This window comes from Callorhinchus milii, unplaced genomic scaffold (assembly GCF_018977255.1).
Source record: "Callorhinchus milii isolate IMCB2004 unplaced genomic scaffold, IMCB_Cmil_1.0 Scaffold2, whole genome shotgun sequence".
NCBI lineage: Eukaryota > Metazoa > Chordata > Chondrichthyes > Chimaeriformes > Callorhinchidae > Callorhinchus > Callorhinchus milii.
In genome coordinates, this window is record NW_024704743.1 from 74,564,691 (window position 1) to 74,618,094 (window position 53,404).

The following is a 53,404-nucleotide window of genomic DNA, read 5'->3' on the forward strand; positions in this document are numbered from 1 at the left end:
ACCCCCAGACCAGAGCAATCACCCGCACACCCCCAGACCAGAGCAATCACCCGCACACCCACAGACCAGAGCAATCACCCACAGACCCCCAGACCAGAGCAATCACCCGCACACCCCCCCCCCAGACCAGAGCAATCACCCACAGACCCCCAGACCAGAGCAATCACCCGCACACCCCCAGACCAGAGCAATCACCCGCACACCCCCAGACCAGAGCAATCACCCGCACACCCCCAGACCAGAGCAATCACCCGCACACCCCCAGACCAGAGCAATCACCCGCACACCCCCAGACCAGAGCAATCACCCACAGACCCCCAGACCAGAGCAATCACCCACAGACCCCCAGACCAGAGCAATCACCCGCACACCCCCAGACCAGAGCAATCACCCGCACACCCCAGACCAGAGCAATCACCCACAGACCCCCAGACCAGAGCAATCACCCGCACACCCCCAGACCAGAGCAATCACCCACAGACCCCCAGACCAGAGCAATCACCCACACCCCCAGACCAGAGCAATCACCCACAGACCCCCAGACCAGAGCAATCACCCACAGACCCCCAGACCAGAGCAATCACCCACAGACCCCCAGACCAGAGCAATCACCCGCACACCCCCAGACCAGAGCAATCACCCGCACACCCCCAGACCAGAGCAATCACCCGCACACCCCCAGACCAGAGCAATCACCCGCACACCCCCAGACCAGAGCAATCACCCGCACACCCCCAGACCAGAGCAATCACCCACAGACCCCCAGACCAGAGCAATCACCCGCACACCCCCAGACCAGAGCAATCACCCGCACACCCCCAGACCAGAGCAATCACCCACAGACCCCCAGACCAGAGCAATCACCCACAGACCCCCAGACCAGAGCAATCAGTGTTCAGGTGTCAGTGAACTGTAACTGTTCGCTTTGGAGTTTCTTAACAATGTGACGTCTTTCTGCATTTGTCAGACACACAACAGACAAAAACAATCCATCCATCAATCAATCAACCAATCAATCAACCAATCAATCAACCAATCAACCAATCAACCAATCAATCAATCAACCAATCAATCAATCAACCCAGTCAGTCAGTCAGTCAGTCAGTCAGTGGGCGGTCCCGGTCCCCGCAGACTGTGCTGTGACTGTGCTGTGGGCGGTGTCAGGAACTCTGTCCTGAAACCCAGAGGTCGGGATAACGGGTTTTACCACAGAAACAGATTAATTGTCACCAGTGGAGAGCGCGAGAGCCGCAGTGAGAGCCCTCACACCGGCCCCACCGTCTCTCCCCCTCACACCGGCCCCACCGTCTCTCCCCCTCACACCGGCCCCACCGTCTCTCCCCCTCACACCGGCCCCACCGTCTCTCCCCCTCACACCGGCCCCACCGTCTCTCCCCTCACACCGGCCCCACCGTCTCTCCCCCTCACACCGGCCCCACCGTCTCTCCCCCTCACACCGGCCCCACCGTCTCTCCCCCTCACACCGGCCCCACCGTCTCTCCCCCTCACACCGGCCCCACCGTCTCTCCCCCTCACACCGGCCCCACCGTCTCTCCCCCTCACACCGGCCCCACCGTCTCTCCCCCTCACACCGGCCCCACCGTCTCTCCCCCTCACACCGGCCCCACCGTCTCTCCCCCTCACACCGGCCCCACCGTCTCTCCCCCTCACACCGGCCCCACCGTCTCTCCCCCTCACATCAGTGCCGGGGGTCCCAGGAACTTTAGAGGAATGAACTCGCCACAATTCCCGATTCTGGCAGTGCTGGAGAAGTTTGTTGGATTAAAAGCTCTATTTCCCTAATTAGTGTATTTCAGCCGCCAGTCGTAGAGTGGGGCGCGACCGCAGAACGGTGGAGGCCAACCTCTTTGGTTGGACAACAAAATAAATGTTTCTGATTGAATATTTCTTAATTAATGCTATAAATCGTTATGCTTTTTTGTTCATGGTTTCCATGATTATTTTGTTGACCTACCAAAAAGCGAATAGAACCTGTTAAGTAGGAAGTGGTGAACGGTGATGGGAGTGGTCGGCAGTGTTAGAGGTCAGGGAGGGGGCAGGAAGCCTAAATTGCAGTCAGATTGAATGGCATTGGTCACTTTGACGACTGTAGTCTGTCTCCATGCGGTGGGTGGACTGAAGACCTGACTGGAGGGTCTTGAACAGGGAAGAGTGAGAGAGATGAGCACACGGCGGAGGGCAATGAAATATTCCTGTACCTCGGCAAGAAAAGGAGTCTTTATATTTCATTCAAAACTTTGCAGTCCTTTTAAGTTTTAACACGTTGTAAACACGTTCTGAAATTTAAAAACACAATTTTCTACCATATTTAACCAAAGTGAAACTTGGAAATGATTATAAGTATGGCTGCCCATTTATTTTAAGAATTGAGAGTAAAACATTGAATACAAAGCAGACAAATTATAACCAACATAAGCCATATCACAGCACTTTATTGCTGAAACACAACAGCATATACATCACATAACAATGTCTAGAATTTACACTCCTTTTCATTACAAACCTTTTCCAATATTTTCATTTTATCCCTCACAGCAATGTACTTGGATTATGTTTAGGGCTGCAGTGAATAGGTGCGTTCAAATAAACTAGTTCGTCCCGACAAAAAAATAAATATAAAATCAGAAACAGTTTAAGGAACATTTGTAAACTTAGGAGAAAGTGCAATAAAAACAACAACATACCATGATATTTGGCCTTTGTGTAATAAGAAATGTATATTGGGTTTGGAAGGAAGTTCTATTTTTAAATTAATAAGATTTAAATTAAAATTAGTTATATTGGAAAATGCACCAGTTATTTCTAACTCCTGAGTAACAAACAGTATCCAGTTTTAATTTAAAAGGTGGCAAAGTAACAAAGGAACACCTTGCCTCACATGTCAAACCTGTGTGTGTGTAATCTACAGTGGCTAACATATTTTATAAGAAAGCAATGTTTGCAATCGTTATTCTTGAAACACAATTTCCATTTTTTTTAAAAAACATGGAACAGTTTACTCACAAACAAAAACCTGTGCCAAATCTGTCAGAATCAAAGAAAAGGCACAGATGGTTTTAACACATCATTTCAACCTTGAATCCCAGGGAGAGGCTTTGTACTTTCATGGAATAAATGGATAGTACTGGATAGAATACTATTTGCTGCAGCCAGTGTCAATCAAATGCACTGTTCTAGTCTCCAGCGAATATGGCTGATCAATAAGCTTCCCATTTTATTTCAAAGTACAACTGGAGAGATTCTTACCCACACTATAAACCACAAAGGAGAAGCAACTACATACCCAAGGGCGGAAGAACTTCACCTGAAGAAAAGGAGTATTTCACCACCAGGCAGAACCAACTTGTCAGACCCTGGTTTATAACTGAACTGTTAACATACAGGATGACCGTTATAATAATAATAATCTTTGCATTTGATACAGCGCTTTTCACGGCTTCTAGACGTCTCAATGTACAGAATATACAACAAAAACAAATTGCATTTATACTACAGTAGTTGCAGTGCGTAAAATTCAACCCACCTTATAATGGGGTGGACCTAAGAGCCAATGCTTCCTTATGACTGGTGGCATAATTGTGCAAATGTGCACAAAGCCGGGCGGCTGCTCTCATGTTGTCCTCTGGTCTATGAGGAATGAATTTGCGTTGCTTCGATTTGCATTGTCGCACTGCAAATACTGTTGTTGTGCTGACAACATTTGAAGCAAAACCATCGGATTTGAGGTGCATCATTGGGAGTTCAAGCACAATGACATGCTTTAAACTGGTGATGGGATTGGCAGGGCGGTGGCGATGGGATTGGCCGGGTGGTGGCGATGGGATTGGCCGGGTGGCGGCGATGGGATTGGCAGGGGGGTGGCGATGGGATTGGCAGGGGGGTGGCGATGGGATTGGCAGGGGGGTGGCGATGGGATTGGCAGGGGGGTGGCGATGGGATTGGCCGGGTGGCGGCGATGGGATTGGCCGGGTGGCGGCGATGGGATTGGCCGGGTGGTGGCGATGGGATTGGCAGGGGGGTGGCGATGGGATTGGCAGGGGGGTGGCGATGGGATTGGCAGGGGGGTGGCGATGGGATTGGCTGGGGGCGGCGATGGGATTGGCAGGGGGGTGGCGATGGGATTGGCAGGGGGGTGGCGATGGGATTGGCAGGGGGGTGGCGACAGGAGTTGAAATGTGACTTGTTTTGAAATGTAACGGTGGATCTGGAGTTTTAGTAAGATATCAGGGTCCACAACCCAATCATGTTTTAAGTAAGTAAACCCGGGTTTTAACAAAGCGTGTTAATAAGGGAGGAAGGATCTCCATATAACAATAGGTTAAACTACTTTTCAAGAATATTGCTGATCTTGGTTCAAATTAAAAACATGGTGTGACATTCCATCATTAGCAACATAAAATATTTTCTCATAGCTATTTGAATTCACTGTGGTGTGTTATGTGCTATGTGTAAATATGCTAACATTATGTATCATGTAAGAACCATGTGTAAAGCATGTGTACAGAAGGAATTTTTTAAACATTAAATCCTTTTTATTGGTTTATTACATATTTAAGGGCACCTATGTACACCCGCTGCATATGTGAGCTCACACATGATTTACATGAAGCATAATATACATGCATTGACATGTCATAAATTCTGTGTTTACACATGGTGCATAACAGTTCCATATTATCTCTCTTAGTTAAGGAAGGAAGTTTCTTGAAGGAATGAATGTGCGAACAAAGCCATACAGTGTTTATTTATGAGTCACTGAAAAACAACTTGTTAGGACGTTTTGTCATGCAACTAGTTGCTCGTTTGTGTTTAGTCCAGCCATGCCTACACCAGTCTGCTGATACAAGAATGGCATTACAATATGGCAATGCATTAATGTTACAAAGGAGGAGATGAATCTTTGTTGGGAGTATCTTAGTCACCAGTAGAAAGTAGACAAAGGTAAGAATAGCTAGTCGACTATCAATCACAAGTCCTCAGCTAATGGATAGTTGTGAAGCCCCTCACTACTTGTAGCATTTCCTGGTTTCACAGGTAAGGCAGAACATCACAGTTTTATGTCTAAGAAAATTTTATGTTCAAATATAGCGATGACTAACATGATACCAAACCCCAGCAGGATGCCAGCATTTTGCAAGAGGAAGTATCCTCCGTGACTGCAATCATGGTCGCCAGCATCATTATGAAGCATTTCAGGAACCTGCAGGAATGAATTAGGAGATTTGATTAGATCTTTCAGCTGTAGTAAAGACCAGTGTTTAATCCAGCTACATCTTCAACTTTGCAATGAAGAGTCAATTCAACACTTTGGAGTCCTGCAGCTTAGTGATTAGAGCACTCTGCTCGCAAGCGAGAGGACCTGGGTTCAATTCCTGGCAGGGAGAAACATTGGGCAAGTTTCCTTATTCCACATACCTCTATTTATCATCAGTAAGTAGGAACCCGGTTGTTAGTCGATTGGCGGAGCACTTTTTTGGAGGAAGGTAGAAGAAATATTTGCACAAAGAGGGTGGTGGAACGCTTTCACATGTTGCTATTGAATTTGAGACCAAGTTCCTTTGACTCACTCCCTCACTCTTTTTGTTCAAGGTCAGTCTCAAGCCCTACCTCTTTGAACACGCCTTCAGTCATCTTTCTCCTACCCATCCTCTGGGCTCCCATCCCCAGCACTGTTAAGCGCTTTTGGATGTCCTCACAGCATGAAAGACACTTATATAAATGTAACTTTGTACAGTAAAATAATAATAATGCTTGCATTTGATATAGCGCCATATCACGTCTTCGCGACGTCTCAAAGCGCTTCATAGAATATACTTTAAAGTGAATTGACTGTATATTTTGTAGGTGAAACGTGGCAGCCAATTGCGCACAGCGGTGTCCCACAAACAGGCGTAGATTGACCAATTTATTATATTATTAATTTGCACTGTATTGTAATTTGAGATGTTTTGACATTTTAGGCCCTACATCAAATACAATGAATAGTTATAGTGTCTTATAAACACTCTGAGACGCTATACCCTGCGTGGAGGGCGCTATATAAGTGCAAGTTGTTGTGTTATAAAGTTCATCCTTGGAAATTATACAGAACTGGTATTAATGTGAAGGATCTGTCAATTATGTTATAGTTAGTTTAGTGAACATGTTGGACTGATTTTTATATCATTAGAACAGGGAAACCATGCTAAAAGTACATAAAAAGTCTATACCTACCATGTCAACCAGGGCCACGTACAAGAACAAGCCAGCAGTAACAGCAAAGATCCACGTGGAGACATTTTCAGCATAATGACCAATGGCAGTACCTGTTATCATGCCAAGATACCCCAGGAGTGCAGAGAGAACATTGTACATCACAGCCTGTTTTACTGTCATACCAGCCTTCAGCAGAACAGCAAAATCACCTGTTCACACACAGAAATGCATTGTGACAACCAATCCCAATGACAACAGTTTTAACCATTTTATAAAAACAGCTCAATTTTCTTAACTGGAAACTTCTGGGTACAGATTACATCTCAGTGAGGTTATTTTGTGTAGCACTGGCACAGGCACCACTGATAGGAACAAGACAGTTTAGAATTGTAGTGTGTCACGGTCGCCCCTTTTGTTTTCTATGCCCGTTTAAATATATTGAGTAGTGCTTTAATTTTTTTTTAATGTATTTAACGTTTTTTGAGACTTATGGTGTCATCAAGTCTGACTCTAGCTTTGACTGCAACAATTTGGCGGATAATTTACCATTCCAATGTGCAAATGCAGGATTGGAAGTGAACTTGTCCCCTAATGGGCAACTGAGGGGAGAAAGTGATTGGACCATAAAAAAGGCACCAATTACATCAGGTAATTGGTGCAATACAATTCCCATTGGGTACCTTAATTTGGGGAGGGGCTAAAAGAACGAGAGCCATATACTCGTGGTCGCTATTTTTCTACCTGATGACAACAAAGGTATGTGCTCTGACTATTAATGAGTACTAGTCAGAGGTTGATTCTTCGTGCACTTTTACATAAACTTTATTACAAGTGGCTACTAGCGTGTGTAGTGTAAGTGTGATTAATGTTTGTTATTTCATAGTTGTGTTTGTTGATATTTATCTCGTCGTTTAAGATTGAAAGCCGAGGGTTGTGCATTTCATCGAAGTTACAATAAAATTCTGTTGAGCTAACTTAACAGTGCTTTCTCGAGCTTTCTGTAAAAATCAACGGAGGGAATATATAAACAGGTTCAGCCTAGGTCACAGAGGTGTAAAATAAACCTCAGATTGACTGAAGTTTCCCAATTTGCTTTAATTTAAATAGCAATTGGTAGTACCTATCATCGTGGAACTACACCTAGTTGTAGGGACTTGCATTCATTAGTGAGGATTGAACAGAGGTCACCCAGTACTCTGCAATGGAGAGCGAGCCATATTGTGGGTGTACATATAAGGGCGACAGAACCGTCTCAAGTGATACCCAAATGACTATCAAAATTCCAGTCAGTTTTATGTGTAGTATCTTTAGCAACGAGCACTAATGAATTGGGCATCGCCAAAAGCATAATGAGTAAAGCTGCCTGTAATATCAGCACATATACTGCTAAACTATTCAATCTGTCAAGTGGCTTTAACCAACACTGAGCAAAGCTTGTTACAGTCTGCACTATAAGCTACACAATACAAATGTGTATGTTTTTACATAAATACACTTACCCAGTTCATGAGGCAATTCATGGCAGAAGACAGCAACTGATGTACTCAATCCACTTGACAATCCTCCTGTAAAAGCAGCCCCTAAAATAACATTCAAATAAAACACAATAATGTTCAAAATGCAAAGCAAATTAAATGGAAGAGGTTATAGAATGTAAAAATTTGTATCACATTGTCAAACTCCCATGACAGTTAAAAAATAATTATTTGCACTCATCTGATAAATTACGTGTTTTAAATTCTATTTAATGTGATTTAAGTCCGTGCCTGGTTTGTGCGCTTCCAAGAGATAGCTTAAGGAACAGAATGTTCTTTTACGACTAGATGATAGCTTCACATCAAATTGCAAACAGCAGCAGCCTTAACATAGCAAGGGCTTTCACGCATGATAATCTCATTGGGGTTAGGGGAGTGTGGGGAGGAATTTGTACTCGGAAGTTTGGAACTTCTTTGAAAAATACAAGGAAGACAATTTTTCTAATATTTCTGAATATCAGATTCAGAAAATTTAATATTCTCTCTCGCTTACTGAACTTTTATATTGCAAATAGGAGTGTAACACAGTAATGAGAGCTGGATGAGAGGTAACTCCTGGATGAGAGCTAACTTTATCTTCATTTGAACATCAACAAGACCGAGGCCCTCCTGATTGGCTTCCGTCAGCAGCTCCACATCTCAGGTGCTGACAGCATCACCATCCATGGACGCACACTCCACCTTACTAAGTCAGTCCGGAACTTTGGCATCTTGTTTGACCTTCAACTATCCTTTCCATCCTACATATCTGTGCCATAATCCGCTCTGCCTTGCCCCACCTCCGCAACATCGCCCAGCTCTGTCACTGTCTCACTCCGCAGGCCACCAAAACCCTCATACGTGCCTTCATTACATCGAGGCTCGACTATACAAATTCCCTGCTTGTCGGCCACCCCAACTCCTTCCTCCGTAGGATGCAGATCATCCCGAACTCTGCAGCCCATGTCCTCTCCTGCACCAGGCTTTGTGACCCTATCACTCCCATTCTCGCCCAACTCCACTGGCTTCCCATCACACAAGACGATAGATACAGTTCAAGATCCTGGTTCTCACTTTCAAAGCTCTCCATGGCCTTGCTCCCCGCTACCTCTGTGACCTCCTAAATCCCTACCAACCTGCCCGCTCCCTCTGCTCAGCAGGCTCTGGCCTGCTTCGCCTCGCCCAGCCCACCATTGGCGGGCGGTCCTTCAACCCGCTATCTCGGGGATAGTCGACCAGGACCTAGGAGAAACTCGTTTCTAGATGGTATCTTTATCAACCCCATACAGATAAAGAAGTTGTTTGGGTTCTCAGCGCTTCTGTCACTTGGCGGGCGGGCCTTCTGCCACTCTGCCCCTACCCTCTGGAACTCCATAACATAACATGTAGGAGCAGGAGTAGGCCATTCGGCCCTTCGAGCCTGCCCCGCCATTCAATCATGGCTGATCTTCTAATCTAACTCCAGCTAATACCATAACCCTGCCTTGTCCCCATATCCCTTAATCCCTTTTGCAATAAGAAATCTATCTATCTCAGTCTTGAATATGTTCAAGGACTGAGCATCAACAGCCCTTTGGGGTAGTGAGTTCCATACATTCCCCACCCTTTGAGTGAAGAAGTTCTTCCTCAACTCAGTGCGAAAGGGTTGGCCTCTGATTTTAAGGTTGTGACCCCTGGTTTTAGTTTCCCCATCCAGGGGAAACAATCTCCCACTATCTACTCTATCATGCCCTTTGATGATCTTATAGGTTTCTATAAGATCCCCTCTAATTCTTCTATATTCTAGAGAATATAGGCCCAAATTGGTCAGCCTATCCTCGTAACTCATCCCCTTCATCCCTGGTACTAACCTAGTAAATCTACGCTGCATCCCCTCCAAGTACGTCCTTCCTTAAATAAGGAGACCAAAACTGCACACAGTATTCTAGGTGTAGTCTCACCAGAGCCCTATACAGTTGCAGCAAGACTTCCCTACTCTCCCATTCCGTAGTCCCTCCGCCTTGCCCCCTCCCGTGCCTCCTTCAAGACCCATCTCAAGACCCTCCTCTTCGACAGTACCTTCGATCACTCTCCTTCCCCCCCAATCCTCACCAATCCCGACCCCCAGCTCGGCGAAACACTGAATGTCCAGCTCTTTGGGATGTCCTCCCGACTTGAACGGAGCTGTACAAATGTAATTTTGTTGTTGTTGTAATACAGACCAACACTGCTGGGGTGCAAACTCTCTCAACACACTGGCTTGGAGCACTTAATGGTTACTGAATATCTTTAGTTTCTAATCCTGCTCTCTTAAAATCTCGGATCGACAATAAAACCTGATGAAAGCACGAGGTGAGGTATGTTTCAGCTGTCTTATAAAAGGTCCCCTGTTTGTTGACGTATAAAGGGGCTGCTGAACCCCAAAAAAATCTATCTAGAGCTCTTAAAATATTTATTTTTGTGACCAATAACAGATCAAAAGAGAACGTGAAAACAGTTCCAAGTACCTTGTGTACTCACAAAATTAGTCTTGCAAAAAGGAAACGATACCTCAACTGTGAACACTTGTGCCCCAGGGGCAAGTCTTCAAGTTCCTGATTTTACAAATAAAAGGAAACTAATCCCTCCCATGTATCAACAGCACTGTGGGTTGGTTGTTAACCCTTTAGTATTGGGATTGCATGGAATCTTGTTAGTGTGAAAGTGAGAATCAAAATCTCACCAATCGCTAAGCCATCGCTGAAGTTATGCAGCCCGTCTCCCATAATCACCATCCACGCCAGTGTAGCTATACCCGCATCCTTCAGGTCCTCTTGGAAGTAATGGTGCCCATGGCTATGGGGGTGATGGTTCTGGTGATGATGGTGGTGCAGAATGTGGTGATAGTCGTGGTGATGGTGGTGAGAATCATCCGCATTGCCTATGGTATCGTGGAAATGAGAGTGGCATTTGTTCTCGCACCCTCTTGGCACATATGCATTGTAATTGCCTTCGGCATGAGGGTGTACTATCATAACCTCCTGCTCTGGAGTTAATGAGTTTTGGCTGTGATCGAGAGAATGAAGATTTGGCTGATCATTAGCTTCAATCGTCGAGAAGTCATCCTGATCTGTTGATACAAAAATCAAATATCAGCCTTTCAAAAGGTATATCAGTACTGCTTGAACTACAGTCAGTATTTGACCCTGAAACTCTTTTGAGACATTTTGAATAAAATAAGACTAATAATAATAATAATAATCCTTGCATTTGATATAGCGCTTTTCACGTCGGGAGGACGTCCCAAAGCGCTTCACAGAACACACTGTAAAGTGAATTGACTGTATATTTGTGGGCGAACGCGGCAGCCAATTGCGCACAGCAATGTCCCACAAACAGTCGTAGATTGAAAATGACCAATTTATTATTGTTTTTTGTTTTGGAGGGATTATTATTAGGCTCTGTGTGGAGTAAGGAAACTTGCCCAAGGTTTCGCCCGGCCTGGAATTGAACTCAGGTCTCTCACTTGCAAAGCGAGTGCTCTAACCACTGAGCTACTTTTATCAAATCCAAGGATTATTGTTAGTAGCAATAGCAATTCAACAGAATTACGACAAACACTTACGACAGAATGGCTTTAGGTTTAGCTTTTCATCCTTAGATACCGGACATTCTTCAACTGACACCTTATCAACATCTACCTCTTGATCTTCCTGGACACCCTTTTTGTGCTGTGATGAAAAAAAACAAAATGTATTTTTACATTATAATATTTCCAAACAAGAAACTCTTTGTTGTGTGATAGCCTGTTTCTCCTTTTTTTATTTGAGTGGAACAAAAAACACAGACGTTTATGGGTGACTAGATAGCCAACTGCAGATCCATCTGTTTGGTCAGGACACAGGAGAGAACGAGAGGCTAACACTTTCAACAGTATTCAGTAGAGCCAAACCCATTATAGTCTATCTATCCTTCTGCAGACTTGAACAAAGATATACCAAGCGACAAGAGGCCACAGGTTCAGGATTGTGAAGGGCAATTGCACATCAGACACGTGAATAGAAGGTAATTAATGACTGGAACAGGTTACCAGGAACAATGGTTGAGATCAGGATACTGGATCCGATAAAAGAATCATTGTAATGCTGTAATGGAAGGACAGTAAGATGGGTATTCTGTCAGATACAGTATAAGAATGAGATCAAATAGGCCGGAGAGTTCTAATGGGTGCATCTGAATCTCTCTTGTGATTTATACATTGTGTAATAAGAATTGTCTTTATGGTTGTCCTCACTCTTTAGATGCTGTTACTGAAGGTCACAGTGGATTTGTTGTCTTCCCCGTCCCAATGCATTTGAGGCCTTTTTTTGCCAACACACCTCTGTCCAGTTGGACGAGGTATGAGCAGAGGCATCTATGAAAGAAGTAAACACAATCGATGGTGCTTTTCAAACACTCAAGGCCAGAGAATACAAAAGCCAAATGGAATTTGATAAGGTAAAGTTTGAGGGGAACCTCTTTTAGTTTAATAATAATAATAATAATCCTTGCATTTGATATAGCGCTTTTCACGTCGGGAGGACGTTCCAAAGCGCTTCACAGCTTCACTGTAAAGTGAATTGACTGTATATTTGTGGGCGAACGTGGCAGCCAATTGCGGACAGCAATGTCCCACAAACAGTCGTAGATTGAAAATGACCAATTTATTATTGTTTTTGGTTTTGGAGGGATTATTATTAGGCTCTGTGTGGAGTAAGGAAACTTGCCCAAGGTTTCGCCCTCTGCCTGGAATTGAACTCAGGTCTCTCGCTTGCAAAGCGAGTGCTCTAACCACTGAGCTACAGGACTCCACAACAGTTTAACCATTTAAATCATTTACCAGCAATCAGTCCAGGTGCACACCCATTCAGCTCGCTTTGTAAAATCTTGGCTACCTCTTCTAATTCCACTTAACCTCCCTCTCCCCAGGCTTTTCACCTGTAAATGTAACCACTTAACTACCCTGCATTGAGTCAGAATCCAAGTCATTAATATATAAAAAGGAACAGGAAAGATCCCAGCACAAACACGAGACAATAAATATCTTCTCACATTTCAACCTAGCTTTCCAAATTTCACAAACTGCACAGTCAATTCACTTTACAGTATATTTTATGAAGCGCTTTGAGATGTCTTGGAGATGCAATATCAAACGCAAGGATTATTATTAGCTCCACTAATGACCACCACTGCTTCCTTCCCTTCCACCAGTCATTAAACCTATGTCTCGATACACCCTGGCATTAGTTCATGAGGTCTTTTGGAAATATAGGTGCACTGTGTCATACATAACCTCAATTTGAAATGTCACCTCCTTAAAAGGACTGAGGTTTTGCAAACAGGATCTACCCTTTCTGAATCCATGCTGCCTGTCATTTATTTTAAGAAAAATTCTTATTGATTCAATTAGTTTTTGCGATTACTGAAGTCAGGCTACTGTAGTGCTCAGATATGACTCGGTGCCGTTTTGCTGTAAAATGGAAAGAACCGTGATTAGTTACAGGATCCTGCATTTTTACAGAACGAACACTAGAATAAAGGGTAAATATTGGTTGTGCTTACCTTCTTTTTATCTTTGTACAGTTTGATTAATGTTATAAGGTGCTCAATAAGAAACATAAAGTAAAGTCCTCCGAGAGCAGCAAGACCTTTCCACACCGCATTCAAGTGATCCTCTTCGATTTTAACATGACTGTCGTGGTGAGCGATACCCTGGGACTGTGAACATCAAGAGTACAATTGACTAATAAAAGCACCAACAGTCCCTTTTCAATGCTTAATTCCACGTGTACGTTTAAAGGTATTTCTTGAAAGAAATTTTTTGTGTGACACCCTAGTTGGTAGCACTCTCGCCTCTGAGTCAGAAGGCTCTGGGTTCAAGATCCACGTCTAGGCTGACACTCCATTGCAGTGCTGGGGGTGTGCTTCAATCTTGGCGTCCTTTGGATGAGATGTTAAACCGATGTTATTGGATAATCAATACCCTGCAACTTTCTGCATTAATATTTCAGTCACTCCATCCAGTGTGTTTTAATAGTACATAAACTCAAGGGTTCTCTCCTTCCTCTCCACCTCTATCAATGCTCACTTCACATCACTCTCCTTCCTTCATGCATCTTAATTATACAGTTCTCAGAATTACTATTTACCATGGGCTCCCTAAAATGTACAACAATATCTAATCTGGGCCACAATTATCACCAGTGGGAGAAATTCCCTTTTCTTTTCCAATAGTGCCACAGAATTTTTAATGTCTACCCGATGAACAGGCAGACTGGTTTAATGTTTCATCTGAAGGATGTCAGCTCTGACAATGTAGCATTCGTCCAGCATTATTCTGGAGGGTCAGTTGACAAATCAACATTTTGCTTTGTTGAGAGACACTAGAGGCAACAGTCATACCCTACAAAGCAGAGTGAGTGCTACATGCACATCTAATGGGGGAGAAATTTACGTATTGCACGTAAAGGTGTCGTAAATAAAAACCTTGTATTTGCCATATATTTATTGCAGCAAACGGGTTTTTTTTGGGGGGTCAGCTGGGTGTCTGACACATTCGAAACCCATCACCATCACCCAGAGCATGAAAACTCAGCTGAGAACTCCATGCATCCCACCTACACGTTTGAAAATGTCACCCGTAGTTTGAATTCAGTTTCAATGTCCAGTGTAGTAGTGACTGTTATAGGCAAACACGATAGCCCTGGTCCAAATCTGCGACAGTTTTTAGCATGTGTTGTATGTCTTGTATTCAGGCGTCAGCAGAGGCTTGTGAGACAGGCAGTACTTACATGTGGCAGGAGATGCAAAAACGCATCCCCGCTCAGGGTACCAACGGCTAAAGCCACCAAAAATGTCAACAGGAACTTGAAGAAGGATAGATTCATTAAGGGTATAAGGATTATTCCCATCAGAGACAGGAAGCTGATGATTGTGACAGAGACAAAGCCACCGATCCAAACTGTAGCAAAACAGAAAGAGAACATTGAATCAATCATCAACCACACTTTCTGAATATTTGTAACTTATTACTGAGCCAATTAAAATTAATTTCAACAACAGGATGCAAAACACAATGACGTATAACAAGATTTTTTATTAAGGGATCAGAGCCACCACCCACCCACCCCACCTCCTCCCCGGTAACTGGAAGTAGATTACACAAGACACACAGGAACTCTATTCCAAAAGTAGATTGAATTGGTTAATAGGATCACACATTTTTGCTGAACATCACTTTACTGTATATTCTGTGAAACATTTTGAGACCTCTCAACAACGTGATAAGGCGCTATATCAAATGAAAGGATTATTATTATTAACTGAAATGCTGGAGTTAAAGCAGGGATCTCACAAGCCTGTAGTTGGAACCCGTGATGCGTACACTGGGAAATAAATGCAAGAATCATCTTTACTGAGATCAGCATTGAGAATAGCGTTAGAGCTGGTTTGATACTTTAATTGATTTCACAAATTTGAATGGCATGTTAGATTCCCGCCCCCCCCCCCTCAACACACACACACATCCTCCATAAGCATACAGAAATTGTTTTTTCAGCAGGAAAATAGTAGAAAGTAGATTTGTATTTTGCCACGTGTATTATATCTTCTTGTTCATACTTTAACACAAAGAAAGAAAATTGCTTGCCTGCTGCAACAGAAATCTCTGGTCTTGGATTCTCCGAATGGATCTGTTTATTTCCATGGATGATGCAAACCTTACTGTCAATCTGATCCAACAGAGCTGGGCACAGGTAGCTAAACTGTTCGGAAGTAAGAGTTGCCTGTGGATGCATTCCATGGGTCAAGAGTAGTTGGGCTGCATTTAGGCACTGCAATGATACAAATATATACACAAATCAAACAAACATCCTGCATTAGATTGCAAAGAGTAAAACACAATTCTGCTTCCCATCCACTGCAAGTCTTACATCTGCTTTATTCTTCATTGCACACTGACATACTGCGACCAAAGTCTCAACTGGCAGCTTGTTCTGCCCTGTTTTCAATCCTGATGTTAAGAGGTTTTGCTCCATCTCAACCTATCCAATTGCCCCAGATGTTATGTTCACCCTAGACTAGTCACTAGTTGACAAATGCAGGTCAGAGTCCTCACTACGTGGATAGCAGGTACCAGGAAATCCTTGTGAATCATGCATTGAACAAATGCACATTTCCAATACATACACACACATGTATGTATTGCAATTCGTGCCTAAGCTTTACACAACAACAACAAATTCATTTGTGTAGTGCCATTCACATCAGGAGGATGTCCCAAGGCGCTGAACAATCAGAGATCCGCGCCTGAGCTGGTGGTTGGGAACAGGAGGGGTGGAGGGCAGGGACGGTAGGAGTAAGAGGGTGACCAAAGGCACGGTCGAAGAGGAGGGTCTTGAAACGGGTCTCGAAGGAGACATGGGAGGGGGGCAGGGGGACTGGGGATGGAGTTCCAGAGGGTGGGGGCAGAGAGGCTCACTGCACCTTGCCAGCCTTGCCAATGATGGAGCTGGCAAGGTGAGGGATGTGAAGCAGGCCAGAGCCCGCTAAGCGGAGGGAGCAGACAGGTTGGTAGGAGGTTAGGAGGTCACAGAGGTGGGAGGTGCAAAGCCCTGGAGGGCTTTGACAGTAACTTATACATAAGTAAATCTGTTGCACGTATATCATTGTGAAGCACTTTGACAGGTTCCCCCCAACGTGAAAGGCCCATGCAAATCAAATGCAAGGATTTTTTTAAATTTTATGTCTAATCAATCTTTTTAACAACTGCAAAAATAAAATCTTTTCAAAATTTGTAAATATATCAAGTCCATGGTCTTATGACTAAAGCAATTTGAATATCTGGGCCACAGATAGGCTTGGGTAATGATTACTTTGTGTTATGTGAAACATTGTAAATGTGTTCCAAAGGGATTAAAATTTATATCACTGAATCCAAGAGAGGATTTGTTTTGTCCTCAAACATGGAAGCAGAATAAAGTTTCACTCATTGTTGAAATGTGTAGAGGTCGTAATGACTGAAATATAATAAAATGATGCAAAGCATCACAATTATATCTGAAGTTAGACTCAAGTCTAATATTTAATTTGCAAGGAGGCAATTCAGCCCCAAGGAGACCCGCTTAACTACTCTCCCTTCCCTTCTCCCAGAGTTCAGTCACTCGTTGACAATTGCAGGTCTGAGCCCTCACTAGGTGGATAGTAGGTACCTGGAAACTCTTGTGAACTGCACGTTGAACAAGTGCACATTTCCAATACATACACACATCAGTACACATAGGACATTGGAGTCCTGTAGCTCAGTGGTTAGAGCACTCGCCTCGCAAGCGAGAGGACCGGGGTTTGAATCCCGGGCAGAGCGAAACGTTGGGCAAGTTTCCTTACTCCACACGCCTCTGTTTACCTATCAGCAAGTGGGAACCCAGTTGTTAGTCAATTGATGGATCACTTTTCCAGAGATAATAATTCCTTAGAACAAATTTGGTCACTCAATCCACAACTGTTTGTGGGACACTGCTATGCACTATTGGCTGCCGCGTTCTGCCCAGAAAATACAGTCAATTCACTTCACAGCATATTCTGTGAAGCGCTTTGAGACATCTCAAAGACATGATAAAAGCGCTATGTCAAATGCAAGGATTATTATTATTATTAAAGCTGATGCACTTATTTAAAAAAAACATTGCTAGCTCTTCAAAGACTCCACTGCTGACTTTCAGTGAATACCCTCAAATACTGTTAGACAGTTCTAGTTTGTTCTGTCATTTGCAATCACAGTAAATCCATGTGGTTATCAAGAACATTCTATTATTTAGCAGAGTTTGCTGCATTTTTGATGCTGAAAGTTAGTTTGAGAACAGGGCGAGTGGCAGCAACAAAAATAGCTGTCCAAAGTGAAGCTCTCAATGGGTGCATTTAAATACACAATATTCCACTGCCTGACATTCAACACCAGTAAAATTGTTCACAGAAGCAATGCCCCGGGGGTGGGGAGAGTTAGACAAATCCGTTGCGTCTGTGCTACTGCTATCTGTTTTTCTAAATCGCTCTTTTGAGTTATAAAACTCAAACCATGTTAGTTCTTGCCTTCACTTTGAAAGCCCTCCATGACCTTGCTCCTCCCTACCTCTGTGACCCACTAGCTCCATACTGCTCGCCAGAATCTGGCCTGCTCCAGATCGCCTGCTCGGCCCGCCCCACCATCGGCGGTTCAGCCTTCAGCCTCTCTACCCTCACCCCCTGGAACTCCATCCTACAGTCCCTTCGCCTCACGCGCTCCCTTGCCTCCTTCAAGGCACGTCTCACAACCTTCCTCTTCCACTGGGCCTTTGGTTACCCTCCTACCCCTATCCTCCCTCCACCCCTCCTGATCCCAACCCCCAGCTCGGGTGCAACACCTTAATTATCTTATTCAAGGCGCTTTCAAATGTAATTTGGTGTTTTAATGAGTGACATCCTACCATTTACATATTATATGGAAAAAACACCAAGACAATAATTATGGAGCTTTGAGCTCGTCATAGTTAACTGATCCCAAACTGAAGTGGTGAAGACAATCCTGTAGGTGGTGTTATTTATATTAAAAAAAACAGTGGCACCAAACGTCCGTTACAACGCAGATTTCGGGTCGAACCTACAAGAAATCTGCGGTGCAAATGGCTCTTGAAATGGCTTCTGGAATCTATTGCTAGCTGATTGGATAAATGGATTTACCTCCTCTTCTGGCACGTCTTTATCACTTTTATGATGACCATTGGTTCCATGTACATCTTCATTCATTTCTTTCAAAGTAACCGAATCTGCCTGTGTTTGACTGTATGTATTACTACTGGAACCATCTGCTGTAGTGGCAGGTGGATCTTGAGGCATCTCAGTCCAATCTGCATTTACAGCAGCAGATTTTGTACTCTGAAGACTTCGCACTGGTCTTGCATGTTTTCTGCTTTCAGATCTTTCCATAGCAGTGATGAGAGACTGTTGGGTGGTACTTAAACTATGGTGGATCTTGTCACGATGCTGCTTTGGATAATGTTCTTTCTTTTTTGGAGCAACCTTGGGAGTGGTTTGTGAGCCACTTCTTAATTGAATATGTTGGTGCTCAGGGCAACAGTGGTGATGAATTTCTACGTCAGCTTGTAACTCATGCTCCAGATGGTCATGATCGGAGTCAAAATGCTCACGTTTAGTTTTCAGCATTCTGGTTCTACCTACTCCCATATTATGTAACAACTTTTCCAACCCCTTGACTGTTAGAGTGCCATTATTTCCATAATGATCAAAAAGCTTATGCAGGTAGTACTTCTGTTCCCCCACAGCCTTATGCCTGTCCACATTTGCTGTGTTTATATCTGGCTGGAGTATGTGGTCACCATTTTCAAGATCATGGTTGTGTTCGCCAACTGCGCAGTCAGAGTCATGGTCTGCGCGGCCTTGGCACCCATTCCAGTAGAAGATCAGGAAACATGACAAGCAAATTCTGCCATATAGATCCCTGTGTAGCCGAGTCATTCCTGAGGAAAAGGAAAAAGCAGGTAAAAGTCAGAAAACTCTTTATCTGAAAGGAGCTGATCCCACTGTTTTGTATTTTTAATGTATTGTTCAGGTCCAGTCTATAAGGTTTCAACATAGCAAATGGGGATCTGGGAACGCAGGGGTATTGAATATAAAAGTAGGAAAGGCATGTTGAAATTGTATACGACTACAGTTGGGAGTCTTATGTTGAAAGAGAGGAAGTGATAGAAGCGTTTCAGATACTGAAGGAGCAATAACAGGTTATTCGCAGAAAAACTATTCAGTTGGGGACTTGGTGACAAGGGGCATAGTGTCAGAGTTGTTAGCAGAAGAATCAGGGGAGAGGTTAGAAGGAATTTAAGAGTGTTGAATTCATTAACCCAAACAGCTATTGAGGCTGAATCAATAATAATTCAAAAAGGAACCTGATAAAGAACTAAGAATTACAAATATTTAGGGTGAAGTGGGATTAACAAAACTAAAAGAAAACAGTTAGGAGTGGATCAGACAAGATATGCCAAATTGCCTCCTTCTATGTATAATTGGAGTCCTGTAGCTCAGTGGTTAGAGCACTCGCTTTACAAGCGAGAGACCTGAGTTCAATTCCAGGCAGGGCGAAACCTTGGGCAAGTTTCCTTACTCCACACGCCTAATAATAATCCCTCCAAAACCAAAAACAATAATAAATTGGTCATTTTCAATCTACGACTGTTTGTGGGACATTGCTGTGCGCAATTGGCTGCCGCGTTCGCCCACAAATATACAGTCAATTCACTTTACAGTTTGTTCTGTGAAGCGCTTTGGGACGTCCTCCCGACGTGAAAAGCGCTATATCAAATGCAAGGATTATTATTATTATTATTAATTACATAAATTCTACAGACCATTTGGCTCAACTAGTCCACGTTTGTGTTTATACACAACATGAAACCCCAACCCTAATTCCCTCTAAAGTACTCCTCTATTCCTTTCTCCCTTATGTATGTGCTGTAAATTTCTGTTTCTATTGCAGTACATCAGGCAATCTACTGAGATAAGATGCTGCATCAAATGTAGGGGCTCATCACTCAAATCCGCATGTATCGCCATGATAGTGAAGATTTAATACAAAATGTAGTGTATCTTATGAAGCTCTTTGGTGCGATGTTAAAGACTCTATATTAAATGCAAGGATTATTATTATTATTACTCAGCCCTCTAACGTGCTAGCTATATAAATGCAAATGATAATAATAATCTTTGTATCTGGTATAGCGCTTTCCACGTCTTCTAGACATCTCAAAGCGCTTCACAGAATATACTGTAAAGTGAATTGACCGTATATTTGTGGGCAAAACTATTATTAAGGTCTTCTTGACAAAGTCCCACCAAGGATGATCACTTGTGTGGCGTCTGGGGAAGAATACATTAGAATATACAGCACAGAAACACGCCATTCGGCCCAACTGGTCTATGCCGGTGTTTATGCTCCACATGAGCCTCCTCCTGCCCTTTCTCAACTGAGCCTTCAAGCATAACCTTCTATTCCTTTCTCTCTCATGTACCTATCTCGCTTCCCCTTAAATATATCTGAGATGCCGTCTGGCATGGAGGGCGCTATATAAATCCAAGTTGTTGTCGTTGTATCTATGCTATCTGCCTCAACAACTCCTTGTGGTAGCAAGTTCCACATTCCCACTACTCTCTGTGTGAAGAAATTTCTTCTAACTTCCCTATCTGATCTATTTGTGACTATTGTATATTGATGGCCCCTGGTATTGGTCTCCCCCCATGGTTTTGCCCACAAATATATGGAAACACCTTCTCTATGTCTACCCTATCAAAACCTTTCATAATTTTGAAGATCTCAATCAGGTCACCCCTTACCCTCCACAAGCACACGTTCAGCCTTTCCTGATAGCTATAACCTCTTCAGTTCTGGGATTATCCTTGTGAATCTCCAAAAACCAAAGGCCTCTGACACCATCTCTATGTGCAAATCATGCAAAAGAAGATAACATTTTAAGGCCATTACCTGGGAAGACAATTGGCAAAACGTTGGATCTCCAGACGTTGTATTGTGGAGTGAATAAGGAACAGGAAGTTTTTAATGCATTTCTATTTAACACTTTTGCTAATAACCAAACCCATGTCTCTCCGGAGCTGCTGCTGCACAGGTGCCCAGTCAGTGCTGCACACCGACCGCACGGGGGGGGGGGGGGAGTGCATGCCCAGCCCGCCGTGCCGTGCCGTGCAGTGGGGGGGGGGGGGGGGGGGGGGGAGTGCATGCCCAGCCCGCCGTGCCGTGCCGTGCAGTGGGGGGGGGAGTGCATGCCCAGCCCGCCGTGCCGTGCAGTGGGGGGGGGGGGGGGAGTGCATGCCCAGCCCGCCGTGCCGTGCAGTGGGGGGGGGGGGGGGGGGAGTGCATGCCCAGCCCGCCGTGCCGTGCCGTGCAGTGGGGGGGGGGGGGGGGGGGAGTGCATGCCCAGCCCGCCGTGCCGTGCCGTGCAGTGGGGGGGGGGGGGGGGAGTGCATGCCCAGCCCGCCGTGCCATGCCGTGCAGTGGGGGGGGGGGGGGGGGAGTGCATGCCCAGCCCGCCGTGCCATGCCGTGCAGTGGGGGGGGGGGGGGGGGAGTGCATGCCCAGCCCGCCGTGCCGTGCAGTGGGGGGGGGGAGTGCATGCCCCCCACAGCCCCCGCCATCCACACCCCCACAGCCCCCACAGTCCCCGCCATCCACACCCCCACAGCCCCCACAGCCCCCGCCATCCACACCCCCACAGCCCCCCACAGCCCCCGCCATCCACACCCCCACAGCCCCACAGTCCCCCCCACCCCCCACAGCCCCACAGTCCCCCCCACACCCTCTGCCCCCCCACACCCCCTGCCCACCCCCCACACCCCTCACAGCCCCCCCACACCCCCTGCCCACCCCCACACCCCTCACAGCCCCCCCACACCCCCCTGCCCCCCCTCACAGACCCCCCGCCCCTCCTCACACCCCCATGCCCCCCTCACTGCCCCCCTCACTGCCCCCTCACACCCCACACCCCCTGCCCACCCCCCGCCCCCCCCCCAGCCCCCCACAGCCCCCCCCGCCCCCCACATGTGCCCCTCTCACCTCCGCCGCGCGCTCACACAAAGGACGGTCGCGGGATCAGCGCGCGCTCCGCCACGCATGCGCCGCTCCCTCGACTCATTCCCAGCGCCCCCCCACGGCGGGTCCCCGCCATGTCACCGCCAGTGTGGACAGGTGGGGCGGGTTCACGGCCAATTGGGCGGGTTTGTGTTGTGCTGTGAGTGACAAATCGGCGCTGCGGGGGGGGGGGGGGGCGGGGGGTGAGCTAAAATTGTTAAAATTTTAATTTAAATCTGCAAAACGTTTTTTTTTTCCTTTGAAGATCTTTTCTTACACAACTTCAAACGCACTGACCTACATTGCCTACTCTGGTACCCACAGGAGGCAGCACACAGTATTGGGCTACTTTGGGGCTGCTATTGAGTTCGCTTTGGGCTACAAACGTGTTCTGATTTCTGGCAAAACCCTGGTCACTGTGTTTGGCACAACAGTTCAGGCACCTGACAAGCTGTGCCATGTTTTCTGCAGCCTGTCACAGCCCCATACACAAATGAGAACTGCACAACCTCGGTTTGTTCCTTGGCACAGATGCTACAGTATTACCAAGATTCAGGCACCTGGAAAGCTGTCCTTGGCATCTGCAGCCTGTTACAGTCCCTTGCACAAATGAGTACTATATTATACAGGCTTGGTTTGTCTTTGTTTGCACATGCACCAAGCTCAGAGACTTGAACAGCTTGCCCCGGCTTCCATAACCCATCACAGTCCCTGATACACAGATGAGAACTACAAGTTTGAAAGCTGGCTTGTTTATAATAATAATAATCCTTGCATTTGATATAGCGCTTCTGCCCATACAGTATTGTCGAGTTTAGGTGCCTCAAAAACTGGTCCCTGGTTTTATTTTTCAAAATATGTACATAAAAGTGTTACGTCCCACGCAATAAGCCAAATAGTCTCCTGTACGGTAATTCCACATGACACTTAACTCATTTAAATACCTTCAATCAACTGCAAAAGAAGCACTTTATCACATCGAGCACCTCAAAGCTCTTTAGTTATCATCATTAGACCGTTATTGTAGGCAAATGTTACAGCTACTTTGCATACAACAAAATATAGTCAATTCACTTTACAGTATATCCTGTGAAGCATTTTGAAATGTCTCAAGGACATAAGGCGCTATATCAAATGCAAGGATTATTATCAGTAACCGTAGCATCCTTTTTGAATGCAACCCATTTTAATATTTCACTTTAATTTTCAGGTCATCCAAAAGCTCCGATTCAGGGGAAATTACAGGTGATGAACCAAAATTATTTCCTTTGCTCAATATTAATGTTGAAAATTGTCAATATCTTCCAAAGTACAGTAGGAAGCATTTCAAAACCTGGAAATCAATCCGTTGGGAACCAGGGTACCAGTAAAGCCTGGAATAGTTGGGGGTGAAAGGCATGTAAATTTCAATATGGGGTAGGACACATTTTGGATGAGTTGGAGTGTGTGAATAGTCGAGTTGGAAAGCCAGTGAGGGGTGCATTGGAGAAATCCAGTCTGGAGGGGACAATGAAACTGATAAGCGTTTCAGCAGCATTGAAAAGATTTTAAATCAGCACAATTTGCTTTCAACTCTCTGTGTTTGTCTAACTTGCTGAGAGGCCACATGAATTGTGTTCTTATTGCACTGAAATGCAATAGTGAGAATATTGACTCTCTTTTTCTTCCAAATAACTGGGTATTGTTTTTCCCTTTTCAAGGGCGCAAGCTCTCAAGGTCGTAGAGGAAAACACAAGCAATTATAAGTGCAAAAATATAGATTTAAAAGCATTAGCAAATACATTTCACTATATTTTATTCACAATTTCAGAAACATGTCCTTAATGTTTACAAAATTTCAATATCAGAATATTGTATTTTATTTTCTATACAATAATTAGGATTTAGTTTCAAATATCACAATTTGCCATGGAGATAGGCTATTTTATTGTCCAGGATGAAATATAGATTCCATGCTTAAACGTTTTCATCTTTTATTTGTGTAAATAGGTCAATTTCTACCTTTAATGAGCCTCAAACATTTAATCTTCTTTGCAGATATACTGCTCATTAACTGCCAACACATCGATTCAGCCAAATCCTTATATTAATCCAGATGCCAATTTCTGTGCCTGTTTGTAATGAACATTTTGCCGACCTCTGTGAAATTTTCACTGGTAAAAAAAGAGGTACTCAAAATTAAACTTTATTCTTAGAAGCCTCGAGATTTTCTCCTCCCTTTTAAAATGTCTTTCCTGAGTCAGGCATTGCATCAACACAATGCAAACTGAAGTGCCCCAGGTGTTACTGGATACAGATTTATGACCTAATTTGTGGTTGTGATCCCTAGCCTGCTACATATAGATTTCTACTTCAAACAAATTCGAGCAGGCTAGAGGTCAATATAAAAAATTGTATTCTGTAACCTACAAAATATTCGTTTGAATACTTGTTTAATGGCTGCACATAACAGCAAAATGATCTGAAAAACTAATAAGATTATATACTAAAATTATAAAGAATACAAAAATTTCCAAAACCACTAACTGGAAAATGTATATCAAGTTTTCCCTCCCCACAATATATTGCTTTCTGTATACAATGGGGTCTAATTTAGATTCAAAGAAATGCCGATTAATCCATGAAGAAACAAAATTATCATGAGCTTGTCCAAACTGTTACTGTTTATGCATAAAGAATTCTTTCTTTTACAGTTGAAACAATTTCCAAAGAAGCAATTTGACATTCTTCTTCCAGCTCTCACTTGCGCTGGACGGTGTTGAAGGACGGAGCTTGAAATGGCTGGATGGATTGAAAGATTGGTTTCTTTCGTACGTCAGAAGACAACGTTTTCATCGAGGGCAAAAGTTGATTCCTTTTGATTATCTGCAAGGCCAACTGCGTATTTCCTAATAAGTATGAAATGACAAAATTTCAGCATTATTATTTCATTGTAACTTTGCAACAAACTGTGAGCAGATTTGCACTTGATCTTGGGTTGTCACAAGTGCTTTTATTTCAACCCTAAAGTTGAGAGAGAAGGCACACTCTGGAGCCCCCAAGCCTTGGCTCCAACCAACCGGCACCCAATATTTTTCAGAATTATGTAACCAGGATATATTCTTCCAGGGAGAGAGTGCACATTCCATTCCAACAATCTATCTCTTGAATTTCCATTCAAGGTGGGATGTATGGAACTCTGTTTGGTTTGGAAACTGTTGAGCATGGAGGTGATGGATTTCTGTAAGTGTGAGGCATCTGCTGAGTTTAAAAAAAGTAATTCAATCTAATTCTCCAATCCATCATTTCCTTCATATGACTGCCCAGTAAATTGATGTTGGGAGGCAAGAGAGAATGTGTGTAATTTCAGAAGCCTTAATAAAATTTTGGGAGCTTTTTTGGACCCATGAAGGGACACAAATAAAAGATAACAACAACTTGGATTTATATAGCGCCCTCCACGCCGGATGGCATCTCAGAGCGCTTCACAGTAACGGATCCCGGGGCTGAGCCAGGGGGAGGGGGAAGCAGGTGACCAAAGGCGCGGACGAAAAGAAAGACCTTTAGCCAAGACCTGAAAATAGGAAGAGAGGGGGCGAGGCAAAGGGAGTGAGGAAGGGAGTTCCAGAGCCTCGGGGCATAGTGGCTGAAGGCACGGCCACCGAGGGTGGAACGGAGGATTCAGGGGACAAGGAGGAGGCCAGACCCGGTGGAGCGAAGGCAACGGGCACTGTTGTGAGGAAAGAGGAGGTCAGAGAGGTGGGGGGTTGCAAAGGAGTGCAGGGATTTAAAGACAAGAGTGAGGATCTTGAAATCACAAGAAACAAAAGGTCAGAAATATTGTTTTTACACGAAAGGCTGTAGGATGTAGAATCCCTTACCTCAAGTAGCAACAAAAGGAAATTAGACAATCACTTAATGAATAAGGATACAAGGGATCAGCGTTGATTGCCCCAATGGGGAGGCATGCATGGGAAATCCCAAACAACTTATTTCTGTACTGAAACTGTTGTGACATCCATATTCCAGCAGAAGTCACTAGATGTATAAAATCCAATATTCCATTTGAGTGTTTTGTCTTTTCCACCTGCAATTTCATCATTAAAAGATCTGTGCATCTACAACCCCAGGTTCACCACTCCTCACATTTCCACCTCATGCTATTTTGCTCCAAATTATACTAATAGTTATTTATCAATGTTGTACCTGATTTGCTGCATATCTGACCACACCCAAGATGTTAATGTCATCCTGTAATTCATTTGGGCATTCTTTAGTTTCCTGTTATTTGCAAAGTTTGATGTCCTTTCCCCTATATCCACCTCCAAATCATTTATGTATACAATGAATAAATGGCACTCACGACAGTCCCCTTAGGCATGTGATTGGCTATATCTTGTCACTACAAGACATATTTATTGACTCCTACTCTCTGCCCCTAAGCCTACTAGAAGAGGTTGAGAAAGATGAGGGGCAGTAAAATGAATTTAACAAATTATATAAAACAATTTAAAAATAAACTACATCTAATACTAGAAATCTTCTAAAGGCAAGCGCCCAGAAGCACACTAACCTACGTACATGGAGAAGCAAGCACATGTGCAACGTGGTAAACGTTGTCTCTAGCTGATGAAAACTCAACTACAGAATCACTCTGACATGTGGGTTAAGCATGTATAGGACACCAGAATATGGGTAATGTGGGTAGGCTCAACTTTATTCAACCCCCCCCCCCACACATACATTATTAAATACTCCCCATACCCACATCCAACAAGTATCCCGTCCCCTATATTCACACCCGTCCCCAGAGCCTTGGGACGTCCTCCTGATGTGAAGGCACAATACAAATGTAATTTATTGTTGTCAAATACCCCCCATACCCACCCACCACATGTCAAATCTTTCCCCTTGTCCATAATCAGACACAAACCTTGTCAACTACCCCTTCTTCCATACCATCCCCCCACCCACACACACACTTTGTCAAGCACCCTCTCTCCCCACTCCCACACATGGTCAGATAAGTCACCAAGCATGTCATAAATTACATTTTAAAAAAATCACATAAAATTGATCACAGAGCGAATCTAGGACTGGCTCAGCTCAGTGACATGTAGAGGATCAATAATGCTAATAAACTATAATGGATTGACATTATTTGCCTTTGCAGTGTAATTATTTGAAATTCATCGAAATGCTACAATGTTTTGTATAGGAAGGATCTTACCATTTTGCAGTTCAAGATACACAGCCAGCAAGATTGCTTCTGGAGGAATTTCTTTAGGATTCACCATGGAAGCAGCCTTCATTTTTTTTAAAAAAGAGACAGAAGACAGGAATGTTATATTGTTTAGGGTTTAGCACATGCAGCTTTTTATGACATTCATTCAGCCATAGGGTCATCTTTTAATCTGACAAAGCAAGAACCCACATGACGAAAACCAAAAGACTGGTCATCAGATGGATTCCAGCGTTGGAAAGATAGATGCACCTCATTCAAATATTCCTTAACAAATTATATAAGATTTACCATGTAATTGAAACATAAAACTACAACACTAAGTTTGTGGGAGCTCCTTTCCTCCTCTCTCCCCCTTTCAATTCTAACTTGTCAATCTTCATTTAAAAAAGGATTTTCATTTTCACCAAAGATCATACTGAAGAGAGAAGGGGAGTGAACCAGCTGAGAGCAGAATCAAAACCACTCCAGCGTGGGGTAAACACAGACCGGACGGACACCAAGTCACTTGAAAATTGGGCCAATTCACAACTAAGGACCTTGTGAGATACAAAGGCCATGTTGTTGTCTCCTACGTACAACAAGATATGGAATGTGGCGGAGCCTTTGTGGTCATGAACTCTCCCTACTTATGTCTGGCTTCCTGCTGATCCAGACTACAAATTGTGTCCTGGATGAGGAAATCTGATTTCCCAGGAACGGGCCAAACAAATTCCTGATATCAGGGTTACACTTTGGCGAATAATGAGTCACATCCTCGACACGCTTCACAACTGGAGGAATTGTGCATTGATGAAAGACGAGGATTGCACACAAATTTAGAAGCAGGAGGTAATTTGGCCCAGGGAGCCCACTCCGCCAGGGCCCAATCTATTGCACTGTGTTATACTATCTGCCCTAATTCTGCTTTTTGCTACATGATTTAGTATTTCTATTCCCCAAGCATCCAACCATCTCTTTCTTGAATCCCTCAATCAATTCTGCATCTAAGGTTTCCTTGAGCATTATAAATCTTTCATTACTTCCTATGAGAAGAAATTAATTCTTGCCTCAGACTAAACCCATTCACCCTGAATTGCTGGATTTGGTTTGAAAGCTGGTATTTATAAGCTTCTATCGTTAAAATGGATCCTTTACACTCAATATAAAATTTTGATGCCGAGCAAAAGCTTTATCCATTCTAAGCAAAACTACATTATTAGGTCATTTCTGTTGAAAAAGGCATGAAATGGCTATGGTAAAACTACATACAGTAAAAACCACCACAATTTAATCAAATGCTCTCTGTTCTCTAACTCTCTCTTTCAAGAACTAAAAAAAACTCAAGTGGCAAAAAAAGAAGTTTCTCTTATATGGGAGACAAAATAAATTGTCTGCTGCCAATGAGAGCAGAAAAAGGCTTGAAATCTGTTTTGAAATCAAGGTGTGATACAGTGGATGGTCAGACACCAAATGTGCACGGTGTCAATGTACTTAACATGATAGGTGATTGACACTGATGGACATTTGTGATATGATTGCTGAATAAATGTGGAAAATTAACAATTTTAGAAATTAAAAAGGCAACACTCGCACTTAGGTAGCATTCTTCTTGTAGGATAAGCATCTCAAAGTGCTTCACATGGACAATGGGAATCTACTGAGCAGGGAGCAGAGGAAGAAGAGTTAAAGTTTTTTTTAACCAAAATGTATCTCATGCACAGAGATACATTTAGATTTTTTTTAAGTGGGGAGAGATTGAAGGGGCTTCAGGAGAGTTTAGAGACCGGTGGCATAGAGTGGCTGATGGTGGGGTGGAGGGAGTGAGGAACAAGCAGTAGATCAAAGTCAGAAGGATATTGGTAGGAGAATAGGTTGGACAGTTTACAAAAATAGAGAGGCAAGATTGTGATGGGATTAGAAGGTCAGGACAAAGACTTTAAAGTTGATCCACTGAAATATTAGTGATAAAAGAGGAATAGATGAATCTTTCGGTAGGCAGTTGGTCAAACAACAACTATCTGATGCAGTGGTGATATTGTGGTTTCAAAACTCAAAATAAAGTTAATGATTCTGAGTTAAAGGATTTACAATTTAGCAAACATTTAAAAACAAGTGCAATATAGAATAATAATTCATAGAGCCACATGTCTACCATACCCCATAAATATATTATGATTTTATGGTTTGTATGTTTGTGACACTAAGGAAAATGGAGCTCTCAGTTTAGTTTGGATACTATTAAGCATGATGATGGGCTTCCGTATGTGTTAGACACCCGTTTGACCAAAAAAAAGACATTAAACACCTAGAATTTTCACATTAAAAGGTATTCTGTATATATTTTTACAGATTTCTATATACATCTAAAAACAGGCTCAATGGACTCCTTCTATTACTATGTTTTGAAGGGTATGTATGATATTTATGACTGGTTATATTACAGAATTTTTTCCAAGCAAAGGAGGAGTAGTTATGTTGCCTCACCTGGTGAAGACACTTGCGTGCTTTCTCATATTCACTCCGAAGACAATATGCACTGCCAAGGTTAAATAACATCATCGCCCGAGCACAAGTAACAGAATTTGGGTAGCAGTGCAATATATGTTTTCCAGCTGTCAAATACATAGAAGAAAAAAGGCAATTTAATTAGTGTAAGAGAATATACTTTTATATGAAAGCTGACAACTGACCTCCATTTTTTAATGGAAATAAATAATACATTTCTGCCTGGGGAGACAACCTGAAGGCCAAGAAATCTTGAACAGCAATGCCTTTTTAATGCCAACACTTAGGTCCAAACCTTGTGGGATTCATGGCAGAAAAATGCTCCAACAGAATAGGCACAAATCCATTAGCAGTGGTAGTAACGGTAAATGGCACTTATTAAAATCTAAATCAGGCGTTTAGAATCATAAAAAGTTACAGTGCAGGAAGAGTCCATGCAGCCCATCGAGTCTGCATGGCTCTCTGAGCAAGCTGCATTTTCATCACCACTGCTGTGAGACGTCCCTTCAACCTTAATCTCAGGACAATATTTTGAAATAGAGATCAAACCCTCAATACTACCAATCTTGATGTAAACAACTTGAACGAGAGTACAGATTCATAGAAGCTCCGAATGAATGTCAGGGAAAAATAAACACAGTGCAGAAACAGTGGCTTCATAAATTAATTGTCAATAAATCCACTATAGCAAAATACATCTAATTCTAAGATTCATTTTGTGCCTTGCGTCACTTAATTTACCATCAGATTACACAAACAAAAATGGTCCCAGAACACATCTTGAGGTAAACAGAACAGTGCATTAAATGTAAAAGTACCGACATTCATGGAAATAAAAATCTTTATTGGGTAAAACTACTCTAAATCTATACTGTCAAGGATTGCATGTGGCTGAAGAGAGGAACATTATGTGGAAATACCAATCCAACCTAAATCGGGTGATTTATTGGTTGTTTTAATTCCGTTTTAACAATCGATGACGCTATTATTTTTAATGGCTAAAAACACATTGTGGAGAATTCTTCACTAAGGAACCCCATTGAAATGATTTACTTTACTATTCTATTTTGTAGAGCTTTGGCAGCACAGTCCCACACAGCAGAGCACAGATCCTCCCAACACTGCTTTTATGTAGTACTTACAGCTTTCCATCTGTTCACTCTCTCCTTTGTCAGATCCTGAAAAATATGCAGGTGTTTCAATTCAGCCACATTTTTAAACCAACATATGTTTACGTGCAAATATTTCACAAGTTGTATGTATTTCTATGTCTTCCTGTGCACAGCAGTAAATCTGCCTTACATCACTTATGATGCACTATATTTTCTAACCAAATCATGATAAACTATAATATCACATTACTGGTCACAGGCATGTCCATGAATTTTACATTGGTAGGAATCTTTGCATAGTAGTTTGTCCATTTGTTTGCAGTGCCTTAAGCATTTGTCTTACGTCGCTACCTCTGGAGCATATTATAATCCTTGTAGTTGGAATAGCGCCTTTCACATTGGAAAATGTCCTAAAGCACTTCCAATAGTATACTGTAAAGTGCAGTGACTGTGGATGAATCCAGCAGCCAATTTGTGCACAGCAATGTCCCACAACAACCATGAATTGAATGACCAGTTTTATTTTGGGGATTGTTGGCCAGGACTCATGGAGAGAACCCCCTTCTCTTTTTGAGTAGTGCCATGGGATCTTTAACATCCACTCAAACAGGCAGACGCACCTCAGTTTAATGTCTCATCCAAAGGACGGCACCTCCAACAACTCAAAACACCTCCAGCACTGCATTCTCCTATTCTTTTCAACCTAGGTGTACTCTATCAATCTTGGGATTCCCATTAAAAATAATCTGCAGCAAATGCTTCATTTCCATCCTTTCTACATAGTGTACAATTTGTTCCATGTATCAGGCTACCAACACAGAAGCAAAGAGGAAGATTTGCCTGCCCTGTGGGCCATGCTGCTGGTTTTAAAGGTTTTGCCCATGGGCTGGGATCTATCTTCAAGAGTACATTGGGTGGCTGAAGGAAATGGTCAATCTGGAGGTAGGTGAAAAAACAAAGTAGGGATTTTAGCCCTGCACCTAATGAGTATTTTGAGTTTCACCTTTCACTAACTTGGCTATCTTATTTATAATCAAAACAATGGTACAGTTGTAATTCCATATGTATGTGTATACAATAAAGGCACACCTTTATGCACCTTTCAAATAATTCAACAACCACTTGCATTTATATAGCGCTCTCCACACCAGGTAGTGTCCCAGAGCGCTTAACAATTCCATCTAGAAGCCTCAAGCAACCTCAGTATGAGTCTTATTCAGGTTCTTGGACATTTGCGCTTGCTCACTGTGCAAGGAGGGCGAGTATAAATCCAAAATCAAGAACAAAAATGCAAGGAAATTTGTGGTACATCTCAAACTTAAGTGTGGATTTCACCTCCACAACACATCAAAGATCAAACTAACAGAGATCCCTTACCTTCTTTGCTACCATAGCTGTTGTTTGCAGAATGAACGCTACAATTGTTTCAGCTACTCTGACTGACTTCTGAATGCTTTTCAAATAGTTTGGCCAAGAGCCAGGAAGCAACATCAGCAGCTCCAGTTTGATTTAAATGTCCCAAATGACTTTAAAGTAGTTTAAATGAGTAATTTGATTGTTATAGGAAAGCAGTGTTATAGTGAATTCAAATCATTACACAAACTGGGGCCAAGTTTGAACTCTTACAATGAGTTCTCAGTCAACAATATCAACAGTCTTGCTGTATTCATATTATTCACTAAGAGCTCCTTGTTTCATACAAGTCAAGTCGAAGTAGAAGCAGATTGGAAATTGAACCAGGACCCAAATCTAAAAATTCAATAAAATATGAAATCATTAACCTTGATCCTGTTCATTTGAAGAAATCCCAAGGAACACATCAGTAATATTCTCAGGGTTCAAGTGAGTGATAGCGTCAGAGATTCTGTCCAAAGAGATCAGAGATTCTGCTGCGTACAAGTGACCGAGAAACCTAAAAAATATTACAAAAAGTCACAATCACAAACTCCGTTTAAAAGTTGCATGTGTATAATAAACTGCTTCAAGCAATACAAAATAATGTGGAAACAAAGGAATTACAGTAGCACTCTGTTATAATGCGATAGCTGAGGGTCCATAAAATCCTACCCTCTGGATCTTAACGTGACTGATCAGATAACTCGTGGCATCACTGAGTATGTGTGTAGAAAGCTTGTCAGCTTTCAGGTATCATGTAAGAATCTTCATTTCCTGCATGCAGAATGTGCTAGTCATGCCGTTGCAATACCCAACCTAACTTACTCACAATGTAATGAACAACCAACAACGTGCACTCACCAACATGCAAAAACTCTCCTAGATAGTTAATACATTTCCACCTCAATGCTTTCATTAAAGCATTTCTAAACTGCAACCTAGATTCGGAAGCGATTTTGTAAAAAAAACCAGCAAGCAAAATGAAAAGAAAAACACTAATATCAAGTTACAATGATTCAATGCAAATTTATATTTATACAGCACTTTTCATGTCAGGAGGATGTCCCAAAGTACCACTGATGCCTCACTGGCAGAAAAAATCACTGTGTGATCTAAATTGTGTCTCCGGCAGAGATCCACCTAGATTACACCAGCTCACAAGTCCTCAGCTCTCCTAAGTTCTCAGGAACCACACAAAGTTCTTGGGAGATTTTAAAATTTAGTTGTGTGATGTACATTGCACTCCTTTTTTGGAAATATAGTTTGCAAGACACGGCACATTTCCTGGCACCAGTAATGCCTGTGTGCTTTTTGAACCCCAATGCCTAATCTGTTGTCATGCAACATGCAAGATTTTGGAGACCACATAGATGATTTTTTTTTCTAATTTTAATTCAAAAATGGTACCTTGAAAAAGATGTTAAATGGATCATAATGAAGTCACCTTTTATGTGATATCGTAGTGAAGTCATTTGTTTTGAATATTTCAATACTTCATTATTTAGTGTCTTGCTTGCTACTTACTTTAGAGATCCAGATAGTTTGGGTTGTTGTAGAAGCTTCTCTGCATGATTTAAGGCCACAAGGTTATCACCAAGAGCAAGAGCGACATATGCACTGCCAGCCAGTATGGAACACCTAAGTGAAAGAAAGCGAAAGTTTTGAAATATAACATTACTGTAATGCTGCTCTGTCTCTGCGCTCCTGTATTTCATGGGAATCTCACTTCTCCAGTCCAAAGAAGATTATTGGCACACAATTCAATCCTTGGCAATTTCTGGCATACAGGTTTTAAAGCACACACTCTGAGCTCAACTGGCACTGAATCGCCGCTCTCAGGCAACAGCAAATATCGCTAGTGCTAGAAAAAAACATTGGCTCAATCACTGCACTGGAATTGGAAGGGGAAACAGTTTTTAGTAATCGACTCAAATTGCGACGTTTCTTAATAGATTTGATAACACAAAAAATCTGTCAATAAAGATCACACACATTTCTAGGATAACAGTATGCAGAACTGTGTTCTCAGGAACCACACAAACTCTTGGGAGAGTTTTAAATTTAGTGACAAGGACACTATGCAATATGGAATTAAGGGTAAAGAAAAATAAAGACAGACTTACCGCAGATTTTCCAGTTCCGGCTTCTTTAGAGGAGAAGATGGTGGACCTGGAATAAACTTATCTCCTTCATGAACCTTACCACTGTAAAATGAGGGGGTAAAGGAGCAGATCAATAAACACTGACCATTGTATTACTAAGTAAAACTCACATAAGTCTGATTTGTATACATCGTATAATTGTCCCTAAGTCATATATCTGCCCAAGTCCCATTCAAGTATTTATATTGTATGCAAGTTTGACATAACTCATACTTTGCATAAATCATACTAAATGTATGGGCCCAACTGATACAACTTACGTGAGGTTTACTGTGCTAGATTATTATTCGTGGCATTATTTTAGTCAAAAACCATAGTAGGGGTACTACCTGTGTAGAGATATGGTTTATTTATAAATGTCATTGACAAAATGAGTCAAATGGCTTCTTTCTGGGCTGTAAATATATTAAAGTGACAGGATCATGTTTCTGAAAGATTCATGGTAAGATCCTACAATAACAGAACAATTACAAAGTTCATCATAAATGTGGTACTGATCAATCATTTATACATTGGTCTTTATACTCAATTAAATGCCAATAGTTATAGAATTGTTTTATACCTGCAAGCCTCACTGCTTTCACCGGTTTCACCACTGCCTGACTGACCATAATCTCTTAATCCATTATCCTGTTTGGTTTCTTGTTGATCTTCTGGGAGCAAAAGCAAGGCATTTCTTAAGCAGATAGCTGCAAACTCCATGCTAGCAACAGGAATGGCTGATGACTGCCCATCACTGCAGAATAAAGCAAAAATAAAATCATTTATAACTGAAATGCTCAATATTTAACATCCAACAAACACTGCACTTTCTCATTTCTATATAAACTAATTCCCACAATTTTGATGCTTTCCTATTGACTCAAATGGTGCAACAGAGAGTACTCTACTGAAGCTGGTGAAGAGCAGAAGGAGTTTTACTCTGCAACTAACTGGCAATTAGTTGCATTTGATATGGCATCTGATCACATCATCAAGATATCTCACAATGCTTCACAGGATTTATTGTGAAGTTTAGCGACTGTGCATTTTGTTTGTAAATGTATCCGTCAATTTGAACGCTGATAAAATTGGTCATTCACTTCATGGCTGTTTGTGGGACATTTCTGTCATGGATAGCTCTCATTGTTGACCAAGACACCAGGAAACTCGCTTCTCTTTTCAAAAAAAGCCTCGGGAACTTTAACATCCACCTGAACAGGTATCAAAAGACAAAATCTCTACAGCGCTCCCCCAGCACTGCACTGGAGTGTCAGTCTAGACCAGGGGTCTCCAACCGCTCGATCGCTGCTAGGTGGTACTGTCGCACAGACAAGAGGAAGGAGTAATTGAACTGCATCATTTTGGAGTCAAATTGAAACAAAGCCAGATGCATTAAGTATTTCATGTATCTTGAAATAAAACATAAAATATTTATAAAATATAAATATAATAAAAATATAAACTTTTAAATGGTTAAATTGCTGTTTAACTAAAATTAAATATCACCCTGCCTCTTGTTTTTAATTGGGCACGTGAGACCCCACCTCGGGGCGATCAACAGGTTGGAGAGCGCTGGTCTAGACAATGAGCTCAAAGTTAGAACGTGGGGTTGGAACCACAATCTTCTGACAGAGGCAAGAGTACTCCAATGAGCCAGACCGATACCAATGTCTAGGGAGTTCCCAATACTGATATTGGGTACTCAACCTATTAAATTTTCCACTGACCTAACAATCTTTTACCCAGCAAGCACAAAAATGGAACTTTTAAAAAAAATATTGTGGAACATCACTATTTTCGTAATATCAGAATGAAGGAACGCACAGGTTAGAGTGCTTATCTTTGAAGCAATTCATGAATAACTTGATAGTCACAAATAACACAATAAGCAAACAATATTACAAAAGGCATATGATTTGAGAGAACTAAAAATAAACAAGAATTATTAATGGGATAAGCTGGGATTGTTCTCCTTAGAGCAGAGAAGGTTAAGGCGAAATTTAATAGAGGTGTTCAAAATGATGAGGAGTTTTGATAGATAGGGAGAAACAGCTTCCAGTGGCAGGCGGGTCAGTATCCAGGGCACATAGATTAAGATAATTGGCAAAAGAACCAGAAGGGCGATGAGGACATTTTTTTTACTCAGAGTTGTTAAAGTCTGGAATGCACTGCCTGAAAGGGTGGCAGAAATAGATTCAATGTTTCAAAAGGTAATTACATAGGTACTTCGAAAGGAAAAAATTGTGGGGTTATGGGGAATGACCGGGGCTGATTTGGTAGCTCTTCCAAAGAGCCAGTACAGGTACGATGGGCCGAATGGCCTCCTTCTGTAATATTCTATAATTAATATATAATTTGTGCCACCAAAATTGGAATAGATCACAGGAATGTGGTACACACCACAACTGTGTGGTTTTCAATAGCCTAGAATACGTATCTTTCAAAATTGTGCAAATGTATATGTAAAAAAAAAAGCCGTCTCTTCACTCCATCTTAAAATTTTGGTTCAGTTCCTTCCCCAGATAGATTGCAAATAATCTATTTACGGAAAAAGCCAAGACTCCGATGAGCATCCTGAGTTAAAACTGCAGTATGATCTAACCCAGGCTGATAGGAAAGCAATTAAAGGACAGAAAACAAGATTACCTCATACATAAGGCAAGCTGATGAGTAGATGGGAATGTGCTGCTCAAGATGTATTTCCAAACAAAGAATGAAAAGATTGTTTTCAAAATTGTAAATATTGATGGAGATTAAGACTGTAAATTGGTAGGGTAAATAGCAGAGATGATATCCGCCGATCAGTGATATATGGTTTCCGGACACCAGGTAAGAACACAATTGGGCTTGGCAATGCCGTGTTCAGTCAAATAGGATGCTGACGCACTCTTAGTCTGAGTACTAAAGGACAGACGGAACCTATGACCTGTATCTACTATGAGACTGTGCTTTCAGGAAGAGAGGAGAAAAGTGAAGAGAGAAATGGAGGGACAGAAGATGTCGTTTTTTCTACATGTACATTTGAAACATCCTTAAGGTTTTTTTTAAGGTCGATGCCATCCTCAAGATTTGCAAGTACACTAAAATAAAATCTAATTTGATTTCTGCCGTAAACAGGGAGTGGATTGAGATTGTCCAAATTTACTTTATTTAGGATCATTAAATAGTTCCTATCAACAACCTTTAATACATTTATGCAGATAAAGAACCTTCAAAATAAAAAATAATGAATGTACTCACTTATATACGGTGTTCTGCATCGATTGCGATGCTAAGACTATTTTACGATGGTAACCTTGCCCCAAGACTGACTGTACAATACCTTTCTTACTTGGGAGCCCTCTGGTTTCTTGTTCTGAAGTCTGCAGAGAAACAACATTGAAGATTAACATAAGAGGACACAAAATATATGCTTTGGAAGTATTAAAGTGGTTACTGTATTTATGTATCACTTACCCCTTTGTTTGCAGCTATACAACATTCTGCCAGCCGTAACCAAAGCCGTGGATTGGAATGGTACACTTGAACTGCCTCTATCAGGCATTCAAAGGCTGCTAGGGGCCTACCAATGTGTAACAGCTGGACTCCACAGTTGTGTAACAGTTCATACCGCTTGTTTGTAAGAAGAGTACACATCGGTCTGCCTGAAAACATCTTTCCTAATGACAACCGTTATAAAAAGAGGGGAAAAGAAATGTAATGAAATCCTGAACACCAAGCGTCTACAAAAATGAATGAAACACGAACAAAACAAATAATTTATAAAAGCCATTTTTAAAAAAAATCTACAGCAACAGAGATAGCTTACTCCACTTTATTCTCATCAAATATTTCACAAAATTTACATTAGCTCAGGTCACCAAAAGAATCATGTCACCTTTCCAAGTTTCTATGATTCGTTTAGTTACCTGCTAATTGAAACGAAGCTAGGAAGATCCTCTCATTCAAGGAATAAAGGCAGCTCTACAAGGACCTTCCTATTTGAGTTACATTCACACCATTTGGTTTCTGAATGAGTTGTGCTGGGAGAAGAGGGGTGACTTATTCATATCCGATGATCACGGATCTACTCAGAAACAAGCCATTTCCACACAGGATCAAGAAAGTTGTGTCCTGCAACAATTGTGAATTCTGTATCTTTTTAAAAATAGATACTGAACTAGAAATCATTTTAAAAGTAAACACTTCAAACTTCATTCAAGTGACTGGAAAACAAATCCTTGACTAAGAATAATAAAACATGAAAACACGATGGTCAAATTGGCTTAGTCTGAAGAGAAACGCTTCTCCCAAAGTCAATTTCTTCTAAAGTACGAGGTGTTGAGAACATTTGGTTTAAACCAATTAGATGGCAAGTGAACTAAATTATATTCAACAGAAACAGCATTAATTGTAGAGTTAAATGTAGAAAATGTAGAATACTAGCGTAGAATCATTTTGTAAGAATTTACGAATATCACAAGATTAATTCCCAAGAATGTTAAAAACTATTTAATGCTCTACTACCAAACCAGAGTTATGTTCTTAAAAATAGGAGGTGACAGTATAGGCTAATTATGTTGGTTTAGTTAGTAACCTATTTGTTTGTAAGTGTATGGTGAAAAGGCAGGTAAATGGGACTCAATGGATTGCTCTTTCAAAGAGTCAACACATACCATGGTCCAAATGGCCTTTTTTCTGTGCTGTAAATTGCTATGGTTCTAAGGCTAAATGAACCTATAACATCCACACACATTCAAGTACAAGCATTTCGTATCAAAGTGTTGTGTTATTAGCATTGCACAGCAGACCACAAGTGACCTACCTTGGTCTGTGCTTGATCCAGATAGTTGCATACAAGCAGCATCATTCTCCTGCAAAGCTTTTTTGAAGTAGAAGATTCCAAGGTTGTGTTTTCCCATAGCAAAATGGATGCAACCAAGATTATTCCAGAACATACACCTTATACATTCACCTGTTCAGAAAATGGTTTGGGCAGAAAGGTCAGTATCAAATCAGCTACTTTATTTCACATCCAGACATTTGATTCTGTCAAACCGCCAAATCAAAATATTTCCAAATCCAACAATAATAAATTGCATTTATATAGCGTCTTTCCTGTCGGGAGAACATCCCAGGGTATTGGAGATTCAGGGATTTATACGCAAGCTGGGGGGTTGGATTTGGGAGGGATAATGGCAAAGGGGGTGTTGGGCATTGGAAGATGAGTGAAGGGACTATCAAAGAGGAAGGTCTTGAAGGAGGTGATGAAAGGGGCAAAGTGAAGGGTGTGAAATGCTAATTAGCAATGATGTTAACTGATACAAGTCAAAATTTCAATCCCTACATAATCTTGAATGACAATTCCTGTTATGATATTGCAGTCGGCAAGATCTCAAAAATGATTGTGTGTCAACATCAATAGGCTCAGCCAAATAGGTTTTCCCAATAGGTTTTGGCAACATTTAAACTTTCCTCTACTTATTTAGGAGAATCACTTTGCTTGGGATCTTGTTGCTGATGTTCTGCATGGAAAGCCCCCATTAATGTAAGCCTTTGGTTCTGCCCGACTGCCTTTGGAATTTAAGGAGAAATAGTTACTAATTTTATCTTTTTGTAGGTGTTGCTTGCGATAATTTGTATTTGTTAGGAAGACTCCATAAGAGTACAAACTGAACATAAGAGTTGTTTGTAAAGAATTTTTCAAGTGTTGTAGATAGTATTTTCCACCACCCAGGATAATAATTCTGACTTGCGCATGAGAAAAAAAATACTTTTTACAGTCTCTAAAATCTTCACTTCTGGCAGACATTTAGCCATTTTTGGGTACTGAGATCTTCATAGTCTTAGAAAGATGTAGAATACAGCCAGCCTTTCCCACTGTCGGCCAGAACTACCCCTTAGCCCTAATATCAAAAAATTGTAATAACGTGGAAAATTTGTATAATGGAGCTGGTTTTCACTGGGTCCGAGAAAGTTAAGAGGGAATGTAAGAGGTTTAAAAATTTGGGAATGATTTTGAGGGGGGGATGAAAGGGAGAGACCAAGAGAGAAAGGGGGAGAGAGAGTCTATTTCCATTGATCATAAACAACAACAAGATTACATTTGTATAGCGCCTTTCACGTCGGGAGGACGTCCCAAGGCACTAGAGAGTGCAAAAGTAGCCATAACAGCATTTAAAAGGGATTTGAGGAACAATAATAGTAAAGGAACAAATGGAATGGGAAAAGTGACGCAGAGTTATAATATAAATTGCAAGGCTTGTGTAGCAGCTCAGGATATTTTGAAAAATTCATGACTGATGGATCAAAGGAAGAACTTTTCAACCTTCGATCTCGGATCACTTGCTCATAATTCTGCTGGTACATGTAATTCTCTCAGTTACTATGTGGTGAGTTCCAAATGTCCTAAAATGGCATATATATTTTTCCCCACCCCTTAAATGCCTATACGTATTCTATAGTAAAAGCAAAATAATACAAAATTGCAATGTTTATGCCTCCTACCTGTGTTCAGAAACCCTGGATGTTCGGTGATGTTTGCACTGTTTAATAATTTTACTGCTTTCCGATAGTTCCCTCTTAAATATTCAAAATTGCTCTTCAGAAACAAAGAGGGAGCAGACTGTATAAAGACACAAAAATGGTTATCATTAGGAAATTTGGAATTTAAATTCTGTATGTGAATTAACTGGTTCACTCAGCTAAATTCTATTTGTTAAAATACACACCCATTTTCAGGTTACATCCACAACCTAAAAGCAGTGTTTGCACATTGCTTTCTTAAATTAGATGTTCTCAAGAATGAGACATAGCAAAGGCTGCTTTGACCATTGACTCTAGCTGATCTTACACTTGGGTCAATAACACAAGCTATTACTGTTAAGAATATTTAGTGATGTGTTGTCAAAAATTATTTCACAATCGCCGACTTGGGATTCACAAATTGTCTCCTGCTAATTATCCAAACTGAAGTTGCAAGCTGGAAGCTGTAGCGTACATTTAATGCAACAAAACTGGTTGACAAATAAGACCTCAATATATAGTCATACTCCTTCCATTTAATAGAGCGCCTTTCATGTCAGGAGGACATCTCAAAGCAATTCTCATTATTGAAATGAATTTTTAGGCAAAATATTTAATTATATAAAAGTGAACCTATCAATGTGTGATTTATATTGCAATTGCTGTATAATGGAGCTTTCATATCTGTGAAGATCTACCTTTCACTTTTATGTAAGCAAATGTAATACATTCCTAGACTACTTACATTTCCAGCTGTATTCATGACGGATTTAATTTCCCGCTTGCAAGCTTTCAAAGATTTCATTTGGATATAAGCTCTTACTTTGTACTGTAAAATAAAGTAAAAAAAGTAATCTGTAGAGAACACCAATAAATTCTCTATTTAAATACATAATAAAAGTTATGCTATTGCAGGCAGTGATGCTTTAGCACTTTTTAAAAAATGCAGACGCAGGGCACTGCTATCTTGATCTGTCAGATTAAGAAATTACCATAATAATATAATTCTTATATTTAATATAGGGCCTTATCACGTCTTCGAGACGTCTCAAAGCGCTTCACAGAATATACTACAGTGAATTGACTGTATATTTTGTAGGTGGAAAGGCGGCAACCAATTGTGCACCACAGTGTCCCACAAACAATCATGGATTGAGTGACCAATTTATTATTATTATTTTTTGAATGTTTTATTACCCCCGGAAAAGCGATCCACCAATCAACTAAAAACCGGATTCCCTTTACTGCTAGGTTAGCAGAGGAGTGTAGAGTAAGGAAACTTGCTCAACATTTTGCCTGACAGGAATCAAACCCAGATACCTCGCTTGCGAGGCGAGTGCTCTAACCACTGAGTTGCAGGACTCTACTTGCAATTGTCTTGCAGGTAGAGTTCTTAAAGAAAACTGCCATGACACACACACACACACACACACACACAACATAGTCATCTCCTTATCCTCAGTAGAATGTGGATGCATGTTGTGTACCCTTGAGGCAAACCGACCTAATGTTCCAAATGTCCCAAAGTGGGCCAATGCTTCCTGGCCTGAAATCAGACTTTAATATGCAAGAAAGTGCAGGAGTCATATCCTAATACAGCACAACAATCTTGTGTCCCTTCCTAGGTTAGACCTCTAAAATACAGCATTGCATAAACCAAATAGTAACAAGTCACTGTCAAACTTCAACAATTAGGATGTACAGACCTCATTGGATTTGCCATTTTTGGTGTTTCCTTGTGAAAGCATTTTTTCCAGAACTGCGAGCAGCAACAATGCCTTTTCAGGTTGGTAGGTCAGCAGATAAAGGTCAACCAGCAAATAACATAAAGCTTGGGCAAACTTTTCTTCTGTTTTTTTTGAGAAAAGTAAAAATGACATGTTTGTCAATAGCTATTGAAGTTCTAGACAAGGCTGAGAACACTCAAGGCCTCAGCAAGTCACATGACACCAACATTTTTCCTCACAAAGAGCTGACTGCTTTCAAACCATTTCCAGAAATCAATATAGTTTCATAAAACACAAATTTATTCTTTAGAACTAGGAGAGGTATACAGCTATAAATGATTGTTATGTCATGAACAGGATCAATAACTCACTGACTAGATTGAACTGATCATTTTAAGATAGTGACTCCAGAACAAAGAATACCTACCAAAAGGCTCAATGAACTGGTAGAGTTTTTCTCCAATTGATATTGCTTCGGTATACTGGCGTAGATGGTAGAAAATTATTGCTTGATTGTAATAAAGCATACTGTTCTCAACATCATCCAGCCCGTCCATTTCTTCCAGTGATGAGTGGACCTAAAATAATCCAATAGATAGTTGCGTTTAATCAAAACTCTGTATGGGATAATCAGTGTCAGTTAGTATGGATTTCAAAAAGGTAGTTTGTAAGTGATTAACCTTATAGAATTATTTAAGGAGCTAACAGAGAAGATGAATGAAGGGGAAGTGGATTTGGTCCATATGAATGTTCGAAAAGCATTTGATGAGCTACCACTTAAAAGGCCTTTCACAAACATCACGGCACATAGAATTAAATGGTAATGTGGCCACATGGATCAGGCCCTCCTGGCAGCATCAACCTCCATGGTTGCACATTTCAACTCACCAAGCCAGTCAGGAACCTCGGTGTTTTGTTTTACCCTCAACTGTCTTTTCTTCCCCACATCCAAGCCATGACCCGCTCTGCCTTCCCTCACCTCCGTAACATCGCCCGACTCCGCCACTACCTCACCCCTCAGGCCACTGAAACTCTTGTTCATGCCTTCATCACCTCCAGGCTTGACTATGCAAATGCCCTGCTTGTCAGCCTTCCCAACTCCTCCCTCCACAGGCTGCAGATAATCCAGAACTCTGCAGCCCATGTCCTCTCCCGCACCAAACTCCATGACCCCATCTCCCCCATTCTTGCCCGACTCCATTGGCTCCTTATCCTTCAGAGGATCCAGTTCAAAATCTTGGTCCTCACCTACAAAGCCCTCAATGGTCTTGCCCCACCCTACCTCTGTGACCTCCTAATCCCCTACCAACCCGTCCACTCCCTCCACTCAGCTGGCTCTAGCCTGCTCCATGTCCCCCGGCCCACCTGCCCCACCATTGGCGGGAAAACCCTCAGCCACTCTGCTCCCAACCTCTGGAACTCCTTCCCCTAATCACTCCGCCTCGCCCCCTAATTTGGGAGTATGGTAAATTGTGGTAGTCAGCATTCCCCCCCCTCCCCAACCCCCATAATGGGATAATACAGTAACTCCTATTATGGCAAAAAGTGTAGCAAACACACTTGCTCTATTTATTCTTACCTGATTTTTGAGCTGGTTGAGTGTTTGTCTCAAACTATCTGTTGAAATCTGGCCATTTTTGTAAAAATCCATCACAGCTTTATTCAAAGTAATTTTGTAGTCATCTTTGTTGAGCTCTTGCAGACGTCGTAGATACTGATGACAAGTGTCAAAATTTCCAGACTAACATACATCATAGTGCAAGAAAAAAAAGTAAACGTTACTAGTCAATGGGAAAAAAACACAACACAAAATTACATTTGTATAGCGCCTTTCACATCGGGACGAGGTCCCAAGGGGCAGTGTTTTAGATGTTAGACCAAATATTCCTTTCAGGGAGAATTTTTAGGTAAACGTTTATAATTCTTTCCAATTAGAAATTTATGAGGGAAATCAATATAATATTATTCTTACCATTGTGTATAGACACGGCTTTAAAACAATAATATGCCAATTGTCTGTTGAGCAAAGTGCTGGCCTACTTCATGCCCGCTGCCCCAGTGAGCTTTTAGCCTATTTATCCCCACCCTCTGGATCTCTCTTCCATAATTGCTCTGCTGTTTTCAAAACCTGCTTAAAGACTGCTCTCTGAGCACCCCCCCACCCCCACCTTTTTAGAGCCTTGGGATGTCTTTCCGACATGTGCTGCTGGTAATGCCATGTGGGAGGTGGGGGGATAGGAGAATAAGTGAAAGGAGAAAAGTCTATTACTTTCATGCGAAGAGAAAATAGTAGATTAGAGGGAGGGTGTCCATCATATAACCCTATCTCATAGAGATAGCAGTTTCAACTGCCATACAAATGGAGGAAGAATCTTGCATTGATTAACAATAAAAAAGTAAGTTGTCTTTTCTGTAGATATATTTTATGATTCTATTCTGAATACAAAGGACTTCAATACTTACTGCGTAAGCTTGATATGCACCAAATGCCAGTTCTTTTTCCTGGTCAGCAATTCCTGAGCTTTGAGAATTGGTCTCGGTTTTCATATCGATGCAGGAGTCTGTAACACATGTCATTGTTAGATTATCACCACACTCTCAAACAAGCCCTATGTATATCAGTACCTGAGGTACACTCAAACTTCAGAGATTTGATAAGTATGAGAGTAAACAGCAACTAAACCAGGCGGTGATCACCAACATCCACACACCGCCCCCCACTCCGAATCACAGAGAAACTCCTACTCCTGACAATGACTCCCCCCACTCCCACACTGACACTCAACTCCGACACTGATACTCCCCTCCCCTGACTGACTCTCCCTCCCCCCGACACTCCCCCGCACCCGACTCTCCCCCCCCCCACCGTCCCGACACTTCCCTCCCACCCACCGCCACTGACATGTTCCACACTCCCACACTGACATTTCCCCCCCACCCACCGACACTGACCCAATCACCCGCGACACTGACACTACACCCCCCTACGACACTGACGTACCCCTCCATGACACTGACACACTCCCCCCTCCCCCGACACTTAAACTCTCGCCCCCCCCACCGATACTGACACCGCCGCCGCCACCCCCGACACTGTCGCCCACACACTCCCCCACTCGGACACTCCCCCCTCCCTCCCCCAATTACACACCCAACACAGACACTCCGTCTGTCCCCCCCTCCCCGACACTGACACTCACCCCGACACTGAGATACTCTCTCCCCCTCTCCGCAACACACAAGCACTGACCTGCCGGTGGCTCCATGTTCTCGTGTTTCTTCTCACTGATTTGGGTGAAGAGAGGAATGGGGGAGGGGGCGGCGTCTCTCTTCTCAAGTCCCTCTCTGAATGTGTGTGGGTGGGGGTGAGCCGCTGGCCGGGGGGGGGGGGGGTGGGGTGAGGGTGAGCCGCTGGCCGGGGGGGGGGGGGTGAGGGTGAGCCGCTGGCCGGGGGGGGGGTGAGCCGCTGGCCGGGGGGGGGGTGAGCCGCTGGCCGGGGGGGGGGGGTGAGGGTGAGCCGCTGGCCGGGGGGGGGGGTGAGGGTGAGCCGCTGGCCGGGGGGGGGGTGAGGGTGAGCCGCTGGCCGGGGGGGGGGGGTGAGGGTGAGCCGCTGGCCGGGGGGGGGGTGAGGGTGATGCGCTGGCCGGGGGTGGGGGTGAGGGTGAGCCGCTGGCCGGGGGGTGAGGGTGAGCCGCTGGCCGGGGGGTGAGGGTGAGCCGCTGGCCGGGGGGGGAGGGTGAGCCGCTGGCCGGGGGGGGGTGAGCCGCTGGCCGGGGGTGAGGGTGATGCGCTGGCCGGGGGGGGGGGGTGAGCGCTGGCCGGGGGGTGAGGGTGAGCCGCTGGCCGGGGGGAGGGTGAGCCGCTGGCCGGGGGAGGGTGAGCCGCTGGCCGGGGGGGGTGAGCCGCTGGCCGGGGGGGGGGTGAGCCGCTGGCCGGGGGTGAGGGTGATGCGCTGGCGGGGGGGGGGGGGTGAGCCGCTGGCCGGGGGTGAGGGTGAGCCGCTGGCCGGGGGAGGGTGAGCCGCTGGCCGGGGGGAGGGTGAGCCGCTGGCCGGGGGGGGGTGAGCCGCTGGCCGGGGGTGAGGGTGAGCCGCTGGCCGGGGGGGGGGTGAGCCGCTGGCCGGGGGGGGTGAGCCGCTGGCCGGGGGGGGGGTGAGCCGCTGGCCGGGGGGGGGGGTGGGGTGAGCCGCTGGCCGGGGGGGGGGTGAGCCGCTGGCCGGGGGGGGGTGAGCCGCTGGCCGGGGGGGGGGGGGTGAGGGTGAGCCGCTGGCCGGGGGGGGGGTGAGCCGCTGGCCGGGGGGGGGGTGAGCCGCCGGCCGGGGGGGGTGAGCCGCTGGCCGGGGGGGGGGGGGTGAGCCGCTGGCCGGGGGGGGGGGGGGGGGGGGTGGGGTGAGGGTGAGCCGCTGGCCGGGGGGGAGGGGGGGGTGAGGGTGAGCCGCTGGCCGGGGGGGGGGTGAGCCGCTGGCCGGGGGGGAAGGGGGGGTGAGGGTGAGCCGCTGGCCGGGGGGGAGGGGGGGTGAGGGTGAGCCGCTGGCCGGGGTGGGGGTGAGCCGCTGGCCGGGGGGGGGGTGAGCCGCTGGCCGGGGGGGGGGTGAGCCGCTGGCCGGGGGGGGGTGAGCCGCTGGCCGGGGGGGGGTGAGCCGCTGCCGGGGGGGGGGTGAGCCGCTGGCCGGGGGGGGGGGGGGGGTGAGCCGCTGGCCGGGGGGGGGTGAGCCGCTGGCCGGGGGGGAGGGTGAGGGTGAGCCGCTGGCCGGGGAGGGGAGGGTGAGAGAGCCGCTCTCTCTGGGTGTCTCTGTCTCTATTTCTCTCCTCGTTCGGCGTCAAGGAGGCCGCCGGAAACAGGCGCGGCCATTACGCGTCACTTCCTGTGCGCCGGTGCCCCGGAGGTTGATGTAGTGGTTGTCATGGCCACACAACAGCGGGTCTCAGACTCTCTCTCACTCGTGCCTTGTGCTCGGTGTCTCGGGCTGTGGCTGTCACTGTGACACGCGCCCCCCCCCCCCCCCTGCAGCCAATACACCATTACATTTCTTTAGTCAGGGAGGGCAGTGAGGGGGGGCGGGAGGGCAGTGAGGGGGGGGGGCAGTGAGGGCGGGAGGGCAGTGAGGGCGGGAGGGCAGTGAGGGGGCCCAAGGCATGGCCGATGGGGAAGGCCTTGAGATGTGCCTCGCTTCTTTCCTCCCCCAGCATTCCCTCCATGAACCCCTCCAATCTGAGCTTGGTGCTGCTCACAGCACAGAGGCAACCCTGGTCAAAGTGGTGTCCACCTGTGACCAGGGCTCGCTCTGTCTCCTCGTCCTTCTTGAGCTCTCGGACACTTTCGATACAGTCGACTCTTACTTTTCCACTGCCTCTCCTCTCACCTCCACCTCAACGGTTCCGTTCTTGCCGGGGTCCAATCCTACCTTTCCCACCATCTGCACTTAGTGTCCACCAACGGCTTCTCCTCCAGCCCCCGCATTGTCACATGTGGCGTCCCTCAGAGCTCTGTCTTCGGTCCCCTCCTCTTCAATCTATACATGCTCCTACTCAGTGATGTTGTGTGTCTGACGAAGGGTCATGAACCCGAAATGTTGATCCACTTTCTCCATAGATGCTGCCTGATCTGCTGAGTGTTCTCAGCGATCTCTGCTTTTGTTTGTAATTTGTTGTTGTTGTTCAGGGAGACAAAGGAGAGAGTGAGGCGAAAGGAAGGTGGGATGGATTTCCAAAAGCTGTGGGGACTGAAAGCCCAACCTTGGATGGTGGCAGGGTACATGGAGCAGGTCAGAACCTGCTCAGTGGAGGGAGTGGACAAGTTGATATGGGTTAATCAGGTCACAACAACAAAAAAATTACATTTATAGAGCGCCTTTCATGTCGGGAGGATGTCCCAAAGTGCTGAACAGTCAGATGTTGGGGCCCGAGCATAGGGGAGGGTTGGTGTAGGGGTGAGGAAGGCAGACAGGTGGGAGGGAGACCAAAGGCACGGTCAAAGAGAAGGGTCTTAAGACCGGCCTTGAAGGAGGCAAGGGAGGAAGCGAGGCGAAGGGACCGTGGGATGGAGTTCCAGAGTGTGGGGGCAGAGAGGCTGAAAGCCCGGCCACCGCTGGTAGGGTGGGTTGGACGGGAGACATGAAACAGGCCTGATGAGCGGAGGGAGCGGGCAGGTTGGTAAGGAGTCAGCAGGTCAGAGAGGTAGGAGGGGGCAAGGCCATGGATGCCCTTAAAGGTGAGGACCAGAATCTTGAACTCGATCCTCTGGGGGATGGGGAGCCAGTGGAGTCGGGCGAGGGTGGGAGTGATGAGATCGCGGAGCCTGGTGCGTGAGAGTACACGAGCTGCAGAGTTTTGGATGATTTGCAGCTTGTGAAGGGAAGAGTTGGAAGGCCGATGAGGAGGGAGTTCCCGTAATCGAGCCTTGATGTGACGAATGCGTGGGTGAGGGTTTCGGCAGCCTGAATGGTGAGGCAGTGGTGGAGGTAGACAGTGCCGGTCATGGTGCGGATGTGGGGGAGAAAGGACAGTTCAGGGTCAAACAAGACACCCAGGTTCCTGACTGGCTTAGTGAGGTCGAGTGTGCAGCTGTGGAGGCTGATGCTGCCAGCACCTGAGGTGCGGAGGCGCTGGCGCGAGCCAATCAGGAGAGCCTCGGTCTTGCTGAGGTGAGTTGGAGAAAATTGGCCCTCGTCCAGTACTTGATGTCAGTCAGAACCTCAGTAGTTCAGGGTGGAGGCAGAGAGGTAGAGTTGGGTGTCATCCGCATACATGTGGAAATTTACTCCATGTCTGCGGATGACATCACCAAGAGGGAGCATGTAGAGGGTGAATTGAAGGGGACCGAGCACAGAGCCCTGAGGAACACCTCATGAGACAATGCGGGGGCTGGAGGAGAAACCATTTGCCACAACGAAATGGAGGCGGTGTGAAAAGTAAAACCTGAACCAATCAAGGACAGAATCTTGAAGGTTGAGGTGGGAGGAGAGGCAGTGGAGGAGGATTGAGTGGTCCACGGTGTCAAAGGCAGCGGAGAGGACGAGGAGGCAGAGGGAGCCCTGGTCACACATGGTCAGGATGTCGTTTGTAACCTTGACCAGAGCAGTTTCCGTGCTGTGGGCAGCACGGAAACCCGATTGGAGGGGTTCATGGAGGGAGTGAGAGGAGAGGAAAGAGCGAAGCTGAGGTAGGAAGGCACAAGTTGCTGTGTGTGACGAAACAGCTTTGGATGGATGCGTAATTTTTGAAAATAGTTTAAAATTGCAAAGTGTCTTTCTTCCGTTTGAAGACCTTTTCTTACATAGTTTAGAATTCACTGGCCACTCTGCTGCCTATAGATTGAGACGTCCTCCCGACGTGAAAGGCGCTATACAAGTGTAATTTTGTTGTTGTTGTTGGGCTACTTTGGGGCTAGTATTTTGGTGGGCTTTGGGCTACAAACATATTTCAGTTTCTGGCAAACCGGCCACCTGCTACCTCCACTCTGCCCCAGGTACAGACTACTGCCATGGTAAACCATGCAGTTTTAACTGGTTAAACTCCCCAACAAATGTTCTGGGTCCCAAGCCTAGGCTCTTGCCAACCTGCGCCTCATGCTCTCCGGTATTATGTTGGCAGGATGCTTCCCTCCAGGGAGGGTGTGCACATTCCATTCCAAACATGGGATGTGTCCATTTTGTCGTGGGCCTCATGGAACTCCTAGTTTGGTTTGGAAAGTCTTAAGCATAGTGATAGGTTTATGCATGTGTCAGACACCCAGCTGACCAAACAAATGCGAGCAAAGGAACACTTCTGTCACAGTCCACTGCACCAACAGACAGTGACTTCAGCACAGCCTGGTTATGTAAGAACCCTCCTCTCTCCCGATTTATACAGATACTCGAGCAGCACGATTAGGAAAGCTTGATGGTATTTTATTGGAATTTCTCATAGCCTAACTTATACTTCCCGACAAATCAGATAAATACAACGCAATTTAGAATAATAAAACCTCACACATTTAACTACACAGCTGGCAGCCTTTTAACAAGTTAGTCAATCATGATCCTCCTCTTTATCAGGCATGTACCTCTTTGATGTCAAAACAAAACGAAGAGTGATGCAGGCTCGCTCTTTTTAAGGATATTAAGCCCATCTTCGTATTTTGGGAGTATCTGAATTATCTCCCTCCTGAATTATTCAGTGTTACAGTGGCCACACCCCCCATGCAGCTACGATCCTCTTTTTCCTGCCAAAAAATCATTATATCATGATGGCCCCGCCACCTGGATACTAATGATCCTTTTTTTCCTTCCCAGTGGTTTTATTTGTCCCGATGTCAAACTTGATGGCGCCAAAGAGGCATTTAGCTTTAAAATTAAATACAATCCATGGACTTAAAATGCTCTTAATGCCACGTGTCTTATATTGTGTAACCGCACATACGCAAACTTTCTAATGGCACATACATCAAGCTTGCAAGAGTGCACAGGCTCACTTAATATATGGTTGTGCTAAAGCACTGTTAAACAACTGCCTTTTTGAATATACGGTTGTGCTAAAGCACTGTTAAATAATTGTGCTTTAGCACAAGCATATATTCAAAAAGGCATAAAAATACATAGAAAAGCAACTTTACGATACAAAAAATGGAGTGTCTGTGACAAGACACACAGACAGAGAGATATAGATAGATACTCAGAGAGAGAGACAGAAAGAGAGATACAGAGACACAGATATACAAAGACACACCGACAGAGAGATAGATACAGAAAGAGAGACACACACAGACATAGAGAGAGTGGTACAGTGAGAGACAGATACAGAGACAACAACAACAAAATTGCATTTGTATAGCGCCTTTCACTTCGGGAAGACATCCCAAGGCACTGGACAGACAGAGTTTCGGACCTGAGGTGAGGGTCGGGGTGGGGGAGGGTGGAGGGCAGGGGAGAAGCAGGGAGATCAAAAGCACGGTCGAAGAGGAGGGTCTTGAGGTGGGTCTTGAAGGTGGCGAGGGAGAGGTCGAGACAAAGGGACTGTGGAATGAGATCCAGAGGGTGCGTGCAGAGTGGCGGAAGGCCCGCCCGCCGATAGTGGGCGAGCAAGGCAGGGGTCATGAAGCAGGCCGGAAACCGCTGAGCGGAGGGAGCGGACGGGATGATAGGGGGTTAGGAGGTCAGAGAGGTAAGGGGGAGCAAGACCATGGAGGGCTCTGAAGCTGAGGACCAGGATCTTGAACTATATCCACTTTGTGAAGGGAAGCCAGTGGAGTTGGCAAGGATGGGGGTGATAGGGTCACGGAGCCTAGTGCGGGAGAGGACACGGGCTGCAGAGATCTGGATGATCTGCAGCCTGTAGAGGGAGGAGTTGGGGAGGCCGACAAGCAGTGAGTTTGCATAGTCGAGCCTCGATGTAATAACATAACATAACATGTAGGAGCAGGAGTAGGCCATTCGGCCCTTCGAGCCTGCCCCGCCATTCAATCATGGCTGATCTTCTAATCTAACTCCAGCTAATACCATAACCCTGCCTTGTCCCCATATCCCTTAATCCCTTTTGCAATAAGAAATCTATCTATCTCAGTCTTGAATATGTTCAAGGACTGAGCGTCAACAGCCCTTTGGGGTAGTGAGTTCCATACATTCACCACCCTTTGAGTGAAGAAGTTCTTCCTCAACTCAGTGCGAAAGGGCTGGCCTCTGATTTTAAGGTTGTGACCCCTGGTTTTAGTTTCTCCAACCAGGGGAAACAATCTCCCACTATCTACTCTATCATGCCCTTTGATGATCTTATAGGCTTCTATAAGATCCCCTCTAATTCTTCTATATTGTAGAGAATATAGGCCCAAATTGGTCAGCCTATCCTCGTAACTCATCCCCTTGTAAATCTACGCTGCACCCCCTCCAAGGCAAGTACGTCCTTCCTTAAATGAGGAGACCAAAACTGGACACAGTATTCCAGGTGTGGTCTCACCAGGGCCCTATACAGTTGCAGCAAGACTTCCCTACTCTTATACTCTAATCCTTTCATAATGAATGCTAACATACCGTTCGCCTTCCTAATTGCTGCTGCGCCTGCAGACTAACTTTCTGTGATTGGTGTACAAGGACACCCAAGTCCCTCTGGACACTAACACATTCCAATCTCTCCCCTTCTAAAAAATAACCCGCTCTACTGTTTTTGCTACCTAGGTGGATGACTTCGCACTTCCCTACATTATACTTCATCTGCCACCTACCTGCCCAATCACCTAACCTATCTATATCGCGCTGCATTTTTTTAATGTCGTCCTCTATGTTGACACTTCCTCCTAGTTTTGTGTCATCTGCGAATTTAGATATATTAACTTCGATGTCCTCATCTAGATTGTTGATGTAGATGGTAAATAGCTGAGGCCCAAGGACTGATCCTTGTGGCACTCCACTAGTCACATCCCGCCAATCCGAAAAGGACCCGTTTATCCCTACTCTTTGTTTCCTACCCGTTAACCATTCCCCAATCCACG

General features: G+C 44.2%; 2 protein-coding genes and 1 non-coding gene across 4 annotated transcripts; 1 reads left to right on the forward strand and 2 right to left on the reverse strand.

Moving 5' to 3' along the window:
• Positions 1-4,531: 4,531 nt before the first annotated feature.
• On the reverse strand, positions 4,532-22,402 carry LOC103183375 (zinc transporter ZIP6). The gene is made up of 11 exons (XM_042332297.1): positions 22,339-22,402; positions 21,253-21,281; positions 18,441-19,237; positions 15,369-15,559; positions 14,519-14,690; positions 13,290-13,445; positions 11,314-11,419; positions 10,432-10,818; positions 7,716-7,796; positions 6,235-6,425; positions 4,532-5,221 (listed from the first exon to the last, which is right to left on the reverse strand). Exons 1-11 carry the CDS (start codon positions 22,395-22,397, stop codon positions 5,069-5,071), a joined length of 2,322 nt encoding a protein of 773 aa, XP_042188231.1. The 5' UTR covers positions 22,398-22,402; the 3' UTR covers positions 4,532-5,068.
• trnav-uac lies at positions 19,785-19,856 on the forward strand. Its single transcript has one exon. It is a non-coding gene; the product is annotated as a tRNA-Val (tRNA).
• Positions 22,403-24,095: 1,693 nt separating the features above from the next.
• Positions 24,096-46,318, reverse strand: cnot10 (CCR4-NOT transcription complex, subunit 10). 2 transcript variants are annotated; one of them, XM_042332278.1, is made up of 18 exons: positions 46,194-46,318; positions 45,407-45,504; positions 44,523-44,684; positions 43,371-43,521; positions 42,923-43,065; positions 41,962-42,045; positions 41,199-41,316; positions 39,517-39,666; positions 38,169-38,371; positions 37,953-38,074; positions 35,293-35,466; positions 34,692-34,772; positions 34,093-34,206; positions 32,955-33,085; positions 31,204-31,239; positions 30,041-30,168; positions 27,563-27,638; positions 24,096-25,241 (listed from the first exon to the last, which is right to left on the reverse strand). In XM_042332278.1, exons 1-18 carry the CDS (start codon positions 46,207-46,209, stop codon positions 25,093-25,095), a joined length of 2,136 nt encoding a protein of 711 aa, XP_042188212.1. In that variant the 5' UTR covers positions 46,210-46,318; the 3' UTR covers positions 24,096-25,092. The 2 variants fall into 2 exon arrangements, with proteins under 2 accessions (XP_042188212.1, XP_042188213.1); XM_042332279.1 differs by lacking the exon at positions 46,194-46,318 and adding an exon at positions 46,144-46,164.
• Between the last annotated feature and the right edge of the window lie 7,086 nt (positions 46,319-53,404).

Coding starts and splice junctions, on each gene's coding strand:
- LOC103183375 (XM_042332297.1), bottom strand. CDS start 22,397: ATGCGTGGCGGAGCGCGCGCTGATCCCGCGACCGTCCTTTGTGTGAGC. Junction 21,282..22,338: donor TGTGTGAGCGCGCGGCGGAG/GTGAGAGGGGCA, acceptor CAACGTCTGGAG/ATCCAACGTTTTGCCAATTG. Junction 13,446..14,518: donor TTTTGCATCTCCTGCCACAT/GTAAGTACTGCC, acceptor TGATGTTCACAG/TCCCAGGGTATCGCTCACCA.
- cnot10 (XM_042332278.1), bottom strand. Junction 41,317..41,961: donor TCATGAATACAGCTGGAAAT/GTAAGTAGTCTA, acceptor GTCTTTATACAG/TCTGCTCCCTCTTTGTTTCT. Junction 35,467..37,952: donor ATGCAGAACACCGTATATAA/GTGAGTACATTC, acceptor TTTATTCTGCAG/TGATGGGCAGTCATCAGCCA.